The sequence below is a fragment of the Lathyrus oleraceus genome, chromosome 4, assembly GCF_024323335.1.
Source record: "Lathyrus oleraceus cultivar Zhongwan6 chromosome 4, CAAS_Psat_ZW6_1.0, whole genome shotgun sequence".
NCBI classification, from domain to species: domain Eukaryota; kingdom Viridiplantae; phylum Streptophyta; class Magnoliopsida; order Fabales; family Fabaceae; genus Lathyrus; species Lathyrus oleraceus.
In genome coordinates, this window is record NC_066582.1 from 306,190,133 (window position 1) to 306,251,080 (window position 60,948).

General features: G+C 35.9%; 1 protein-coding gene, 1 non-coding gene and 1 pseudogene across 2 annotated transcripts; all 3 read left to right on the plus strand.

The window, feature by feature from the left end:
• The first annotated feature begins 39,251 nt into the window (after window positions 1–39,251).
• On the plus strand, window positions 39,252–41,313 carry LOC127075248 (delta(8)-fatty-acid desaturase 2). The gene has a single exon (XM_051016734.1). It carries the CDS (start codon window positions 39,725–39,727, stop codon window positions 41,078–41,080), a length of 1,356 nt encoding a protein of 451 aa, XP_050872691.1. The 5' UTR covers window positions 39,252–39,724; the 3' UTR covers window positions 41,081–41,313.
• Window positions 41,314–44,503: 3,190 nt separating this feature from the next.
• Window positions 44,504–44,577, plus strand: TRNAI-AAU (transfer RNA isoleucine (anticodon AAU)). Its single transcript has one exon. It is a non-coding gene; the product is annotated as a tRNA-Ile (tRNA).
• Window positions 44,578–45,918: 1,341 nt separating this feature from the next.
• LOC127137228 (delta(8)-fatty-acid desaturase 1-like) lies at window positions 45,919–48,686 on the plus strand (annotated as a pseudogene).
• The last annotated feature ends 12,262 nt before the right edge of the window (window positions 48,687–60,948 follow it).

Consider the following 60,948-nt stretch of genomic DNA (forward strand, 5'->3'; position numbering starts at 1 on the left):
ATGAAGCGTAATGGCATAGACCTTACTGAGGAGCTAAGAATGCAAGGGTGGGAAACCTACTTTCAGAGACTCTACAGTCCGGTGTACACCTATCTAGTGAAGGAGTTATGGTGTTTTGCAGACTCAGATGATCACTATATCGTCTATCACATTCTGGGAGTCAAAATAGTCATCACTGAGAAATCTATAGCCTCTCTTTTGAACATGGAAAAGACAGGAGGGAGAAGAATCTACAACATTAATCCTAGGGCAAAGTATTTGTCTCAGGAAATAGTCCCCACCATCTTTCAACAGAACGCTGAGGGCAAACACTCCAAAAATAAAGAACTGCATCAGAATCTTCGCGTCTGGCTGAAGATCATCTTGGGCACCATCCATCATCGTCCTGCATCAAACTCTTCTGACTACATCAACACGGATCAGAAGTGCATCCTTTACTGCATCCACAAAGGGCTGAAACTGAATATGTCAGCATTGCTCTTCAAGTATCTCAGAGATTCTGTCAAAGATACCAGAAACAACATGAAGACCAAAAACTACATTCCTTTGGGAAGACTTATCTCGGATTTTTTGGTCGAGAGTGGATTGGTGGATCATCTGATCCATCACAATCTGATGGAAGACGTCACTGTTGACATTGGAAGACCTCTGAATGCTCGAAATATGAAGAGTATGGGGATGATTGAGCAGGTCAAAGTTAAACCAACACTAGACACTTCCTGGGAAGCACTGAAGGACCAAAGGAAGATCCTTAACGGTCTTTATCTGTTCTTCAAGATTGACCCTCAAGAAGTGGTAACTTACTATCTACAAGATCTTGCAAACCAAGGGGTGGACATTTTTGAGTTCTCAGTGGACTGGCTACCTGAGCATCCACCAAACTTCATGAAGAGGATGCGAGATCCCTCTGAGAATTCCAAGAAGGCAAAGAAGCCAAAGTTGGGAGAAACCTTCAGGTCAAGACCTCTAGTCCCTCTGACTAATTCTCCAAGTAAGTATATGCCTCCTTCTCGCTCTGTTAAATTAAAGCATGTTGCTTCTTCTCTCCCTCAAAACACTCCCATTTACACCCCATCAAAAATACCTCCCTTAACCACCAGAACTTCTAACCCACCATCCCTCAAATTCAATCTTGCAACCACTACCCTACCCGTTTCTGAAGCAGAAATGCTGAACAAAACCAGCTCACCGTCATCTTCCTCACCTTCATCCCCACCATACTATATTCTCTCATCAGACAACGAACCATCTGATCCCCAATCCCCCACTCTAGCCTAACTTCAGGCACGTGCTCTGGCCTCATAGCAGCCATCACAACCTGAACCTGAACTTGAAGTCACCTCTCCACCCCCTAAACAACAAAATCCACTTCCTGAACAACCAGTACCCTCACCATCTGAACATCAACCAAATCCACAACCTGAACAAACAACACCACCACCCTCTGATATTCCCCCGCCACCAACCTCTGATGCCATCATCACTCCCACTCACGATCCCGCTGACATCAATCCATCTCCACGACCCTCCCCAACCTCTAACTCTGAACCAGAAACTGCCTTCCCCATAATAGAAGAAGCAATAACTTTATTTGCAGAGTCTTCAGTGGAGAAGATCAAGTCTCTGTCTGTCAACTCTGGCATCAATGATGATCCCTCTGCAGTAAGAATCCACTGGAACAGAGTGATTAGATGGATGACCTCTGAAGCCTTCAAACTGAAAGGCCTCTCCGAACAAGTCCGCAACGACTTCATCAAAGATGTTGGAATTAGGCTACATGCTCGCTTGGCCAGAGACGCTGAGGAAAAGTCCAGGAAGAAAGTAGAAGAGAAAGCTCGCCTGGAAGAAGAGCGAAGGATCATAGAAGCTGAAGAAAAGGCTGCTATTGTTGCGGCTGCTGCTGAGGCTGAGGCAAAAGCAAAGGTTGAAGCAAAAGAAGCAACACGCATTGCTGCAGAGGAAATGCCAAGGCCAGTGCTGATGCTTTGACTCAGGAGGAGCAATCTACCTATGGTTTTGCCCCTCTGGTTTTAAAGACTCTAGAGGAACTGCAAAAGGAACAACAAGTGGTACGAGAAAGGTTGGATCACCAGGATTTCGTCAACACCAACATTCAGAATCTGCTGACTCAGCTGCTCCAAAGGATGCCTCCGCCCCCAAACCCTTAGGAAATTAGGATCTTTGCTTGTTGTTTTTCTTTTCTTATGTCTTTTTATGCTTTCTGTTATATGCTTTCATTATTGCCTATTTGTACCTGCTTTCTCTTATATATGAATATCCATTTCCTGCCTATAACTCTATCTTTTTGATTCTAACAAAAAGGGGGAGAACTAAAACATCTCTGATGAAAATACATATCTAAACTCCTTAAGGCACTGCAAACATTAAATATCCTAATGACTTATGAGAACTAAAGTTACGCAGGATAATAGCTAAGGTACAAAACAAACTACCACACAAGGAAGGTCCGGTAAGAACTTTTGTTACATGTGATGCTCTAACTTATGGGGAGTCCATTCTCTCCATATGATTCTGAGATATTACTTACTGTTTCATCATCACTCTGACTTGTTTTATCATCATCAAAAAGGGGGAGATTGTAAGAACAAATTTAGTTCTACAATGTATCTCTAAAATTTTGATGATAACAAAGGATGAAACAAAAATGGTACCCTAACGAAATTTTCCTAAGTGTGCAGGACTCTGATAAAAACAATTAGATAGACAATCTTCAGATACAAAATCAAGCACTAAGATACTACTCAGAAGATACGCAACCCGAAGCTCTGACTCTGATAAAATGCAAGTGCAAGCTAAACTAAATAAGTCAGACACTCTGAAGTGGAGGAATGACTCTAGATCTGAAGACGTTTGCTCTGACATAGTCAAAGTAAAAAGAAACTCTGAAGACAGCCAGCAGCAATCATCATCTGAAGCAGAAATCAAGACTGTGACGTTAGGATCCCCTAATTCAGAAAGCTTAACCACGAAGAAACTCGCTTATGGAAAGAAACTATTTTTAGAAGGATATTATGACGCTCCAAATATTGCTTTGAAAAGAACACGGAGATTAATGACTTTAATCATCCTTCAATGCTTAAGATTATGACATTAACATCACTCAACGTTTTGCTATTTATTCCTATATAAAGGACGGAACACCATTCAAAGAGAAACAGAGAAAAAAATACGAGAATACAACACTTCCACCATTCGTTATTCCTTCTCTCACGAGTTGCTGCTCTAACGTGAGAATAATTCTTGTACTTTCCTTGTGTAATATCTGCTTATTGTTAGAAGCACTTTTCATTACTGCAATCCTTTTATTCCTAAGATATTTCCTCAAGTGACTTTGTGTACCCTGATTACTTGAGAGGGCTAAGGGATTATTCTTCTCTTAGACGGTTGTTTGTGTAATCTTTCAAGATTAGTGGATTAAGTCATTTTTGAAGGTGAAATCACCTTGGCCGGATGGACTGGAGTAGCTTTGAATTTCAAGCGAACCAGTATAAAATTCTGGGTTGAATTATTTTGTTTCTGCGTGTGTCTCTGTTCTAAAAAGTTTTTATTTTCCAAAACAATTCAAACCCACCTTTCTTGTTTTTCTCTACCTTCAATCGCTTTCTAGAATGTTAGCATGACTTTGAATGTTGTACTTTTTGTAAAAAACATTTTAATACATCATTGTTCAAAGACTTGTTTCTAGTACTTGAATCATTTAGATCTAAAACCACAAATTGTGAGTAGTTTTCCCATTGTTCACCAAATTGCTACGGATGAATATTAATTCTTGTCTAACTCGGTTGATTCATGTCAAATCTTTTAATTGTTGTCATTTTGTGAAAGCATGGAAATAACTAGGGCATTTTGTTGATTTTGAGCACAACCATGACCAAAAACAACTTACCTTGTAAGTAATGAGAATTTGTTAACCACCTTTGCGCCTTAAAATGTTAGGATCCATTTTGATGATGAACTATGAATGTGTACATAAAAATTGGTTCATCATTGAATTTTGTGGGATTCTAAAAAAAATTGAAACATTTGAACCTTGAAAATTATGTTGAAATTTCATCCCTTTCCATGAAAAGCAAGGAGCATTTATATATGGTTGATTGTATTCAAGTTGGGGAGAAGAAAGAAATGGTAGGTTGCTAAGGTTTGAAAAAAAATTATGAATAAGAAGTTCAAAAGAATGAAAAATGTGAAAACGAGAAAGAGAAAAGGAAATTGTTGGAAAGAAAAAATGGAAAATAAAGTGTGTTAAGAAAGAGTGATCAAGAGTGGATCAATTGAGAAAAAGAAATGGGTGAATAAATTTGTGATATGTAATTAAAAATGAATGCTCTTTATGAGTTTGGCAACTTCGTTTCAAAAACCTAAGAAATGACCCTTTTTTGTGAAACCCGACCAAGTTACAACCTTGAAATATCCCTTTGCGATCTATGATTCCATGATTTTATAATTGATTGTTTAGATGAAATGCATGAATTGACCAGGATGTTAGCAAGGTTAACAAGTGAGAGTAATTGTCCCATGCATTTTAAATGCGCAAAAGTCTTCATCCATTTTATGAAGAGGAGAGTTAGGATGATTCAAGTATGAAGAAGATGTAGCTTGAAAATGTATTGCATGATATTTGTTTTAAGAACTTAATTCTTAGTCATGATTTGATTCTAGGAAGCGTTGAGCATTACCTGTACGTGTTCATCTATTGAATTTAAACCGTTGTTTTCTCTCTTGTTGAAATATATGCTTGAGCAAATCTTTTTGTGTTAATGAAAAATACACTTTGTTTGAGGACAAACAAAAATTTTAGTTGGGGAGAGTTTGATAAGTGTCAATCATGAATTATTTTGTGCATATTGTAGCACCTCAAATTTGCACCTCCCATTTGTACGTCCATTTCATTTTTAGGTCATTAACATTGCATTGTCATTGCATATCATGTTGCATTGCATCAGTCAAGACTGGCATCAGGAGAAGTCAACTGTGCAAGAGACCAAGCATTTCCATGAGATGAAGGCCATGTGGTTGTTCTAGATAGCTTGTGTGAATCAAGGAAGATTTTGAAGCAACTTGACCAAAGGCTAGAGGCTCAAAAATCATCAGTACATCTCCAATTCATCTGGGCCCCATAAAAGTCAACTGCAAGTCAACTGAGGGCTAGGAGATGGAGAAATGGTTTGAGACACTTCATTCATGTCCCAAAGAGGTTCATTCAACATGTCAAACATCTACCTTGAAGATTTTGAAGCCAGATCAAAAGTTTCCCAAAATGGAAAGTGACCTGTAATTTCAAGTTTCCAAAAATGGCAAGTTTTTGGACCAACTTCAACTCAACTTTCCAACATCAAAGAAGCTTCAAATGAAAATTTTTCCAACATTAAAGTTGAAGATCTCTCTCTCCTATTTCCAAAAAGTCCAAGATCATGAATTTGTGATGAATGGTTAAGGAGTTATGATCAAATCATTGCAAAGTGTGCTTGAAACTTCAAATGGCCATATCTTTTGAACCAAGACTCCAAATTTGGTGGTTCTTTTTGCAAAATGTTCCTCATGACATGAGGTTTCCAAATCAACCATCACATTGCATGAAATGTTATCATATGATCACTTGCTTGTTCATGAAGTTTTTGAAGGAAATTTGCCAAAATCAAAATTGGTTGATCACATGCATGTAATTCCAATTCCAATGTGTGCATGGAGTAATTTTGTGTGGATTTGGGCCAGCTTGGTGTACTGTTCACGTGTGCATCTCATGCATGAGGTGAAAATGCAAATTTGTGCATGCACCTTATATCCTTCTAATCTCATTTAGCTTTGGCCTAATCATGATTTCAGGTTGATTAAGAGGACATATATAAGGTTAATCATAACTGTATTGATCAGAACTCATAAGTTTCAGATCTAGATCCAATTTCCATTCTCAAATTTCTCTCACAAAGAACTTCCAAATTCCTCACATAAGCACCATTTCTCTTGTTGAATTGTTGATCATGGAGTGGTTCTGAGTGAGATTGGACGTGCCATTGGTGTTTTTCTGCTCAATTTCGTGCATGCTCAAGCTTGAATGCATCAATGGAGATTTCAAATTAAGCTGGTTTCAAGCCTTCTCGCGTGCTGTTTATTGTAGCAAACCTCATTGGAGTTCAAAGCAAGCAGAACTGGACCATTACAAGCATTGAATCGTGTGAATCCAGAACTTGATCTTCAAGAAGGTGAAAATTCGATCTCAATTATTCTCAAATCCATGTGTATATTTATGTAGATCTTTGTTTGCTGAGAATTCTGAGCTAAAAATCGTGTGAAATGGAGCATTATTCATTGAGTTATCTGCGTTTGAAGTTTGAGATGCAAAAATGTTTTCTGTCGATTCTCTTTGATCTTGATGTTTTAAGCTTAGATGTTTGTTGATCCTTGCTCACCATTGAAAGATCTTCCTAGTGGTATGCATCTTGTTGATTTCTGGAAATTTCTGGAATTTTCTGGAAATTTATGCATGAGGTTCATCATCTTCATCTTCATCTTCATGAAGAAGATGAAGATCATATGTTTGCGTCGGTTTTTTGCACATAGCGACGGTTCTGCGTCCAGGCTAGGGTTCAATATGAAACGGTGTCGTTTTGGCACCTGGCGCGCGCTCAATTCAAATTGTTACCTAGTTCAATTCCCAGCGAAGACAAATATTCAAATTGTTCAGCATTTTCATGTTTTCCCTCCACTTGCCATGCCATGTTCATCTTTCATTTTCATTTGTTTATGCTAACTTCTAAAATCCATATAAAATTGAAAAATGCATCAATTCATTCCCAATGTTTTGCAAAATGATCCTTGAGATATCTAGTTATTAATGATGATGATTTCAAAAGTTGTGCACGGCAGGAATTTTATTTGTTCTAGGTTGATTGGACATTGGTGCATATGTGACCTTGCCTTGCTTTTTCTATCATGAAATGCTTGATTTTAATCCAATGGACTTGAAATTTTACATGCTGATTCTAGACATGTTAATGGATGTTTTAGGCTTGGTTTGGTATTTTTCCCATTTACCATTGCTGTTTTATGGACATGTTTGCATGGTGTGACAATTTGTGTCACACAATTTGGTTGTTCAACTTGTGCAATTTAATTTCCATGCCAAATGACTTCTAATGCTTCTGATTTTTTGCATGATGGATGTTTTGAATGTGTTGAATGCTCATGAATTTTTCCAGAATTATTTGAATCATTTCTATTTTGATTGGGAATTTTCATTCTTAATGTTCAAATGTGTGCCTTGAATTGGTCATTGACTTCTCTTTCCTATTACATGAACTTGCCTATTGATTTTGGTTTGGTCCTTTTTAGGACTTGTTCTTGATTGATTAAATATGATCCATGTTGAATATAAAGTTCTATTTTGGTTTTTTGATTCACTTTTGACCCTAGGCTTTGACCTAGTGGTTTGTTACTTACATTTGAGTTGTGAATTTCAGGTTCAAGTATGCATCTCCATGATTGATGTTGCTCCTTCATTTGAGCTTGATCACTTGTTGTTGTTGGCTAACATTTGTTGTTTTGTAGGCTTTGAGGATGGTTCACTTGTGTTTATGGCTTATATGTTGCATATTGGGTTGTTTATTTGATATGGACTGTTGACTGTTTGTCTGAGTTTTGTACTGATTGGTTTAGCTGTCTCCGGGCGCCCTTTTTCTTTGTCCACCCTTTTGTGTGTGTTAGGAGATGGACGTAAGACCAACGATTGGCATTCCGTATCCTATTTGTGGTTGTTTGTTTGGAGTCTGACGTAAGTCCAGCGATTGGCAGTCCGTTTCCTGCGTTTCGTTTGTTTGGAGTCTGACATAAGTCCAGCGATTGGCAGTCAGTTTCCTGTGTGTGTTGTTTGTTTGGAGTCTGACATAAGTCCAGCGATTGGTAGTCGGTTTCCTGTGTGTGTTTGTTTGTGTGGAGTCTGACGTAAGTCCAGCGATTGGCAGTCAGTTTCCTGTGTGTGTTTGTTTGTTTGGAGTCTGACGTAAGTCCAGCGATTGGCAGTCGGTTTCCTGTTTGTGTTTTGTTTGGCGTGCGTTAGCCGAGCTAGGAGTGCTCTAATTCTTTCTCTAGTTAGAGAATATATGTATGCATAGGATGCGACATCCTAGCGAGCACGTTTCCCCTGTCCCGAACTACGTCGACTCTGATGTCTGTGTCTGACAGACTACGTAGGACCAGGATGCGATATCTTGCCGAGTTACCTTCTTCCGTCTTCCAGTGTTTGTGCAGTTTGTGAGCAGTTTTTTAGCAACCTTTCTTCTATTCTTTTGAGCGTGGATCCCGTCGAGTACGACAGATGCGTAGGGGTGCTAATACCTTCCCTTCGCATAACCGACTCCCGTACCCATCCATCTCTGGTCGCGAGGCCATCTCCTTTCCAGGTTTACTTCGAGCGTTTCCTTTCCCGCCTTTGGGATAAATAACGCACGGTGGCGGCTCTGTGTCTTTTCCCGCCGGTTTTTCGCGTAATGCGACACATATAAACTTGGTATTTTTCGGTTCTATTCCACGGTTTCGATCATTTATTAACCCGAGTTTGCATAGAAAGTCAATTAAGGTGCATTTTTCCTTGGAGTCCTTACTATGTGTGTTAGTATGTAGAAAAGGATGAAAGAAATCAAATTGAAGGCACAAATTCTATGAAAGAAGGCACAAGGCAAAGAAGATAAAGTTAAGCTTGTCCGGTCAGCGCGGGTGGCGAGCATAAAGCGAGCTCCCCGAGCAAGCTCTGGCGAACAAGAAGCGAGGTCAAAAGATAAAAATCTAGGGGAAAACTCGTGTTGGTCGCCCGACGAGGGTTTGAGCAATTGAGTTCGTTGGGCGAGCGCATGGTCGCAGTGAGAGACCATATTATTTCATTAAGACGATTTGATGCAATATGACACATGATAGGCCAAAAAGGTAACTTTTGTCGGGTGAACTCATGCTCGCTAGGAGAGACAGGACAGTCACAACTTTCTATAAATTTGCCCAATCTCTCAATATTACACCATTCCATTTGATATTAAACCCTAGAAAACTCCAACTTTATTCCAAAGGAATTTTTAGATCAAAAATCATCAAGACCTTAGAATCAAGATTTTGAAGCAACAATCTTCTAGTTTTTCGATGTTGATGCTTGTAAATCTCTTCTTGTTACTCATTGAAGAAGCTACCATGGTTATGGGTAGCTAAACCCTCTTGTATTAATATTAGATGTAGTCAATCTTAACTTGTATGCACTTCTTTTGATCTCTTGTATGTGAACAACTTGATAATCAATGTAGATGATAACCTTTACTTTTATTTAATATTTATGGTTTAAGTCATTATTGAGAAAGATCTTTTAAGTCTTGACCTAAGTTTATCATCTATCAAAGACCAAGTCTAGACAGGGAATTGGAATTTGACATTCACTTTGTATCAAATCATTAATGTTATTTGTATTATTTAATAGGTTGAAACATCGCCAATTAAACAATACGGTAAAAATCACAATATCATCTTAGACATGAGCGGTATAGATGAGCGATACATGGTTATGTTGATTATAAATAAAGTTCACATGCTTGATTAATCGAATACATACAAAATAGGTTGATGAAATCTAGTATTGATATGTCTTTTAAAACATTAATCTTTCTAAACTTTTATGATTGCTACAAACTCTTATGAATGTTACTTTCACCAAACCAAAACCAATTAAAACCATCACTTAAGACATTGTAAACTTTAGAACGGCGGTAATATCACATCAATCCTTGTGGAGATGATAAAACAAATACCCACTGAAAACACTTTTAACATATACGTAAATCCATGGTCGAATGACCATTTCGACATAAGTAAAAGCGTAAGTCATCAAACAACCTTCGAAAATTGTCAAATCCTTACAATCAAGGCTTGTGTCGAAAAATTGAGGTAACAAATTTCCCCCCAAAATTCCATGTTTCGACTTTCCTTTTAATAAGAAGGAGAAAAGTGGCATTTTTAAAATGATTTTTGACACTATTTAAAACCCTTTTGCTGACGTCGGCATCATCATTGCACCTTTTCACAAACGTGTGCTGTTGATTTTCGTATGAGTGCTATCGTGGTAAATTATTTGCTTATCGTCTCCACAGAGATTAGTGCGATATCAATTTCGTTCAACAGTCTCTATAATTTTAACCTTAAGTTTGCAATGTTTATTTTAAAAGCTACGCTATATAAAACGGATGACTGCAAAATAAAGTTTCAGATAGGTGAGAACTTGTCAGGATTGAATTTCATCTATTGATCAAATACGTAATTTACCAATCAGTTATACACAATCATAAACATTCATCTATATCATCATTTATCGCTCACAAAATAGTTCATGTCTAAACTTCCAATGAGATTTCTACCTTATTGTTTAATCGACAATCTCTCAGCCTATTAAGCAATACAGAGCATTAAGAATCGATACTCACAGTGAATGTTAAACCTAAATCCATGTTTAGAGTTTAGAATCTAATAGAATGTTTATCCTAGATCTATATTCGAAGATTACTTCTCAATAATAGTTTAAATCATAAGATAAATATGTAAACAAGAATAACATCGATAGAGATTCGTGAATAGATTGTATACAACACTATGATTAATAAAAATACATATTATAACCATAAACTTACATCCAACCCCAACAAGAGAGGGATTTAGTTGCACATAGTAGCTAGATAAAAAAAGAAGGATGAAGAGGAACAAGCACTCGCCGCGATTTCCCAATGATATAAGTGAATCCAACTCCGGATCTTCAAGAAGCACCATCCACTTGTTGTTTTCTAAGCCTCGCTCTCTCTAAAAATGGATTCTCTTGGCTATTCCAAGGGAGCTCAAGAAAAAATATCAGAGAAAACCTAGATAGAAGAAAAGATATCCCAAAAATATGATTTTGACCTATTTATACAAAGTTGGGAATTTATTGTCTCGCCCGACGGACTCATCCTCGCCCAGCAAAAGTTGCTTTTTGGTCCAACTGGAAATCGTAGCGCATCAAACCGTCATTGGCAAAAATATTTGATTTCGCCCGACAAACTCAAGTTTACCAAGCCACGTCGGGAGACCATCATGAGTTTCCCCCCTGGATTTTTATCTTTTGAACTCGCTTCTTGGTCGTCAGAGCTCGCTTTCTGCTCGCTAACTCTCGTCGAGCGACAATGCCAAAATTTCCCCAATTCTTAGCTTTGGTCCTTCTTATTTTTTGTGGCTTTTCCTTTGGTTTCATGCACCATTTCCTGTACACTAACATACAAATCAAGGATACCAAAGCTAATTGCAATTTATATGACATTCGGTGGGGAAAAATGGAGAATTCAACAATGAAACCGCAAAATAGTTCGAAAAATGCCAAGTTTTTACATATCAATTATAGCCCAATTTGGCACTCAACAAACTCTCTCCAACTTTAAACTTTGTTTATCCTCAAACAAGAATTTTATTAACCTAAAGAACAAGAGCAACTACCAAGAAATCATGATCAACAAGTTTTTAGAAATGAAACCAAATATATGGTTCAAACTTTCAGAAAGTACAAGCAAAGTAATGCTTACCACTATACTACAACGAAATTATGATTATGAAACAAATTCTAAACACAAAACACATGTCAAAATTCTAATGCAACACAATTCAAAAATGAATCACACCCAACACACAAATTCATCAAGGGATGAAAAACAAACATGAGGGGCTTAACTCACTCCCAACAATATTACTAACATTTAGATCAAATTATGCATTCATCAAAAAAATATTCATATCAAAAGCATAAAACATAAACCACAAGAACTTCAAGGGTTGTAGTGGGGCTTGGTTAACAAAGAAAGGTAATTTCTTAAGGCAATTGAAACAAAAATATTGCATATTCATATGAGAGTGATCATTTCTCAAATTCTCAAGCATTCACAACTTCATTTACCTTTCTCTTATTACTCAAATGTTACATCTTTTCACACAACTTATTAGCACAAAACTTTTTTTCTATTTTTTTCAAGGCTTTTTATTTTTCACTTTTCTTTTCTTTCTTTTTTTCAAAATTTTCCTTTTCTTTCTCAACCTCTTAGCAACCCACTTTTCTCCCTAACTTGAATACAACTAAGTCATGCAATGTGAATGTTCTGAAACTTTATAAGGCAAGGATACAAATTCAAATCACAATTTATGGTTAATGGTTCAAGTGTTTCAAGAAACAAATTCAGAATCCATACAAAAATCAATGATGAACTAATCTTTGTTGCAATCATAGAAAAAAGCCCACAGTTCAAAATTGATATAGATTATGACATTAAGGCTCAAAGTGGTTAATGAATTCTCACTCACTGACTAGGTAGGTTACTTTTGGTAAAGTGGTTGTGCTCAAAATCAAACAATAGGCCTTGATCATTTTCATGCTTTCAAACAATTCAACACAAATGCAAGATTAAATATAAGTCAAACGAGTTAAAACAAGAATTGTTGATCTCCTGTGCAATTTAGTAAACAATGGAAGTTTCCTCACCTTTGGTTATGATCTAAGGTAATTCAAATATGAACATCTATTGCAAAAGAATGAATGGCATGATATTTATACAAATTACAAGTTTCATATTCATACTATATTTTAGAAAGTGTTAAACATGTACCTTGACAATGTATCAAATTTTCAGCTCATATCATTACCATAAAAATGCAAGTTGAAACATCCAAAATTAGAACAATCACTCAATGCTTTTTCAACCCATTTCAAAAACAAACTTTGAGAACAAACATAAAAATTTATATACTATCTACTTGAACAAATTAAACAAAACACAATTTAAACTAATTAATGCAAAGTTATTAAATACTTACTAAGTTGGGTTGTCTCCCCCAAAGCGTTTGTTTTACGTTGTTAGCTCGACGCCTTTCAAGTAGGTGCTCCCTCTTGTTGCTTATTTGTTTGGCTAGTTGTTGGTTTCTTCTCCCGCAGTTGCCACTAGCCAATCACTTGAGCAAACGTGATGGGAAACAAGTATGTATACAATATAGACAAATGTATAAATTTTAAAAAGATAGAACTATTGCAATGCTTTAATATCTAAACACTAATCCCCGACAATGATGTCATTTTTTTTATTGTTGTATGAGTGTTGTTGTGGGTAAGTATTTGTTTATCGTCTCCACAGGGATTAATGCGATATCAATGTCGTTCAACAGTCTCTACGATTTTAAGCTTAAGTTTGCAAGGTTTATTTTAAAAGCTATGCTATATAAAATGGATGACATAAAAATAAAGTTTCAGAGAGGTGAGAACTTGTCAGGATTGAATTTCATCTACTGATCAAATACTTAATTTACCAATCAGTTGTACACAATCATAAACATTTGTCAATATTATCACGTATCGCTCACAAAAGAGTTCATGTTTAAACTTCCAATGAGATTTCTACCTTATTTTTTAATCGGCGATCTCTCAGCCTATTAAATAATATGGAGCATTAAGAATCAATACTCACGGTGAATGTTAAACTTAAATCTATGTCTAGAGTTTAGAATCTAACAGAATATTTATCCTAGAACTATATTCGAAGAATACTTCTCAGTAACAACTCAAATAATAAGATGAATATGTAAACAAGAATAACATCGATATAGATTCGTGAATAGATTGTATACAACACCATAATTAATAAAAATATATATTATAACAGTAAACTTACATCCAATCCCAACCAAGACCCTAAGACGAATCTGGATATAAGACAAAAATACTAAGGGACGAAGAATAACCAACCAGAGTAGGGTGTAGTGAACTATGAAACTTTGTAGACTTAACGCAAGGAAGAAAGGATTTCGTACCCCAGGAGAATCTGTAACCAAGCGTATCAGAGTGGCGCACATAAGAGGTATGATTTGTAGAAGAGTAAAGAACTAGAAAGAAATTAGGATTGTAAGGATCAATAGACCAAGGAGGATTTGAGGAGTCGTGAAGAAGTAAAGATCGTCAATGCGAAGGCACCAGAAGCTGAAGTATATCGGGGAGTTATACAGTTGACGAAGAGTCGCATCCAAATAGAGGTACGTATTAGCCAAAGGAAGAAAGGTGAGAAGTGTTTCACCCTTTTGTTGAATGAAATTCGAGGACGAATTTTATTTAAAGGGGTAAGATGTAATACCCTATATTCTAATCACTTAATCATGTGAAATAACTAATATTAAGACTAATGGTTAGATACTAATTTGGGCTAGTGACAATCATTAGTAAATAGGAGTAAATACCAAGGGAAATATGGACATTGACCATTCTCCTTATTTAAGACCAAATTATGGGAAAATCCTTTATTCTTGCATATTCCTTTCTCCCGCTTGAATAAAAAATCATAATTTGAAGCTTAGAGAGAGCCAGGAGAGAGGACGTAAATTGGGAGAAATAGGGGAAATTCTTGAGGTCATTCTTCTTGCATGTGGATGTTCTTGAAATTTCTTGAAGAGGAAGACAACAAGCAAGCCATGGATCATCATATTTTTTCATCATCACCTCCAAGTCAGAGTTTGTGAGTTTAAAGGTGGGTACCATAGTTAGTTATTGGGTAAACATTTAGGAATTTTGCATGTTGGGGGTTTGGGGTTGTAGAACCCATGAGAAACCTTAATGCATGTAAAATTTGATGCTCTACCATGTTTGTTTGCATGATTTTGTGTTTGATATGTTGTCATTGTTGTAATAATTATTGCATGTTTGATGTATATCAATTGTTATGTGTTTGGGTTGTTTTGAGTTAGAGAATTGGGATTTCTATAATGTTCTTGACATGAATGTCTATGCATATTTTGTTGATTTCATACCATGTTTTGTTTACAAATTAAAGATGTTAATTATGCATGCTTGCTATGAAATATATGTTATATGCTAGGGTACAATGATCTCTGAATGTTATGACTATTTTTGGGTAGAATTGGTGGAATTCTTAGATTAAAAGTGAGTTTTGGTTTCTCACTTAGTCACATATGGGTGGCTAAGCGAGCCAGCTGAAATGGGAAAAGTGGTACTTTCTGGTTTTCCCTCTTAGTCACAGATGGCTGGCTAAGTGAGCTTGCTGATGCAGAAATTCTAGTAGCACTAAATATAGAGTATCTTGAGTTTCGTAACTCGAAATGAGACGCGGTGAGATGCGTTGGAAAGCTAACACAGATGACTATGAAATAGTGAATCTTCCACATTCTTTTTCCACCCCTAAAGAATAATGGTGAGTAGAGAAGGTATGCCACATTGAGCCCTAATTTTCCCTTTGTGACGTTTCGAGTGTTTTCCTATGGTTTCGAGGTGTCATGAAGCAATGGTCGAGTCAAGGGATTTCGAGGTGTCATGATACAATGTCTGAGTCTATGGTTTCGAGGTGTACTACACATATGTCTGAGCCTATGGTTTCGAGGTGTACTACACAGATGTCCATGCATATGGTTTCGATGTGTATTACACAAATGTATGAGCCTAAGATTTTGAGGTATCATGATACAAATGTCTGAGCCCAAGATTTCGAGGTGCCACCACACAAAGGTCGAGCCTAATGACTTGAGATACTACGATGCAAACTCAAGCCTTGGGCACAGGGTGTCATAGTATTAGAGCCAAGTTCGAATGATGTAATAGGTTATGCCTTCACTCGAATTCGTCACATAACTATGTATTTGGCATGGTACGTCTACGCAATGTTAAAAATGTTAGTGACTAATGATTATGTGTTGAGTAGCCGATAATTAGTATGTTTAATACTTTAATGCGGTGATTGGTGAGGTGCCTTAAATAGAAAGTTAGTTCCCCTTGTAAATTCGAGGGGACCCTAAGATAAGGGAATTCATTGAGATTTAGTACTCTCATCCCAATCATATTATTGCTTTTCAGGTATGAGATAAAAATTGCAGGAATTGCTGAAAGACTTAAAGATTTGAAGTTTTAATGTCTAGATGGCATGAAGACCTGTATCTGACTTCTGCTCCGATGTGCATTTATGTATATTCACGTTATATACATAACTTAGATGTAATTCATGTTATTGTGATAAAGCTATTTCATCATTGAAGAAAGGATAATAAAATGGAAATGAGAAAGAAACTTCAAGAAGAGAGAATCATAGCTTCATTGATTATTCAAGTGTGATAGTACAACTCTTATATAGTACACTCCTATCACATAATAGCCAATCAAATGAAACTAACTAACCAAATAACCACCTAACTAACAATAGCCTTACCAACTATATTAATCAACTAATCTAATCCAATGATTAAAGTAGCTAATCTTAACAGCCCCTCTCAAGCTAAGCATGGTGAATGGTGATCATGCCAAGCTTGGAAATAAACTTGTTGAAAGTTGAAGTTGGTAATGCTTTAGTTAGAAAATCAACAAGTTGCTCATGAGTGGAAATTGGTAGGAGTCGAAGTAAGCCTTGCTGTAGTTTTTCACGGACCAAATGGCAATCGATCTTAAGATGTTTAGTTCGTTCATGAAACACCGGATTGGACGCAATATGCATTGCACTTTGGCTGTCACAATAAAGGACATGAAGTTTGGTACATGTGATGTGCAATTCCTTCATAAAGACTATCAACCAAAGCAATTCACATGTGGCAAATGACAGCGCCCGATACTCAGCCTCCGATGATGATCTGGAAATAGTATCTTGTTTCTTTGCACGCCACGATATGAGAGAAGTACCAAGGAAGAAGCAATATCCTGAAATGGACCTCCTTGAATCAATGCACCTTGCCCAATCAGAATCTGAGAAGCCAAGAAGTTGTAATTCAGCATTCCTGCGAAACAGAATTCCTCTACCAGGGCTATTCTTCAAGTAGCGTATGACTCTACAAGCAGCATGGTAGTGTGCCATTGTTGGATTGTGAAGAAATTGGCTGAGTTGCTGCGTGGCATAAATGTCTGGGCGTGTGGTGTTAAGGTACAGCAGACGGCCTATTAATCGTCTATAAGCTCCAATATCTTCAAAAGTTTTGCCGCTATCAGCATGTAGTTTAATTGATGGATCAATAGGTGTGGGAGTTGGTTTGGATCCAAGCATACCATATTCCTACAAGAGATCAAGACAGTATTTTCATTATGATAGTGAAATCCCTGCCTTTGAATGAGCAACCTCGAGGCCAAGAAAATACTTGAGTATGCCCAGGTCTTTGATGCTAAAATTTTCATTTAGAATGAGTTTAATACGATCAAATTCAGACATAGAGGTTCCAGCTAGGATTATGTCATCAACATAGACTAAAATAGATGTAAATTGAGCATTCGTTTTCAAAGTGAAAAGGGAATAATCAGAAGTAGATTGAGTGTACCCTTGTTGAAGTAAAAGAGTTGTTAGCTTTTCATACCATTTGCGACTGGCTTGTTTCAGACCATATAAACTCTTTTGGAGTTTGCATAGTTGATTGGGCCTATGACATGTAACACCTTCAGGTATGGTCATATATACATCTTCCTGCAATTCCCCATGTAAAAATACATTGTTAACATCAAGTTGATGTAAGAACCGATTGTTGATGGTTGCAGTTGCAAGAAGAGTTCTGACAGTTGTAAGCTTTGCTACAGGTGAAAAAGTATCAAAGAAATCAAGCCCTTCAATTTGGTTGTAGCCCTTGGAAACAAGTCTAGCTTTATACCTCTCTATTGTGCCATCTTCTCTATGATTTACTTTGAACATCCATCTGTTACCAATTGGTTTGACATGTGGTGGCAAATCAACTATGTTCCAAGTTCTATTCTTGTCTAATGCATCTAATTCAGACTTCATGGCCTTGATCCAATGTTCAGACAAACATGCTTCTTTGTAGTTCTTTGGCTCATGTGTAAGAGTGATATTGGATGCAAAGGCACGATGAGATGCAGACAGAAAATGCAGTGAATCATAATTTGAAATAGGATAAGTAATTTTGGTTGTACCTAATGATGACTTGACTGTTAATGCATCAGATGTATTGCACACATAATCTAAGAGATAATGAGGTGTATGTTTGGCTCTAACAGGCCTAGATTGAATGTTGTCATTTTCAATATCTGATGTATCAGGGACAGATTGAGTGTCATGGTTCTCATCAGCATTTTCTAAAGATTCAGGGTCAATGTTAGAATGGTGCAGTGTGTCAATGGTTGTGTTAGGATGGTGGTCATGTTCCTTAACAGTGGATTCAATACTTTGTGATGGAACAAGTATGATAGGATCATATTATGGTGAGTCAATGGGATCTTTGTAAGGGTGATAGTTCCAATTAGTAGAATTTGCATTTGAATAGCGAAAAATGTGCTCATGATGTATGACGTTTCTAGAAACAAGAATTGTATGACTGTTAATATCATAGAGCACCACACCCTTCATACCATTCTTGTATCCTAAGAATACGCATTTTCGACCTCTTGGCTCAAGTTTTGTTCTATACATATGTAATGTGGATGCAAAGGCTAGAGATCCAAACACTTTGAGACTATGCATATCTGGATGTGCATTGTGCAGTATGAAATGAGGAGAAAGACTGTTTAAAACTTGTGTAGGAAGTTTATTTATAATGAATGCTGCATGCAAAATGGCATATGACCAGAATTCCTTTGGAAGTTTTGACTGAAAAAGAAGGGCTCTTCCAACATTTAGCAAATGTTGATGTTTCCTCTCCACTCTACCATTTTGTTGTGGAGATTCAACACAACTTGTTTGATGAATGATTCCCTTAGATGCATAAAATTCAGGGATGCTAAATTCAGGACCACTATCAGTTCTGATAATTTTGACATGAAGCTTATGTTGATTTTCTATGAGACTAACAAAGTTTATAACATGTTGTCTAGCTTCAGATTTGGATTTCATTAATGTTATCCATGTGTATCTGCTATAGTCATCAACAGCAGTTAAAATATATGAATGACCATGTAAAGATTGAACTGCAAGAGGTCCCCAAATGTCAAAATGGATCAAGTCATAAGGGTGAGCAGCTCTATTATTACTAACAGTATAAGAAAGCTTTCTTTGTCTAGCATAGCAACAGACATCACAAACATCTTTATGATTAACTTTGATAAAGGGAAATTGAGAATGTAAGTACAATAGTCTGTTTTGAGATAAGTGTCCTAATCTAAAATGCCATAAGGCTCTATCTGGTAAAGTGACATTGGCTGCTAGGGCAGAGGTTAATGCAAGTGTGTGTGTAGTAGGTGGATCATTATCTCTTAGTGTTATAGTACAATCCATCTTTCTGCTCAACAGAACCAGTCATCTTCATGGTGATTTTGTCATGTATAACACATTGTGAATTGAGGAAATTGACATTGCAATTAGAGGATTCACACAATTTTGAAACAGATAATAGGTTTAAAGAAAATTCAGGAATCAAAAGAACATTATGCACAATGAAGTCAGGAGAAAAATAAATTGTGCCAGAATGTTTAGCAACAAGGCATTGTCCATTTGGCAATCTAACATTGATGGGAATAATTTTCTTATATGAATGAAACCATTGGACAGAACTACATATGTGATCAGTAGCTCCTGAATCAATGATCCAAGAACCACTACTACTACTATGCATGCAATGATATGTGTTACCTGTTGATGGATGACCAACAGCAACTTGGTTGGAAGAAGCATGTCCTAAAGATTGGTCAATGCTTGATTTCTGAATTAGATCCATTAAAGCACTGAATTGACCTTGAGTCATAGGTGAATTGTCACTTTTAGTGTCAGCACCACTAGAGGAAGATCCATCATCATTTCCATCTGATGCCACATTGTTAGCTGAATTCTGAAACTGCTTCTGCATATGAGGTGGTACACCATGTTTCTTGAAGCAGATTTCCACAATGTGATTAGTCTTGCCACAGAATGTGCAAACACGAGCGCGATGCTTGAATGTATTGTTTCTTGCTCCAAACCTCTTGGAATCAGCAACATTAATCAGTGTTTGAGACTCATCATTGGGAATAGGGAGCTGAATTTGTCGCTCATGTTGGATAACCATGGAGAATATCTTATTCATATTTGGCAAAGGATCCATTAATAAGATTTGAGACTTAACTACAGCAAATTGGTCATTTAAACCAGTCAAGAATCTGATAATTTGCAGCAGCTGATGATTAGATCTTGCACTGCGCATAGCTTCACAGGAACACTTTATGCGACATGTACAAGTTGGTAAAGGCAAATACAGATCTAGTTCTTCCCAAAGAATTTTAAGATCAGAAAAAAAATCAGTTACCGATTTGGTTTCTTGCTTGAGATTATATATTTCTTGCTGCAGCTCAGAAATATGAATGAGATCACCCTGAGAAAACCTTTCTTTCAAATCGTTACATACATCAAGCGCATTCTCCATGAAGATGATAGACTGAGAAATTGAATCTGAAACAGAATTCATGATCCATCAATGAACTTAATCTTCATTTTGCCATCAAGAGCCCTCTTCATGCTTCGAGCCCATGAATGATAGTTGGAACCAATGAGTTTCTGAAGAACTGTAACAGAGCCGGGACCATCGTTGGGGTGAACAAAATAAGGTGAAGTTTGATCCAAAGCAGGATGAAGTGGTGAAGCTCGAGGAGGAGCCATGGATGCAGAAAGAAAAACAGATGGAGTAGAAGGATTCAATTGGATAACAGCGGAAGGAGAATCGAATTGGCGAATGATACCATATTGTGATGAAGCTATTTCATCATTGAAGAAAGGATAATAAAATGGAAATGAGAAAGAAACTTCAAGAAGAGAGAATCATAGCTTCATTGATTATTCAAGTGTGGTAGTATAACTCTTATATAGTACACTCCTATCACATAATATCCAATCAAATGAAACTAACTAACCAAATAACCACCTAACTAAAAATAGCCTTACCAACTATATTAATCAACTAATCTAATCCAATGATTAAAGTAGCTAATCTTAACACATGTAATAAGTACAATTTTAAAATATCATTTATTCATTTTTGTATGTGCTCATTATCAAAATTTGAATATTTTATTTATATGATTCTAGACACATATTAGTGAAATTAATTAATTAATTAATTAATTAATTATATATATATATATATATATATATATATATATATATATATATATATATATATATATATATATATATATATATATATATATATATATATATATATATATATATATATATATATATATGAATGAATGATAACCAGCGAATTTATAATAGAAAAATATATTTGTTACAAAATATATATAAAAAAGCTACTATCTTACCTTTAACCTATTAAACTGTTTGGAATGACTTTTGTTGGAAAAAGGAAAATTCAAATCCTAACTAACTTCCCTTTTTTTCCTGTGATTTTGTACAAAAGCAATTAATTTTTTACTATTAAAAATCAATAAAATATGTTTTAACAAGGAAAACAAGAAATAATATAAGAGAAAAAAAGATTATGTATTAACGGTGTAAAATATTTTTATACTGTCAACCAATCAGAGACGTATATCCCGCCAAATCACATGTCTAATTTTAAAATACTGATATGACATGACAGAACATTATAATTCTATTGAATGATGGTGTAAAGAAAGTTTATACTGACAGTACACTACCTTTAATCTAACGTCAACTTTTCCTCATAGTCATAAACAAGAATTGTACGGACGGTATTGAGATTTTTGGATACAATTAAGAGCTTTTAAAAACAGTTTTTAAAATGAAATTTGAATATTAAAAAATAAACTCATTCAAAAAAGAATTAACTCGTATATTTTGATCGTATAATAAAACTAATTTTAAATATTGTTTAACTTTTATTTTAATTACATTTAAATTAATATATTGAAATGAATGTCATTAATTATAAAAAATTATTTGTTTTATATCAACCTTGTATATAAATTAATTTCTTCAAACAAACTCTTAATTTTTTAATTTCTGAACTCCAACTATTTTGTATTTTAAATTTCTGAATGCCAACTGTTTTGATAAAAAAAGAACGCCAACTGTTTCCCCTCATACACATTCATGCACACAGTGTGGAGATTTTTTTCTTGGAAACAAATAACAATTAATTATTTTAAAATTAAAGTATGCATTAAATATACTAAAGATTAAAATATAGGGGATTCTCGATACAATATATCTTCCGAGAACTCCAAAACTTTATTTGGTCCTTTCTCAAAAGAAAATTCTAATGTTCCAAAGTTTTTTTCTTCTTCTGAATTTCATGTTTATTAGTTGTGAATTTATATAAAGTTATTTTATTTATATTTGCTAATTTATATAATAGTGGGATGAATTGAGTAAATTATTTTAAATGATTTCAATTATTCTTCTATTAAGTCAAAGTCACGAGGTGTGTGGTTGGTCTTCAAAGCAATTTTTGGATAAAATAATTGAGTCTATAAATACTCTACATAGTGTGAGAAAATTCTTTACTTTGAATTAATTTTGAATGATAGCAAATTGTGTGATCATCATCCAAATGTTGGCTGTGCATTACATCACATGATACATTTGTGTTTTTATTGTGTTTTATCCCATTCTATTGTTGCATAACCGTACGTAAAGACCTACATTGATACATCTCTTAAAATAACACATAAAATCCATTTTGTATCAGTATGCATCAACACATAAGCCTATGCATCGATCCATACAGCATGTGGTATATCACAAAACCCTTTTTGTTCAGTATGCATCGATGCACACGAGTCATGTATCGACACATGAAAGGCAAAAGGCTCTATGGATCGATCCATACGATCCTTGCATCGATGCATGATCAGTTGAAACAGCCTATGTATCAATGCATACGTATTAGGCATCGATACATGTTAGTGGAAAGGTCATATGCATCAATACATACGAATTATGCATCGATACATGCTTAATTCATTTCACCAAAAACTCACTCAACTTACAGTATGCATCGATGCATACCCTCATGTATTAATGCATAAGTTGGTTTTTGTTCTAACAGTTTCTGTTTTGCTGCATATATAAGACATGTTATGACAGCAGTGAAAAACACGAATTCTTTGAGGGAAAAACAATTGAACACAAGATCAAAAAGCAGTGTTGTAGCAATTGTTGGAGAGCACATAGAAACCTGAAAGAGACTTCATCTTCTTCATCTTCTCAATCACTTTTCTTCAAGAACATCAACACATAACCATTCTTGTTCTCTGAATTAAAGATTTATTGAGATAACGTTCAGTGGTACGATCAAGGATCTAGCTGTGGTTTTCAGTGGAACGATCGAGGATCAGCTGAGTTGAAGATTGAAGGGGGTTTCGAAGAAAAACCTACTAGTTTATCCTTCAAGAACTGGAGTGTTCTTGAGGGTTTGTGAGTCACGTTTGCAGAACAGATTCAGCCGCAGCGTTGCGTTTGGAGATCGGGGGATTTCGCAAGCAGGTCGTGGAACCGGTGAATTGTTTGCATTTTCGTGCAGGAAATTCTTGATCGTGCTCAGATCAAGTGAAGGTTCATACAAGAAGAAGTTCTTGGAAGTTAGAATTCTGTCTTTGTATCATAACCTTGTATCAACGAATTCGGCAATAATTGATAATCGAAGTTCTCAATTTCATTTGAAATTGAGAGGGAGACGTACCCACACGCGAGGACGGCGTGGGGAACTTCCTTACCAAATCTCTGCGTATCGTATTCTTACCTTACTCCTCTTTACGTTTAAAACAGTTTTCGCAATTTCAGTTAGTGTGTTGTGATTTTTCCTTTTGCAAGACAGCAGTGGCAAGAAAACCTTTTTAATTACACTCTACTGCTGTTCACCATTGATCACACACACACCAACTGTTTGACAAAATTGTTAGCTAGGTTTTATTCATTGGAAATAGACTTTAATGATAAGTGCATTCAATTAGCTAAAATTCTGGTGTTGATAGTTTTTGTCATTCTTATTTAAATCCAGCATCAAACTCGTGTGTCCGGTTTTCTAGTAGTGGTTCAGAATAGACGGAAGTCGATTCGGGACTGATAGTTTCCGCCAACTTTAAAAACTCTGATAAAACTTTTAAATCCGTTAAATTTTAAAAAGGTGATCTATTCACCCCCCCCCCCCCCCTCCTCTCGATCACTAGCCACACCGTCTAACAAGTGGTATCAGAGCGCCGGTTCGCTGGTGCTCTGTGGTTGCCTGTAACAGTATGGATTCTGAACCAAAGGGGGCGTATAATAGAGCGCCTATTTTCAACGGTGAAAATTACGGCTACTGGAAAGACTGCATGCGAGTTCATATATATTCTGTGGATAGGTTAGTATGGGCTGCCATTGAAAATGGTCCGTTTCAAATAACTATGACAAATGCGGCTGGCGCCATAGTACCTAAACCAGAAGATGATTGGAATGAGAAAGATGAGAAAAAGTGGTTGTGTGATTGGAAAGCTCGAAACATGCTAATTTCAGCACTTGGTGTTGATGAGTATTATCGAGTATCCCATTGCACGACAGCTAAAGAAATGTGGGATGCTTTAGAAGTTGCCCATGAGGGTACTACTGAAGTAAAACAGTCCCGCATTAACACACTCAATCAAGAGTTTGAGCTCTTTCGCATGAAACAAGGAGAATCTATCTCCGACATGCAAAAGAGATTCACTCATCTAACTAACCGATTGAATGCGCTTGGAAAACCTATTTCCAATGAAATTGCTACTAATAAAATTCTCAGGTGTCTTAGCAGGGAGTGGCAACCTAAAGTAACAGCAATTAAGGAAGCCAACGATCTAACAAGACTTACGATTACAACTCTGTTTGGAAAGCTGGAAGAACATCAGCAAGCATTGGAAAGTCTTGAAAAATATGAGAACAAAAATAAGAAGGAAAAGGAGAAGAAAAGAGACAAAGAGGGAGAGAAGAAGCCAATAGCTCTTGTGGCCTCTAGCTCTAAGTCCTCACGAAAAGAGCAAAGCGACAATGATTCAAGTAGTGACAAAGACTCGGATGATGAGGAAATGGGACTGTTTGTAAGGAGATATAATAGATTCATTCGAAAGAATGGAGTCAAGCATTCCGACAAAAATCTCATGAAGTTTCGAAGACAATCTACAAATTCGAAACAAGAAGAGAACAAGAAGAGTAGAGGAAGAGGATCCTGTTTTAATTGTGGTAAATCTGGACATTATAAAACGGACTGCCCTATGAAGTATAAGGATCAAAGAAAAGACTCACCAAAAGGGTACAGCAAACAAAGAAGAGCGTACATTGCATGGGAAAGTGATAGTGATTCATCAAGCACACAAAGCTCAAGTGATGGTGATGAAGCCGCAAATCTGTGCCTTATGGCTCACACAAAAAATCTGTCCTACCACAAGAAGAAAAACAATGACAAAAAGGTAAAACAAGCCTATTACAATAATTTCTCTTCCATGTCGTTTTCGGAACTAAAAATAGCTTTTGAAAAACTGCATAACGAAGCTGTAGATGCTTTTAAAAGACTATCTTCCGACAAACATATTTTTTCATTTTTGGAAGGTAAAGTAAACAAAGCTGAAATTGATTTAGAAGCGTTGAAAGCTAGTATTGCAGAAAATTCAAAAAATATTGACATTGATGGATGTAGTAGAGTTAGGTATTGTGACGCTTGTTATATTTGGCAAAAAGAGGTAAACACTCTTAAGGTCAAATTAAATAAGGCGCTACAACCTAAAGTTACTTATGCCGTTGACTCTAGGTTGTTTAAGAAGTCATTAAATCCTCCATATGCAAAATACTCTTTTATTCTAAAGGATTCAATGAACAAGAAACAACAAACACATCATCATGGTTTATGTCATTATTGTTGTCATGCTGGCCATACCATTGAGAAATGCAAGTTTAGGAGATTTCTTGTCCCTAAAGGTATTTATCAATGGAAGCCAAAAGACAACCATGTTAGCACTTACCCACTTGGACCCAATGAAAATTGGGTACCAACTTCTCTCTTTTGATATTGTAGGATGAGTGCCTTGCCTCCGCAGATAGAAGGTGGTTTCTTGACAGCGGCTGCTCGAGGCACATGACCGGTGACATATCGCTTTTTATAGACTTCAAGGCAAAGAAGAAGGGATATGTTACTTATGGAGACAATAACAAAGGAGCTATACTCGGCAAAGGTAGTGTAGGTAATCCCTCCACCACTACCATTTCAAATGTCCATCTAGTAGAGGGACTTAAACACAATTTGTTAAGCATAAGTCAACTATGCGACATGGGCTATAAAGTTTCGTTCACAAAAACTTGCTGCATAATTGAACATGCTGAACAGAACATTGTGTTTAAGGGTGTAAGAGTAAACAATATCTATATGCTTGACCTGTTTGATGTACCTCTGACAAGTACTAAATGTCTAGTCACCTTGAATGATGATTCTTGGCTTTGGCATAGACGTTTAGCGCATGTTAATTTCGATTTGCTTAATAAGGTTGTATCTAAGGATCTAGTAGTCGGTCTACCAAAAATAAAATTTTCAAAAGACCACCTATGTGACGCGTGCCAAATGGGAAAGCAAACGAGGGTCTCTTTTAAATCTAAAAACGTAATTTCAACTTCACGACCCCTTGAGCTTCTCCATATGGATCTCTTTGGACCTTCTAGGACAAAGAGCCTAGGTGGAAATTACTATGGCTTTGTAATAGTTGATGACTACTCTAGATTTACTTGGACTATATTCCTTCATAGCAAAGATGAAACTTTCTTTGCGTTTAAGAATTTTGCAAATCTGTCCCAAAACAAAATGAATTCCAAAATAGTTACAATTCGTAGCGATCATGGTGGTGAGTTTCAAAATTATCACTTTGAGAAGTTCTGTGACAAGTATGGTATTGAGCATAATTTTTCAGCTCCTCGAACTCCACAACAAAATGGCGTTGTGGAGCGTAAAAATCGTGTTTTAGAGGAGTTGGCAAGAACAATGCTTAATGAGGGTGGATTACCAAAATACTTTTGGGCTGATGCTGTCAGCACAGCCTGTTATGTTTTAAACAGAATTTTAATTCGCCCTATTTTAAATAAAACTCCTTATGAACTTTTGAAAGGAAGAAAACCAAACTTGTCACATCTTCACGTATTCGGTTGTAAGTGTTTTGTTTTGAATAACGGTAAGGAAAATATTGGGAAGTTTGATGCAAAAGCGGATGAAGGTATCTTTCTTGGTTACTCACTGTCAAGTAAAGCATATAGAGTGTATAATAAGCGTTTACTTACTGTTGAAGAATCTGTTCATGTTTCTTTTGATGAGTCTTATCCGAAAAATGTCGGAAAAGGTATTTCTTTTGATGACGCAGGTGTATCTACAGAAGACATACTCAAGGAAGCTGTTGAGGAAACTGATCAGTCCAAAACAGCTGCCCATGAGAAGGAGGAAGATACTAGTCATGAAGAAAATGAGGAAGAAAAGACAACTGAAGTGAAGGATCTTCCAACTGCTTGGAAATCCTCAAAAGACCATCCCATTGACAACATCTTGGGAGACATTTCAAAGGGAGTAATGACCCGTTCTAAGATAAGTAATTTTTGTTCTCACTTCGCGTTTGTTTCGCAAGTAGAACCTAAAAATGCCAAAGAGGCCTTGATTGATGAATTTTGGCTAATGGCCATGCAAGAAGAGCTTAATCAATTTAAAAGAAATGACGTTTGGGAACTTGTCCCTCGTCCGCGAGATCATCATATCATAGGCACTAAGTGGGTTTTTAGAAATAAGCTTGATGAAAACGGAGTGATTACTAGGAACAAGGCACGTTTAGTAGCACAAGGGTATAACCAAGAGGAGGGCATAGACTATGAGGAAACTTATGTTCCAGTTGCTCGCCTTGAAGCTATACGTCTTTTGCTTGCCTATGCGTGTTCTAAGGATTTTAAGCTTTACCAAATGGACGTAAAGAGTGCTTTTCTTAATGGTGTCATAAATGAAGAAGTATATGTTTCACAACCTCCTGGTTTTGAAAATGCTGAAAATCCAGATCATGTTTACAAATTAAAACGAGCTTTGTATGGTCTTAAACAAGCCCCTCGGGTTTGGTATGAAAGGCTTAGCAAATTCCTAATTGATCATGGATATTCAAGAGGTAAGGTGGACAATACTCTCTTTATTAAACACATAGGGAAGCACATTCTTTTAGTTCAAGTTTATGTCGACGATATAATATTTGGTTCAACTAACATACACTTGGTCGAAGAATTTTCTAAGGTTATGCAGGGTGAATTTGAGATAAGTCTAATGGGGGAGCTGAACTACTTCCTAGGACTGCAAATAAAGCAACTTGATGAGGGTACAACAGTATGTCAAACAAAATACTGCAGAGAACTACTCAAGCGCTTTGGAATGAATGACTCAAAATCAATTGACACCCCAATGCCTACTAACGGAAATCTAGATAAGGATGAGCATGGTAAGTGTGTAGATGTCAAAAAGTTCAGAGGTATGATTGGATCTCTCTTGTATCTTTCTGCTTCTAGACCTGACATCATGTTTAGTGTTTGTATGTGTGCACGCTATCAATCAAATCCTAAGGAATCGCACCTAAAAGCGGTGAAGCGCATATTTAGATATCTTCACGGAACACCTAAATATGGGCTTTGGTATTCCAAAGGAAGTAATTGTAGTTTAGTAGGGTACTCCGATTCTGATTTTGCTGGCTGCAAATCAGATAGGAAAAGCACAAGTGGTACATGTCACCTGTTTTCAAATTCCTTGGTAAGTTGGCATAGCAAAAAGCAGGTTTCTGTGGCTTTGTCAACTGCAGAGGCAGAATACGTTGCAGCCGGTAGTTGTTGCGCTCAGATTTTATGGCTGAAGCAGCAACTACAAGACTTCAACATTCAACTCAAATGTATTCCTATAAAATGTGACAACACTAGTGCCATAAACCTTACTAAAAACCCTGTTTTACACTCACGCACTAAACACATAGAGATTAGACATCACTTTCTTCGCGACCATGTTGAAAAAGAAGACGTTGTATTTGAGCACGTTGACTCCAAAAATCAGCTTGCTGGTATTTTCACTAAACCTTTGGCAATGGAACCTTTCTTCAACATTCGTCGTGAATTAGGGATCTTAGATCTTTCTCATTTGATGTCTTAAGCATGTTGCCTCTTAATTATATTATGCCTCACCTTGGTTAATAAGATTCGTTTTAGATGACACTTATCCATCACAAGATTACGCCAACAGAGGTAATATCAATCCTTTCTACAATTCTCTTACTGCTAAGTGATTGTGTATGTTAGAACAGATGTTGATATAAATTTGATTGCATATATTGTTTGCCTATATTGCTTGCACATTAAAAATCTGACTTATGAATCTTTCTTGGGCATAACCATCATGACATAGTGCATAATGCATCACTGCATCAAAATTCATTAAAATCTGGTTTAGCATCAGTATGCATCGACACAAAACATGTATGCATCGATACCTATATTCTGGATTTCAATTTCTTTTACCAAACTGGTTCAGGATGCATCGATGCATTCATCGCATGTATCGATACACAGGCCTGTTATAAACAAATGTGAATGATAGGCATCGATCCATGGCCACTTGCATCGACACATACTGATGCTATTTGCTTTAAATACATTTTTTTCTCTCTCATGCATCGACACATCAGCCAACCCTATCACTTCCTATCTCAAGACTTCATATCATCTGTCCTCAAAACCCCAAAACCAGTGGCTAACCCTAATCTTCCTCATATTCACTCTCTCTAAAACCCTAAATCTCACATCACCATGCCTCCACGCACTATTCCAGCCAGAGCAAAAGGAAAAGGAAAAGGAAAGGAAACAACCGGTACTTCTCAGCAACCACCAGATGTTCCTTCAAATGCCTTAGACTTACTTCATCCTGCTATTGCTGCTGAATTTGAGGAATCCTTCAAGACAAGGTTAGTCATGAAACCCCATGTCTTTGATAAAACAGATGCTATTCACCTGCACCTAAATGAGGTGGTTGAACTCCTACATGCACAAAGACTCGGGTCATTTCTGTCTACAAAGGATGACTACCATGAGGATTTCATCCGGGCCTTTTATGCTGGCTTACAAACTGGTAGAGGCTATATGTTCCGGTGTTCTATCGGTGCCAGAACATATACCTTTGAAGCCTCTGATTGGGAAACGGTGTTTCAAATTCCGCATCCGTCAATGAATGTCAAGTCCTGGCATGACCTGCATTTTGATACTGAATTTGACATGAAGGACTTTACTCCATCTATCCTAAAGATAGACAGACCGCTGAGTGAGGATGAACACGTCACCTCTGGTATGATCAAGCAAACTCCGCGTATTCTTCACTGGATTATCACACACATTCTGCGTCCAACAAACAGTGGACATTCTCGCTTGGATATGCCAAGCATACATCTTCTCTACATTCTGCAAAATAAGGTTCTCTTAAATTGGGCAAACTACTTTGTAAAACGCCTATTTTTCGTGCGATACAGCTCCAAGAATGTGGCTCTAGGTTATGCTTCTCAAATAATGAAAATTCTTAAGTTTTGGAAAGTTGCAATACCTATTGTTCCTCTCCTATCTCCATCTGCTGCTCAAGAGTTTGACTCTTCTACTCTATCGCATATGGGATATCGGTGGGACAAGGACCGCAAATGTTTCTACTTCTTTGAAAGAAAATCCAAAACCAGAATCTATAACTTTGACGTGCCTTCGGAACGCATCCATGTTGCTGAAGATCATCCCGATGAAGAAATGCAGGATGCGGCTGAAACAGATGTGCCTCAAGCTGAGGCCAATGCTGGTTGGGGTGATTGGGTGCCACGAAGGTGGTCTCCTACCAACTATGTACCTGAACCTACAGCCCCTCCATTCTCAGGTGGTACTTCATCCTCAATACCTACTGCGGACATCACTCATATGCTTCAACAGATGGAAATTGCCAACAAAGAACGTCATGAGGAAGCACGGTATTGGAATGTTCAACAATCTGAGTGGCACAAGGAGCATCGTGACTGGCATGATGAGCATACACGGATGTATCAGAATCAACACGCTTGGCACCAAGACTTGGTTAAATGGCATCAAGTCTTCTACAACGAAATGTCTGGCTTTATGGACGACTTCCGCGAAAATCCTGGTATTATGGACAGCTTTAGAAGCATTGAAGTTCAGAACCGATTTAGGCAATACTCCTTCATGGGCCAAAATCTAGACACAATGCCTCCTCCTCCGCCTCCACCAAGCTACAGAGATCCTACCAGAGATGATGAAGAGTCCTGTGGTGGCCACAATCCAAATTAACCCACCATCATTTCATCTCACTGCATTTCTATTTTTGTTGCACAATATATGGTTTAGCTTATGTAATTCTTAAACTCGTTCGAATCCTTAAATGCTTTTCACTTTATGTTTATCTCTATGGTTATTGCCCTTATTCGTCATTCTTTGTGAATGATTCTTTACTTTGTGAATGATAGCCTTTTTATCACTTTTTTTGCCATGCCCTGCTACAACATGCTACCTTGATATCCCTGTTTCTTCCTCTTTTTGATGTTGACAAAGGGGGAGAAAATGCAGATATGCACAAACTCAGGGGGAGCATCACACATCCTGCCAAGAATTTGCCATCATCAAAAAGGGGGAGTTTGTGAGAAAATTCTTTACTTTGAATTAATTTTGAACGATAGCAAATTGTGTGATCATCATCCAAATGTTGGCTGTGCATTACATCACATGATACATTTGTGTTTTTATTGTGTTTTATCCCATTCTATTGTTGCATAACCGTACGTAAAGACCTACATTGATACATCTCTTAAAATAACACATAAAATCCATTTTGTATCAGTATGCATCAACACATAAGCCTATGCATCGATCCATACAGCATGTGGTATATCACAAAACCCTTTTTGTTCAGTATGCATCGATGCACACGAGTCATGTATCGACACATGAAAGGCAAAAGGCTCTATGGATCGATCCATACGATCCTTGCATCGATGCATGATCAGTTGAAACAGCCTATGTATCAATGCATACGTATTAGGCATCGATACATGTTAGTGGAAAGGTCATATGCATCAATACATACGAATTATGCATCGATACATGCTTAATTCATTTCACCAAAAACTCACTCAACTTACAGTATGCATCGATGCATACCCTCATGTATTAATGCATAAGTTGGTTTTTGTTCTAACAGTTTCTGTTTTGCTGCATATATAAGACATGTTATGACAGCAGTGAAAAACACGAATTCTTTGAGGGAAAAACAATTGAACACTGAAGGAGAATTACGACCCAAAGCGCAGCGGAAATTAAAAAATTTCTCCTTTAGAGATCCTTACGAATGGTCATGATCAGTGATAGAATATTTACCTCTTGTGACGACTGAAACCTTTGGTGCAGATCTCTTGTGACGATCAAAACCTTTGATGCAGATCCACGAAGCGATCACGAACGTTGAACGATGACAACGTCTCTACTCAGTCCACACGAACGGGTTCCTTCAATCTCAGTGCTAGCTGGTACGAATGAAGGCTTTGAGTGAGAGAGAGAGAGAGTGATAGAAAACGAAAATAATGCAACCGCAAATTTTTTGCTTCTGCACAAGGGTTCTATTTATAGAACCACTTGTGTGGGCTTCAAGCTAAAAAGCCCACTTAAGTGTATTTTGGCCCATATCTTATAATATGCCCAAAATCACTTAAGCCCATGGTACCTTACCATATTTCGTATTCTACTCAAGTACACCGTACCTTACGATGTTCTATAATTCACTTAAGGGTACCGTACCTTACGATATTCCTTAGTTACTCTATCTCTCATCAATCCGTCCTTTGTGTGTGACCCTGTAGGTTTTCGCGGCGTTGGCAATTATATTAAATCATGTATTTAACATAATAAACAGTGAGCGGTATCTAGCAACACATCACTGCTACCCAAGACACGAAAATGTCATGTGATCTGACAATTCCTTCTGTGATAATAATTATGTGTATAATTACCCTTTTGCCCTTATGTCTATATTGAACACAAGGTATAGACCGTGTCATCCTTGTCCAGTTCAATATTGGGCCCATAGACATTTATCCTGTTACGCAGGATGGGCAAATTCCATCTAGGACACTCATGTCCCTCAGCATGCTTTGTGGAGTACCCATCAACTGTCTTTATGGTTATCCAGTTACGGACAACGTTTGATCAGCAATAAAGCACTCGACTCTACATCTAGGATCCATAGTGGTTTCAGGTCGAAGAGTGGAATACACTATTATCACCATGAGAATAACTTATGACACCTTGCATAACTTTCTATATAGTATTCTCATAGCGGGTCAATCCGGTATAAATATTACTCCTAATATTCATACCTATGTTTAAGACTTGATAACTCTTTATCCATGATCCATGAGATGTGATCATCAGTCTACAAACATAATAGTCTTAATGCTTTAATGTTATCCCACTTCACACTAAAGCTCGACTACGGATACTTTAGGAATAGTGTCCTTATGTTTAATGTGTTCTCATGATTAAGTCACACTTAATACATTAAACGGACTATCTATTCCAGGGACTTTATTAATCAACCATAATAAAGAGAACGCCTTTTATTATTCGATACAAGTACCAAAATGTATTGGCCTCTAGGGCTTACACCAACAAACACAAGATCAAAAAGCAGTGTTGTAGCAATTGTTGGAGAGCACATAAAAACCTGAAAGAGACTTCATCTTCTTCATCTTCTCAATCACTTTTCTTCAAGAACATCAACACATAACCATTCTTGTTCTCTGAATTAAAGATTTATTGAGATAACGTTCAGTGGTACGATCAAGGATCTAGCTGTGGTTTTCAGTGGAACGATCGAGGATCTAGCTGAGTTGAAGATTGAAGGGGGTTTCGAAGAAAAACCTACTGGTTTATCCTTCAAGAACTGGAGTGTTCTTGAGGGTTTGTGAGTCACGTTTGCAGAACAGATTCAGCCGCAGCGTTGCGTTTGGAGATCGGGGGATTTCGCAAGCAGGTCGTGGAACCGGTGAATTGTTTGCATTTTCGTGCAGGAAATTCTTGATCGTGCTCAGATCAAGTGACGGTTCATACAAGAAGAAGTTCTTGGAAGTTAGAATTATGTCTTTGTATCATAACCTTATATCAACGAATTCGGCAATAATTGATAATCAAAGTTCTCAATTTCATTTGAAATTGAGAGGGAGACGTACCCACACGCGAGGACGGCGTGGGGAACTTCCTTACCAAATCTCTGCGTATCGTATTCTTACCTTACTCCTCTTTACGTTTAAAACAGTTTTCGCAATTTCAGTTAGTGTGTTGTGATTGTTCCTTTTGCAAGACAGCAGTGGCAAGAAAACCTTTTTAATTACACTCTACTGCTGTTCACCATTGATCACACACACACCAACTGTTTGACAAAATTGTTAGCTAGGTTTTATTCATTGGAAATAGACTTTAATGATAAGTGCATTCAATTAGCTAAAATTTTGGTGTTGATAGTTTTTGTCATTCTTATTCAAATCCAGCATCAAACTCGTGTGTCCGGTTTTCTAGTAGTGGTTCAGAATAGACGGAAGTCGATTCGGGACTGATATTTTCTGCCAACTTTAAAAACTCTGATAAAACTTTTAAATCCGTTAAATTTTAAAAAGGTGATCTATTCACCCCCCCCCCTCTCGATCACTAGCCACACCGTCTAACACATAGATAGTATGAAAATTCTTTCACTATTTTACATTCATAACACAAAAGCCCTTTTGCGTATCTTATTGCAGATAGTGTATTCCTTATTGTACTCATTGCAAATATATTTTGTGCCCACTACGAGGTCCAATAAATTGGCTCAGACCACACTCTCATCTAAAACATTTGTTTCCTTAATCACCGTCATACAATGGTGAGACGCGACACCGAGCCTTAATGGAGATACAGGTCTGTACAAAAGAATCATGTTGCGAAATCATGTAAAACAACATTTTGCATCTCCAACAACAACATAAGGTCGATCCACCTGAGGCACAAAAATCCTTGATCCCTAGCCCCTTTTCAACGAAATATGGGACGCGCTTATACTAGAAAATTTCAAGTTGTCGTCACTAGTAACTTTTGAAGAAAAGAGCGACAATTGTCAACACATACCCAAATGGTGATAATAGGTGCCAGCAACTCCATAAATGTAAGTTCTTGTAGAAGACGTTTAAAGAAGCAACATTGAGATGACATATGAACCTATATAGGTTCTTGATAAACAACTATCAGGATCTCTCATGGAAGTTGATTCACCATTTCTCACCGAGCAAACATAATAGGATCTCAACAAGCAGGTTATTTAATATCAGCCAAGGGAACTCTGAATCTTTGAGAAAGTGCCTAACTAGATTCAACAAGGAGACCGTCAAGATGGTTCACCCCAACAAATAAATGTTCATGGGACCTTTCCATAATAGATTGAAAGCCAAGCATTTCAATAAGTCTCTCGCCCAAAAGGTCGCCGACTCTATCGAAGAACTTATGGCAAGAGCTAAGTGCATCATAAATAGAGAAGAAAGCATGACGTAGAAGAAGGCCAGAGACGCAAAAGATCACGAAGTTGAGGGATCCCATTCATCATAACAACAATGCATGAACCATTACACATGACCTTTTTTTGTAACAAGGCAACCTTCAAGCACACTGGGAGGCCAATATAGAACTATATGACAATAAACACCAGGACAAAGAAAATTTTGCGTGAAGTACTCCATACAAATGGTATCTTGCCTCCCCCAACACAAAAGAGGCAAGTTATGGGAAATGAGGTAACAAGTAGTGTAAATACCAAAAAGTAAAGGGCCATCACACATGTGTTTGCCATCAACTAAAAAAGGAAATATAATGCCTTATCTAGGAATGCCATATATGAAGATATGTCTAAGGAACCTCACAGTAGTTAGGAGGCAAGTATCGCCCTTCAAGATGGGATCATCATAGAAATCCCTGACCTAGGAAGGACAAAGAACCCAAAATAAACAAAGGAGGAAAGGCCGATCTTCCACACGTTCAACACCATTACTAGAGGATTCGCTGAAGGAGGAGAATCCAGCTCATCTAGAAGAATATACACACATTAGGTAATGCATGTGATGGACTCACATATGCAACCAAAGTCAACTCCCTAGCCATAAATCACCTTCTCTTAGAAATACATAGTAAGAGTTCAACCATATAAAGCTTTGAAACACTAATGATCTTGTTTATCAGAGTCCATTTGAGAAGAGACTTCATGATATTTCAATGCACCAAATCCATTTTTGCATGAGTTTCTTGAGGTTGTATATTCATCATGTGATGATGAATCTCCAATGTCTTGTTCTGATAATGATCTTTCAAAGATTCTACTTGTTTTGGCTTCTTCACGTATTTTACTAGATGAAACTTCTTCCTTAAAGACTCGCTAGATGAGGTTTCTTTATCATTTCCATCGGATGATGATTCTTCAAATGATAGTTCATCTATTGAGATCATTCCTTCAAAAGATTCTACGGGTGTTGATCTTTCACTTTCGTATTTGAGTATTCCTCTTGATGAAGACGATGATAAGGAGGAAGAAGATCTTTCGAGTATTTTTGAGTAAATGAATCAACTTCTCGAGTTTCTAGATCAAAAGGAATACTCAAAGGGATGAATACTCAACTCCCTAAGTTTCTTGAGGATGAAGATCTATTGAGTATGTTTGGTTTTTCTTCTTCTCCTTCTTTATATAAAACTTAAAAAAGGCACTAATATATTTTAAATTGAGCATTTGATCATATTTTTTATTCCAACTCTTGTTTTTTAGATAGTTGCAAAATTTATAATATAACATCCAAGGATTCCAATGATTGAGTATCATCTATGAGAATTACTCTCATACTCATTTGTCATTCAAACTTCCTGGATTTGTATATTCATTCTCTCTTTTTAGACCTTTGGAGAAACTCCATGAATTATCACAAGAGTGTCTGATATTTCCTTGGCAGAATCACAATTAAAGACGTAACAAAAACTCCTTAGAATTCAAAGCACTTATTAAAAGATGTTTGACTTTAAAACTAAGTTTTACTTTTCTCTTGTCTTCTTCAATCCAATGGAAATCATGTTTATTTACTAATTTATCATTAAATTAAAAAATAGGAATAAACGAACCATTGATTAAAAATAAAAAATCCGACATTTCAAAATTATTTTCCTTTATAAAAATTTAAATCTCGCTTTCAACAATTCAAACCTTTCACCATCAAACAGTGGAGGTGTATCCTTGAAAAGAAATTTATTAAAAACTAAAGTGTTTGCAATCATCATACTACCTCTTGAGATAATTAGTCTTATAATAGGAGTTAGACTCTGATGCCACTTTTTGAACAAGTGACTCCAATCACAAGAAAGGGAGAAGGGTGAATTGTGTTGCGTTAAAAAATGATGTTCAATTAAAAATTCTTTTGCAATGACAATTGTTTTAATCAATTTTGAAAAGATTAAGCAACAAAATGAATATGACAAGTAAAATTAGAGTTAAAACTAGATTAACAAACAATGAAAATAAAGAGCGAAGAAAGATAAGAAGAGTTCACCAAAAAATTATAGAGGTTCAGCTGAACCACTTGGTCTATCTTCTCTCCCCCATAACTACTCCTTGGGAGTTCTACTATATATGACAATTTTTCACAAGTTATGCACATGAACCTTCTTACAAAAGAACTTGAAATGTTACATTGGCTACCCTCGAAACTAATACGAGATTTTGTACAAGGCTAATTTAGACGACATAGTTGTAAAGAACTCAGATGAGAAAAACCACTATAATGACCTGGAAGACATCCTAAACTCGATCAAGAAATACAACATGTGTTTGAACCTGACTAAGTGTTCATTTAGTGTGGTTGGCGAGAAAATTCATGGGTTTCATGCTAACTAGGAGAGAGAAATAAAAGTGTACCAAACAAGTTTCATGCCATCATCAATATGAGGAACCTAACCTCAGTCAAAGAAATCCAAAAATTGACAGGACAGTTGACTGCTCTTTCTTGTTTCTTCTCTTGTGCTAGAGATAAATCTTTCCACTTCTTTGCCACCCTAAAGAAGAAAGAAAAAATATGAGTGAACCAAGGAATACAAGGAGACCTTTGTGAGATTGAATACCTTTTTGGACACCCCTTCAAACTTGACTCACTCGACAAATGGTGTGCCTTTATTTTGTACCTATTAGTAACCGAGAAAGTCATGAGCTCGGTGATAGTCCAAGAACAAGAAGGAAAAAAACAACTGATCTACTTTGTTAGTAAAGTATTCAAAGGTGTCGAGTTAATATATCAGAAGATAGAAAGGCTGACATTTGAAGTGATGATAACCACTAGAAAGTTGAGGTCCTATTTCCAATGACACATGGTTATGGTGAAAACAAACTACCATATTCGTAAGGTCTTGAAGAAATCAGGCTTGGCTAGAAGAATGAGGTCATGGTCTGTCGAGCTATTAGAGTATGACATACACTTCCTCCTCTAGTGGAGTATAAAATATCAGGTACTGGTTGTCTTCCTAGTTGAGGTCATCTTCTCATCTAACAAGGAAAACCATTAATGTGTGGATCTTGTTAATAGATAACACGTCAAACCTTTAAGAAAATGAAATTGGGGTTATGCTAGAAAGCTAGAAGGATACTCTCATAGAATAATCTCTAAGGTTCAAATCTAAAAACAATAACAATTAGGCGGAGTACGAAGCCTTGATTGCCAAGATGATTTTAGTCGGAGAGCTAGGCACACCCAATCTTAGAGTTAGAAGTGACTCCTAGCTAGTCACAAGATATTGGCGTCTGACTGGATTCATATGCATCATAATCGATCTTCTCAGTAATCCCTTAATCAAATAACCGAGCCTACAAATATCCTAACTAGACAACTAGGTAATTCATTCACTCTTTTACGTATCAAAAGGCAAAACCCCTATTGAATATTTTCCTATATATATCATTTCAATCGATCTCAAGTTCATTAACCACTTCCTCAAAGTATTGTTCCTTTTGATTGTGAGAATCTATCAAAGTTTTATTTTTAAAAAAAAAATGCCCGATTAAATTAGAAAAACATGAATGTTATATATAAATTACTATATATTTGTATTCTTGGTAAAATAACTCATACAAACCGTACAAATGTTCGTATCTTTGAATTGTAATGACCCCCATGAGTTCCTTTGCTATTCTACTAACCGTTGTTATTAATATAATATAATAATTTTGAATAAAGTAAGACCTAATTAAAAGAATAACCTAACGTTATTCTCCCTCCTAATAAAATCAAAATAGCCGAGACCGCAATGGATCCCTTCTCCACAAACCCACATGGGATGCGGCGTCATCACATTACTTAACGCGTCCTCTCTCTCTCTTTCTCTCTCTCTCAAAATATCTTCGGTTTCGATTCTATCTTAAGCTATAACACCCTGCATTGCAACCTCACTCTTACTAACCTGTATCTCAATTCTTAACCCCTATTTTGACCCATTCTTTTTCCACCACGAAATTGCCGCTATTTAACACCCTCTCTTCGTTGTTAAATAAACAACCCTTCCATTCTCTGTCAAAAGCTCTTTTAAGAACAACCAAAACACACATTCATTAGATCAGATCTCTGCAAAATTGGCCAAGGACCCTTTTTGGTTGTATCTCAAAACAACCATTAAAGGAGTTTCCTTGTTTCTTCAAACATATATCCACATTCTTGCAGGATCTGACATTCGCCATGGAGGTTGAGACGGAGAAGAAGAAGTACATATCATCCGATGAACTTTCAAAGCACAACAAGAAAGGAGATCTATGGATCTCAATTCAGGGTAAGGTTTACAATGTTTCTGATTGGGGTAAAGATCACCCTGGCGGAGAGGTTGTTTTGTTGAATCTTGCTGGTCAGGATGTTACCGATGCGTTTATTGCATATCATCCTGGTACTGCATGGAAACATCTTGAGAATTTTTTTACTGGATTTTACCTTGATGATTTTAAAGTTTCTGAGGTTTCTAAGGATTATAGGAGACTTGTTACCGAGTTTGTCAAACTGGGTTTGTTTGAAAAGAAAGAACATGTTACTTTGTTCACATTAACATCGGTTGCTATTATGTTTTCTATTGTTGTTTATGGTGTTGTTGGTTGTTCAAGTATTTGGGCTCATTTGGGTTCTGGGATGTTGTTGGGTTTGCTTTGGATGCAAAGTACTTATGTGGGTCATGATTCCGGTCACTACGAGGTTATGTCCAGTCGGGGTTATAATAAACTAGCACAGATTATTTGTGGAAATTGTTTGACTGGTATAAGTATTGCTTGGTGGAAATGGACTCATAATGCTCATCATATTGCTTGTAATAGTCTTGATTATGATCCTGATTTGCAGCATATCCCGGTTTTCGCTGTCTCCTCCCGATTATTCGGGAACATCAAATCTTATTTCTATGATAGACAGTTGAAGTTTGATGCTTTGTCTAGGTTTTTGATCAGTTATCAGCATTGGACTTTTTACCCTGTCTTGTGTTTCGCAAGGCTGAACTTGTATCTTCAAACGTTTTTGCTATTGTTTTCCCCCACGCGAAATGTCCCTGATAGACTCTATAATATTATGGGGATCGCCGTGTTCTGGACTTGGTTTCCTCTTTTATTGTCATACCTACCTAGCTGGCCGGAAAGGTTGATGTTTGTTCTTGCTTGTTTTGTTGTTTGTTCCATCCAACATCTTCAATTCTGTTTGAACCATTTCGCTGCAAACGTGTACGTCGGTCCTCCAAGCGGAAACGATTGGTTTGAGAAGCAGACAAGCGGAACATTGGATATCTCATGTTCAACATGGATGGATTGGTTCTTTGGTGGTTTGCAGTTTCAGCTTGAACATCATTTGTTTCCAAGGCTACCCAGGGCTCAATTGAGGAAGGTTTCACCATTGGTGATTGATCTTTGCAAGAAACATAATTTGCCTTATAGAAGTTTGACATTTCTTGATGCAAATCTTTGGACTCTCAAAACTCTCAGAACTGCTGCACTGCAAGCTAGGGATTTTACTAATGCTTCTCCACAGAACTTGTTGTGGGAAGCTTTTAATACTCATGGTTGAGCTTGACAAGAGAGAAAGAAGCATGTGGATTTTGAGTTGTGCAGAGAAGGTTTAAAGCTTTTCTTTTATTATCATCAAACATTCATGTTATTGTCATTATGTTGAATTATGTATTGAGTTCTATTTCTCTCTTATATTAGGCCTGTTTTGTTGTAATAACTGATGATATGATCACTGTTTATGTGTGTTATAACATCTGAACAAAAAAAAAATTCAGGTTATATCTTCATTTACTTTACCGATCTTTTTTATTTTTTCTGTTGAGTCTCACATCAAACAATGAATCCTAAACATGTGATTATAAGTTGAGACAATGAACCATCTGCAATTAGAATTCCACTATTGGAATACACTTTAGATGTCAAGTCTTGAATGTAAGTGGAGGGCAGTCTTCATCTTAGAATTCAGTTTTTAATTTTATATGGATAAGTTAGAGACTTGAATCACATTTCTGGTTGTGTTTCAAGAACACAGGTTTGTTATTGTGTTAACTTCTCAAACATGTTTCATGGCTAATAAGATCTTTGACCAAAAGGGAACAAAAACCATAGAAAGTCCTTAAAACATTTGTACCGTTTATTTTTCTGCTTTTTTCTATTAATATGATAAAAGCTTGATGTTCAATGGTATATAGATGAAAACAAATTTCTCTCCTTTGGGATTCCACTGTCGGTATCATGATGATAAAACAAAGTTAATGGAATCCAACCAGATATTCGCCATAATAAATAAAGTGTAGGTTCCATAACATTGATTTTGCAGGTGGCATTCTAGCTTTTACTTGCATAGCATAGGAATATTCTTTATGACATTATTAGCAACTATGTTTCATTTAAAATTTGCACCTATTTTGGGCCCTCTAAAAGTGATATGTTTGGGGTCTTCTTCCTTTTGGGTGTTCTTCTCCTATCCAACACCCTTCTATTTCTTAAAATCAAATTTTAAGGTACTTCATTTATCATATTTATTGTAATTTTGATCTAAATTTAGATTTTGAATCCATAAAATGGTAATTTATTAAATATCATTTTTAGCACCAACAATCACCATTTTTAGGCTTTATAAATTTTTGGAATAAAAATTATGTGGTATTAAACCTTTTAAAATAGAAGGATTAAATGTGGAATTAAACCTGTTAAAATATATTTTTTAAAAAGAAACTTAAAACCTTTTTAAATTTTTTTGTTTCTTTGTACATAAAGGAAAATAGTAAAAATATATTTACTAATCTACTCCTATTTAATGATCATCCCCTCACAACATTAAATGTTTAAATAATTAATGTAAGAATATTTTTGTAACAATAATCCTAAATATGAATAACTTACATAAAATTTGCGGATATTTGAAACTAACAAATATGAATTTGTGTTATAACTAAGGTTGGAGATGCAAAAAGTTGGTTGAAAATTGTCTTTTATTTTCTCACTTATTCTTATTGTCTAATATAAATTCTAGCATGATAAAATTCGCAACTTCATTAGTTTAGAGGAGACATCTATTCTCTTTTCTTTTATGGAGCAGTCGCTAGTAGAAAACACCTTAACAACATCGTTAGTATTGATCTCAACAAAGCTCAAATTATTGCGTTGAAGGTATCATAAACTCAATTTTCCACCATTTTATAATTCAATTCAAATATGTCTCTTTCGACAAATTGAGCATGTAAAATTTTCATTTCAAATCGTCAAATACTTCAGAAGATCAAATGTTGGAATTTATTTTTAACGGAGAAGTAAAGTATGTTATGTGCAATTGTGATAGTTTTTAGAATCCAAAACCAGGAATAATTAACTTAGACTTTAGGTTGATATCAAAGACGACTTCATGAGATTTCACTTATATTTGATTGGAAAACTAAAATAAGGAAGAAATATGAGTTTGAATGTTATATTTATCGAAAAGGCCTTCTTGAAAAAAAGCTTCTCAAATGATCCTTTTATTAAGGATACAACTAAGGGTGAACAACTGGACATATACATTCTCAGAATTTCAATCCCGCCTAAGCTATATGTGCTAAATAGAGAGCTAATTATACCTATTTTTCCTCTATAAATTGGAAGGGTGAGACTTTGTGTAAATTATGATTTTGCGAGCGGATTGACACGAGTATGATTTCAAATAATAAAAAACATGAAAAAAAAGTGAAGCATAAATAATGGCAAAGTTAAGATTTGTATCATTAAATATATATCAACTAAAAAGTTGAAAACATAAGAATAAAAAAATAGGTTGAGATTCGATAAAAAATAAGAGAAAGAATAAGATGATTAAAAATAATGATTTATATCCCTTACATTTTAGTTACATTACAATTTTAAGTCTTGTATCTTCTATTGATGTGAGGTTGGAAAAGGAAATCAGAGACCAGAAAAGGAAGGAAACGAGTCTGTAAAGAGACAATAGAAGAATAGTTATAGGTCGAAAAAGAAAACTAATTAAATAATATATATTATTAATATATTCAAATGATATATAGTTTTTAGTGCGCTTACATGATTATTTGATGTAGTTGGGACCAACTAACTATTTCTTGTGTAAACATTTTATAAATTTTTTTCTTTTTGTTGATTGACCTGCATGCTTATTTTAGACTACCCATTTCTATTTTAATTCAGTTTGAATAAATTTGTTTGAGTCATGAGTTTATGTCAAGCCTTAGACCCAATATTAATTTGTTCGGGTATTCTTGCAACAAAATACCTAAATAAAGAAACCTCTAGGATGCATTTGATTTGTTAAAAAATGAGGAATTGAACATGACAATTTTTTGTGTATCTTGTTTGATGTAGAAGTTAATCATGAGATTGGACAAAACATATGGTAAGGGATTGGACAAAAACATGAATTCTTGTCTTTAACTAAACCATGAGATAACCTTTTGTCCCAAACACATTCTAAAAAAAATCAAAATATCATTTTTAACTCTCTCTCTCTCTCTCTCTCTATCGCACACGCACACGCACACACGCACACACACACACACATATATATATATATATGCATCATTTCTAGTAAAGTTTCTAGAGAGTAAAACCTATACGAAATCAGGATTTCAAAGCATTCTCATCATCTCCAACCTCATTCTATGCACACACAAAAACTACACTTAATTATTCTTTGTTTGGGTGTCATCTATAATTAGGGTTGATAAAATTCAATTTAGGTTGATTGTATTGTAAATTGGGTTGATATCTTTGAGGGTTTCAAATCAGAAACCAAGGTGGAGTTTTCCCTCAAGATCGTTTAGGGATTTGAAGGTTTTTGACAAGATTATGCAATCCAGATCCAAATGGAATTGGTTCCTAATATTAGTCGGGGTCTTGGGATTGGATACCGAGTCTTAAAAAATATAATATCTTAAATAAGTAGTTAAACAAATTTGTAGTAATATGTATTTTCAAATTCAAAAGTGTACAACATGGCCCATTAGCTCAGTTGGTTAGAGCGTCGTGCTAATAACGCGAAGGTCGTAGGTTCGAGACCTGCATGGGCCAATTATTTATTTATGTTTTGCAACCTTTTATCAAATTTATTTATTTACTCCCCTATAATTATGTGTTTCTAATATTATATTTTACAACCTTTTATACATTTTTTATAGGATTACATAAGTTTTTGATCTCTCTAAATATGCCCAATTTAACTTTTAGAATGATCTTCATAATATTTTTCATCCACACTTTTGGTCCCTCTTGCTAACGGTCTTTAACAGGAGCTGGCGTGGCATGCCACATGAAAGTTTTTTGTGACTGAGCATACACATGACAATGCCAGCGTGACAAGATGTTGATCCACATGGCTAAAAGCAACATTATTCATGAACCCAAAAAAATCGCAGCTAATCGATAGCTAAAATTGTAATTAATATGTAACAAATTCAGCGCAAAAACCTGATCATTGAGAAAGTTTTACTAAAAATCTGAAACTTTTTCTTTTTCAGGCTTTCTACTAAAAATTGCAAACTTTTTCTTTTTCAGGCTTTCTACTAAAAATTGCAGATGTACAAATTTTACAGTGTCTAACTAATGGTATAATATAATCTTCAAACTATTAAAAAATGTTTAACTTTAATTAATCATAACTAGTTCTAATAACCACTTTTATATCAAAATCTAACTAAAAATTATACTGTAAGTATTTAGTGAGAAAGAGAAAGGAATGTTTGGCATCTTTTACAGTGTGATGTGCATGCATGTTATTAAAATTAAAAAGAGAGAATGAATTTAGGGAATGTTTCGGAGTAAATGATGATGACCTTGACTCTTTTAAGTAAATCATAGCCACTCATCCCAGACATGCAAAAATCTGTCATGACAAGTCCAATTTGAAGGTGTTGATTTATTACTTGGATTATGTAAATTTTGCAGCATTCAAAAGGACAAATATGGTTATTTCCCAATCCATCTAGAATCTTATGAAGGCCATGTGGAAGTAATGAAGAAGTTGTTACAATATTGTTCAGATCCAACAAAAATGCTTGTCTACAAAAGTTGAGTTTTAGGGTATATTTAATGGGGTAGGGCTGAACACAAATAGAGTGAGAAAGTCATAGGTTGGATGTTGGGAGAAATGGGAGTCTCCTAGGTATACGTGGCATAATCTAGAAGTTGGATGTTCGTAGTTTTTTCCTGCAAAAGTTTAATGAGAAGTATATCTGAACTGCCTCCCAGTCTAGGTTAAGTCCATTTTTAATTTCACAAGACTTTGGGAATTCACTATTCAACGTCATTTATACTTAGACATGATATATATACATGATGGAAACTTCATATTGTTAAGTAACATACTAGAACCGGGCATTTTCACCGCTTGGAGGATATCACGCTGAAAGAGATATGGTCCTGTTATTGAATTTTGCTCGATTCAAATGTCCTCTTCACTGGGTTCTTGTTACCATTCTTTGGAATGCATTGAATACCATTGATCAAGATACTGGACAACATATGGGGTAAGTTCTTATGCATTGTTAATTTAAGCATATTTGTTTATTGTAATGTCTCTCATAATTTTGTCAACAAAAATGTAACTTTTAATGCCGCCTCTATCAAATTGTTGCGTGTTTCCTTTCACTAATACTAAACACTGATATGCCTTTTGTTAGCATTGAAAATAGGGTTAACATTTTAGTATTTATAAGATTTTCATCTCTTATGTGATGTTGTTTCTTTTGATTCAAGTTTATAAAAAATTTTAAACGGCAATATTTCTTGGCGTGCATACTATACCACAGGAAACTAAATTATTATTTATGTCTCAGTGTATTTTAGCCATGTCGCATATCACGTCAGCATCTTGCCACGTTGGCATTATCACATATATGCTCAATCACAAAAAAACTTAAGTGGCACGCCACGTCAGTTTATGTTAACATACTTTGCTAGGAGGGACAAAAAATATGGACGAAAAATATTTGGAAGACTATTTTTTAAAGAAATTTTTTGGAAGGACTAAAAGTGAAAATGACAATATTTATGAGGTCTAAAAAGTTATTTAAACCTTTTTTATATTTATATCCCTTGCAACCTTGGAAGGACTAAAAGTGAAAATGACAATTTTTTTATTCATTCTGTCCCCTGCAATCACATGTCCATAAAAAACTATTAACCTAACTTGTTTAAAGAGACTATATGTTTTTATATATTATATTTTGCAACCCTTTATCTAATTTTTTAATTTATTTTCTCCCCTGCAATCATATGTCGATACATAACTATCAACTTAACTCGTTTAACGAGACTATATGTTATAACATTTTATTAAGAAAGTAAACATTAGAAAATATATGATCCAATAAGAAAGAAAATGATTAGCTAATAGTAACCTAAAAAAGTATCAAGAAGATTTAAAACAAGAATATAACTCTAATAAATATCCTTTTACATAAATGCACCTGTACACAAGACAGGGTGATAGCTTTTTTATGAGTTGCAATCTTTCTTTTGGAACAAAATTGGCTTGTCCCATATCCCTTTGGTTTTTATTATAACACAATATTTAAAGAACAATTGGCTATACTAATGTTTGTTCAACTGTGCATGACTATAGACTAAAATTTCATATAGAATTCAAGTATTGGTTCTGACTATGAACATCCAAAGAGAAGCTTAAAGACCAAAATATAATGGATCAGAAGCTGCAGACCAGACTTTGAAGAAGTCAACTTCTGAAGAGGTTAATGTCTGAAGGTCAGAGTTTGAAGGAGTCAGCCTCTGAAGAACAAACTTTAAAGAAGTTTGTTTATGATGATTAGAACATGAGTAAGTCAAAGGGCAATGACCTAGGTGACTCTGATAGGTCATTATCAACTTTTGAGTTTACTTTGTCACGTAAAGACCTAAGTTCTATTTTCTTCATAGAGTCTGTTGAGATACAACTGATAATTCCTTTTGTAGCAAAGAGTTTTCAAACTAGCCTTCACCTACCTTGACTATTTAGTGAAACATCCCCATGTCTCTTTTGAAGTTTCTCAAAGGACTCTACTATGCTGGATCTTCAACAACTATTTTTTCTCTACTTAAGGAGCTAACGACTTGAAGAAAGATACAATTGATGGCTCCTCAGATAAATATACAGTTCATTGATCTATAACATTAATGGGTTGATATATTTACCAAGCCTCTTACTATTGATAAATTTGATTTTATCAAAAAGAATCTGAACATGCATTTTGTTAAAGTTTAGTGCTTACTTTTGAATGGAGGATCAGAGTCTGATGATGATCGAAAGCTACCGTGGTCAGAAGCTCTGAACTAGCTTCTGATGAATAGTTACGTCTGATACAACTCAGCCTCAAATGCTCAGAATTTGATTAGTTGCCTATGATAACATATAAGCGATCGACATAATTGACTAGCTTCTGGGACGCACCATTACTACGAACTTTAAACCGCCATAATTGATATCCTTCCACAGAAAAAGCGATCGACATGAGCATATTACTTTAATCAGCACTCATATGTCGATAATAGGCGCTATTGTCTCCCTAAATTATAAGATTCTTTATGGGACACTTAAAGAGGAGACACTGAGATGGTATAAGTATTGCTTGGTGAAAATGGACTCATAATGCTCATCATATTGCTTGTAATAGTCTTGATTATGATCCTGATTTGCAACATATCCCGGTTTTCGCTGTCTCGTCACGATTATTTGGGAACATCAAATCTTATTTCTATGATAGACATTTGAAGTTTGATGCTTTGTCTAGGTTTTTGATCAGTTATCAGCATTGGACTTTTTATCCTGTCTTGTGTTTCACAAGGCTAAACTTGTATGTTCAAACATTTTTGCTATTGTTTTCGCTGTCGCGAAATGTCCCTGATAGACTTTATAATATTATGGGGACCGCCGTGTTCTTGACTTGGTTTCCTCTTTTATTGTCATGCCTACCTAGTTGGCCGGAAAGGTTGATGTTTGCTCTTGCTTGTTTTGTTGTGTGTTCCATCCAACATCTTCAATTCTATTTGAACCATTTTGCTCCAAACGTGTACGTCGGTCCACCAAGTGGAAACGTTTGGTTTGAGAAGCACACAAGCAGAACAGTAGATATCTCATGTTCAACCCGGATGGATTGGTTCTTTTGTGGTTATCAGTTTCAACTTGAACATCATTTATTTCCAAGGCTACCTAGGGCTCAATTGAAGAAGGTTTCACCATTGGTGACTTATCTTTGCAAGAAACATAATTTTCCTTATAGAAGTTTGACATTTGTTGATGCAAATCTTTGAACTCTCAAGATTCTCAGAACTGTTACACTGCAAGCTAGGGATTTTACTAATGCTTCTCCACAGAACTTGTTGTGGGAAGCTTTTAATACTTATGGTTGAGCTTGAGAAGAGAGAAAGAAGCATGTAGATTTTGAGTTGTGCAGATAAGGTTTAAAGTTTTTCTATTATTATCAAACATTCATGTTATTGTCATTATGTTGAATTATGTATTGAGTTCTATTTCTCTCATTTATATTAGGCCTATTTTGTTGTAATAACTGATGATATGATCACTATTTATGTGGGTTATAACATCCGAACAAAATATATATATATATATATATATTCAGGTTACATGTCCATTTTCTTATTACCTATCTTCTTTTTTTTCTTTCTTTTTTGTCTGTTTGTCTCACATCGGACAATGTATGACATGCCCTAAACATGAGATTATTGAAGGTAGAGAAAAACAAGAAAGAGGGGTTTGAATTGTTTTTATAGTAATAATTTTTTTTTGCAAAACCACACACACGAAAGTATTTGCTAACAACACAAGAATTTTATCCTAGTTCGCTTGAAAATCAAAGCTACACCAGTCCACCCGGCCAAGGTGATTTCACCTTTTACAAGGACTTAATGCAATAATCTCAATAGATTACAAAAACGTCTAAGAGTTCAACAATCTCTTAGCCCTCTCAAGTCTACAGACTTCAACAACTCACTTGAGGAAAATCAATAACTATAAAGAATTAAAAGTGTTTGTTTGAGTGCTTCTAGGTAAGCAGTATGAACACAATTAAGAATGCGGATCAATGTTCACACTATGAGAAACAACTCTTGTGTGATTACTGAATTTACAATGAATATATTTTGAGTGTATAGATCACAGAGTATTGTAGAATTTTTGTATTGTTTCTTGGTGTCTGCAACATGATGATGATGAGGCCTTTATATAGAGCTTGGAGAAGATACGGTTAGAGAAAAAATTAATGGATATCTTGCCAATTATGGGACTTAATGACATTAATTTTATTATCCTTTCCATAGCCGTGTTGGAGTATAATCCATACCGTCCTTATATGGATTTGTACCATACTTAGAATACTTCTTGATTAAGTTTTTGATTTTGATGACTCAGTGGATTTATTGAGCGAAAATCAGAGTGAACGGAATTTAGAGTCTTGAGAAGAACTTGTATTCTTCAGATAGTTGTTGTTGAGTATTCTTCAGTGTCAACTTGACTGATCTTCAAATAGAGTGTCTTCTGATATTGGCATCAGAGTCTTCAGATGTAGAGTCTTCAGAAGTAAAGTCTTCAGAGTCTTCAGATGTAAAGTCTTCACAGTCTTCAGATGTAAAGTCTTTAGAGTCTTCAGATGTAAAGTCTTCAGATTCTTCAGATGTAAACTAATGACAACTTCTGTATGTAATTCTTTCAGAAGAGTTCTTGTTCGGAGTCAGATATGATTTCTTCATTTCTGGATCAGTTGTTCTGGACTTCATTAGTTGTCAGATATGTTTTTTTCAGATTCATTTTTCCTTAGAATCCGACACACTTAGATAAATTTGTTAGGGTACCAAATTGTTTCATTCTTTGTTATCATCAAATCCTAGAGATATATTGCAGAACCAAAATCTTGTTTTAACAATCTCCCCCTTTTTGATGATGACTAAAACTTAGACTTTTTGATGAAACAATGGTACTTCACAAGGATACATATTTAAATGAATCAGAGTCAGATATAGTATGACTCCCCCTGAGATTGGAATTCTCCCCCTAAGTATGATACTTAGAAAATTTGTATCAGAAAAGGGTTTTTGGGGTAGAACGTTTCTTACCAGAGCTTCTTAGGTTGCTTGACTTGTTTCTCAGATACTGATTAGTTTTCCTTGTTCTGATATGTTCTATAAAACACTTAGACCGCACAATTGATTTTTAATGTTAGAATGTAAGTAGTGCATTCTGAGAGTTAGATATATTATTTCATTAGAAAGGCTATTATTTATTTCTCCCCCTTTTTTTGAGAATAAAAAAGTAAACAAAGATAAAAGTAAATCATAGAAGCCAACCAAAATTTCATTGAAAAGTCAGAGAGATACACGGAGGAAAAACATAGAATAAGAAAGCCTCAGAGCCAAAAACTCTTAGAAATAAAAAGTATAATTAATTAATCCTAGAGTGCCTAAGGATTTAGAGGAGGAGACATCCTCTGAAGTAGCTGGAAAAGCAGGCTCTAGATGCTGGAGTTGACTTGATCTTACTGGTCGAGTCTGGCTCTCACAGTTGATGTTCTTTTTGAAGCTCTTCTAGAGTCTTGAGAACCAGAGGAGCTAGATCAGATGTTGATGACTCACTTTGAGTCATAGCAACCTCAGAAGTCTTCGCAACTTCTTCTGCAGCTATACCAGCAGCCTCTTCAGCGTCAGCTTTAGCTTTAGCTTCAGCTTCTGCAGTAACAACTCTCTCTTCAACTTCTATTTTGGCCTTTTCCTCAGCTTCCTTCCTGGCCCATTCCTCGGCTTCCTATGCCAAACGCACCTCTAGTCTTTCCTTAACATCTATGATATAGTCATTTCTGACTTGTTCAGAGATTCCCTTGAGCATGAAGACCTCATATGTCATCCACATGAGAAATTCATTCCAGTGAGTCCTTACTTTAGAACGATTGTCACTTCGTCTGGACTCCTCTGATAGCCGTCTGAGCTTCGCAGCAGTGTTATCTGAGAACTTGGCATAAACTTCATCCAGGGTTGGTAAGGTCAAGTCAGGTTCAGAGGTTTGAGGGATATGTTCAGATGGGTGCAGTAGTGGGTTCAAAGAAGGGTTCAGAAGTAGGAGGAATGGTTTCAGAGGGTTATGAAGTGGGTGGAAGGGTTTTAGAGGGTTCTGAAGTGGATGCAGAGGGTGGAGGTATTGGTTCAGAGGTTTCTGGTACATACTTAGTCTGTTCAAATTTCGTTGTGGCTTGTAGTTGTGCTAGAGTGGGGGAGATTGGGTCAGGGACATCTGAGTGTTTAGAGTTTTAGGTTAGGTCATAGTATGAAGGAGATGAGGGAGTAGATGAGGGATGTGATATGGGTTCATTGAATAAAATAGCCTCAGATACATGGATTGTTGTGGTTCTGAGATCAAATTTTTATAGTGGGTATGAGGATGTGTGTGGTTCAAAATTGTGGGTTTCAGAGGTGTGGGGTTCTGAAAGAATTGGGATGGAGATAGGAGGTTCAAAAGGAGATATTATTTGAGGGGTTGAGGTAAGGATGATAGAATTTGCCTAGATCCAGAACTTAAGGGAGCTTCAGAAATAGGAGACTTACTTGGAGCGGAGGAGCTCAGAGGCACAAGTTGCTTCTGAGATGCTGAAGTCTCTCCCAGCTTATGAGTATTCTTCGTCTTCTTCTTCTTCTTCTTCTACTTAGAGGGCTCTCTCTTACTCTTCATGAAGTTAGGTGGTTGTTCTAGTAGCCAGTCCATAGTGAATCAAGAGATGTCAATACCCTGGGATGCTAGATATTGAAGGTAGTGAGTGATTACCTTTGGGGGATCAATCTTTGAGAATAGATACATCCCATGAGATAGCTCCCTATGATCCTTAAAAGCATCCCAGGAGGTGTCAAAGGTGGGTTTGACTTTGACCTTGTCAATAATCCCCATGCTCTTCAGATTCTTGGCATTCAGAGGCTTTCCCACATCCACTGTAACATCTCCCATCATGTTAATAGAGATGAGGTGGTCCACCATCCCACTTTCTATCAACACATCAAAAATTAACTTCCCTAGAGGGATGTAATTTATGGGCTTCATATTGTTCCTTGTATCTCTGACGGAGTCCCTCAGATATTTGAAGAGGAGGGAGGGAAGATTCAGCTTCTGAACTTCTTTGTGCAGATAGTATAAAATAAACTTCTGATCTGTATTAATGTAGTCAGAGGAGCTGGATGTTGGACGATGGTGGATAGTTCCCAGAATGATCTTCAACCAAGCCCTCATATTCTGGTGAAGTTCTTTGTTCTTAGAGGTTTTCCCTTATGGGTTCTGATTGAATATTGTAGGGATGATTTCTTGGGACATATAATTTTCCCTAGGGTTGATGTTGTATATCCTTCTTCCCCCAGAAGTTTCCATATCTAGAAGCTTCACAATAGACTTCTCTGTGATTACCATCTTGACCCTTAGGGCGTAGGAGATAATGCAGTGGTCGCCGCAGTCAGCGAACCTCTAGAATTCCTTTACCAGGAATGTGTAAATTGGACCATAGAGCCTTTTGAAGTAGTTTACCCAACCTTTATTTTCCAGTTCTTCAGTTAGGTCTATTCTATTTCTTTTAAGGTTGTCAAAATCAACCAACAGTTCACATAACACTTCCAACTTTTCAAACGGAGTGGCAATATTAATGTGAGAGGGGCGATCAAGAACATGAGGTTCTTGGTATGAAGTTGTTGAGCGCGTAGCAGCAAGGGTTGTAACCTGTTATGGAACTTCCACTGTTTGCTCAATAATATTCATCTGTTGAGAGTATTCAAAGACCTGTTATTTTTGAGGATCAATTTGCAGTTGTAGAAGAAGATGATGTTGCTATGAAGATGAAGATGAAGATTGCAAGGATGTTGAGGTTATAGAGATAATGAAGGGAAAGGTTTTATGTATGTTGTGAGAGTGAAAAGTGTGAAAGTGGTAATTATGGTAAAATATATACATATACCAAACACATGCAAAGCGACAACGTTAGAATCAACAGAGGACAAAAAATAATTATGATTTCTAAAATCTGAGTTGACAAGCATGGGGAGAATTAAATGCAGCTAATGATGGTTGTCTAATATCAAGAATATGCATACTACTCGAGGGGATCTCAACAGTTTGGCTCTTGAGTTCTGAGCTAGACAGATGTCTAGAAGATCCAAAGGCACACGTTTGAGAGACCACGTGTTTATGTTTCTGGAGTCAAGAATATTAAGCGGTTTCTGACTCAGAAGGATTCTAGCCCAAATAACATCTAACTTGTATAAGTATCAGAACCAGGTGAACAACATATATTTAAGTCAGAGTCTATTTTAACATTAGAGAGGAGAAGCACAAGTTCAGATTCATTTTGGGCAATCTGCCATATTTAAATATTTCAGAATGAAAAGAAATCTATCTTCGGCTAAGGGTTTTGTGAAGACGTCAGCCCATTGATGATATGTATCTATGAGTTTTAAAATTATTATCCCTTTCTGAACATAGTCTCTGATAAAATGATGTTTAATTTCTATGTGCTTCGCTCTGGAATGTAAAATTGGATTCTTACTTAAACATATAACATCAATATTGTCACAAAAGATATGGATGTTACTCTCATAGATCTGAAATTCCTCAAGCTAATTCTTCATCCAGAGCACCTAAGTGCTGCATAATGAAGCTGAAATGTATTATGCTTCTACAATTGATAGTGCAATGGTTGATTGTTTTTTACTAGCCAATGAGATGAGGTTTCCTCCTAGAAATTGATAGTTCCCAGATGTGCTTTTGTGTTCCAATCTGTCTCCCGCGTAATCTGCATCACAGTACCTAGAAAGCCTATACTCTGATGTTTTCTTATACATCAAGCCAAGGTTAGGCATTCCTTTCAGATAACTCAGGATTCTCTTAACAACTGTTAAGTGAGATTCCCTTGGATCTGACTGAAATCTAGCACATAGAGATACGCTAAATAATATATCTGGATGCATAGCAGTAAGATAGAGAAGAGAACCTATCATACCACGATAGAGTTTCTGACAAACCTTTTGACTTACCTCTTCTTTCTCTAGAATGCAAGTGGGATGCATGAGAGTCTTGGCTGGTTTGCTTTTTGATATTTCAAATTTCTTCAGAATGTCTTTTATGTCTTTTATTTGATATACATACATGTCTTCTGAAGTTTAGTTAATTTGAATCCCCAAAAAGAACTTTAGTTCTTGCATCAGACTCATTTCAAATTCTGCCTGCATTAGCTCAGAAAATTCTGATAAACATAGGGGTTACAGAACCAAATATTATGTCATCAACGTATATCTGACAGATCATAAGATCATTTATAAGGTTTTTACAGAAGAGAATGGTGTGGTGTCCACTTTGCCACTAATAAAATCATTTTCCAGAAGAAATGAACTAATTCTTTCATACCAAGCTATGGAAGCTTGTTTCAGACCATAAAGAGATTTTTTAAGTTTAAAAACATGTTTTGGACATTTTAAGTTTTCAAAACCAGGAGGTTGATAGACATACACTTCTTCAGAAATATACCCATTCAGGAATGCGTTTTTCACATCCATCTGATATAATTTGATGGAATAATTTACAGTAAAAGATACAAGAAGACGAATATATTCTAACCTGGTGACTGGAGCAAAGGTTTCATTGTAGTCAATACCTTCCTGTTGACTATAACCTGATGCTACCATTCGTGCTTTGTTTCTAACCATTTCAACCTTTTCATTAAGTTTGTTTCTGTAAACCCATTTGGTTCCAATCACATGGGTTCCCTTGGGCCGTGGTACATGATCCCAGACATCATTCTTGGCAAACTGATCAAGTTCTTATTTCATTGCCAAATTCCATTCTTTGTCTTGAAGATCTTCTTCACAGGATGTTGTCTCTATCAGAGATACTAGTCCCACAAGTGTTTCTTCAAAATCTTTGAATGTTGATCTTGTTCTGACAAATTCATTTTTGTTTCCCAGAATCAGTTCCTCAGAAACATTTTGTCTATTTCTTGATCTTTTGTGATTGATTGTGACTTCAGGTGATCCTGACGTTTCCCTGTCTACTTCTTCAGATTCATTGGTCTTTTCGTCAGAACCTGCAAGTGTTATCTCCAAATCTGCAAAATTCTCAACTAACTTTGACTTTTCAGAGTCAAGCTTATCATCAAATCTGACATGTATTGATTCTTCCATAATTTATGTTTCTGTCTTGTATACTCTATATCCTTTAGAACGTTCTGAGTATCCCAACATAATACACTTTTGTGCTTTAGAGTCAAACTTGTTCAGATTATCTTTAGTATTCAGAATAAGACAAGAACATCCAAAAGGATGAACATGAAATGTTTGGTTTTCTTCCCTTGTACAATTCATAAGGAGTCTTCTCCAAAATAGATCTGATAGAGATTATATTATGGATGTAACATGTTGTATTCACAGCTTCAGCCCAAAAGTGCTTAGCCACGTTTTTTCATTTATCATGGTTCTGACCATTTCTTGGAGAGTCCCATTCTTCCTTTCTACAAATCCATTTTGTTATGGAGTTCTAGGACAGGAGAAATCATGGGATATTCCATTTGAGTCAAAAAGTTCTTCAAAAAGTTTGTTTTCAAATTCTCCACCATGATCACTTCTGACTCTGATTATTTTAGAGTCAAATTCATTTTTCACTTTTGAACAGAAGCTAGTGAACACAGAATATGGCTCATTCTCGTGCCTTGAGAATATTACCAATGTCCAACGACTATAATCATCAACAATGACAAGTCCATACTTCTTACCATTGACTGACACTGTCTTAATAGGTCCAAACAAGTCAACGTGTAAAAGTTCTAGAGGCTTAGAGGTAGAAACAACATTTTTGTTTTTGAAAATTGTTTTAGAAAATTTTCCTTTCTGACATGCTTCACAAAGAGCATCTGAATAAAACTTCAGCTTAGGTAGGCCTCTGACTAACTCAAGTTTATTTATCTGAGAAATCCTCCTCAAGCTAATGTGACCCAAGCGTCTATACCACACCCATTGCTCTTAATTTACAGACATTAAACATTTTACGTTTTGATCTTTTAAAACTGAAAGCTTTATTTTGTAAATGTTGTTCTTCCTCTTTCCAGTGAAAAGGACTGTGCCATTTTTCTGATTAACGACATTACAAGTTTTTTGATTAAATATTATATCATAACCGTTATCACTTAATTGACTTATGGATAACAAGTTATGCATTAATCCTTCAACATAAAAGAACATCAGAAATAGAGGGAAGAGATCCATTACCAACTGTACCAGATCCTCTAATTCTTCCTTTCTGATTTCCTCCAAAGCCTACGAAGCCAGCATATTTAAATTCCTGGTTTTGGAACATATGCTTTCTTCCCATCATTTTTTGCGAGCATCCAGAGTCCAAGTACCATGATTGGTGTTTTAAGTCTGTTGCACAAGATATCTGCAACATACACTATTTTATCTTTTGGTACCCATAATCTTTTGGATCCTTTAGGATCAGTTCTCCCAGAGTTTCTAAAAACTTTGGGTTTTCTAGCATTATTAAATTTCTATGTTTGTGCAGGTGTGTAATGATAAGAAAAGGGAGATTTAAGTTTGTTTTCTGCAGAAGGTTTTAGATCATCTTCATCAGAGTCATATCCAATTCCTCTTATCTTATTATAACTAACGTCATAGATCATAGAAGCCATTTTTATTCTTTCAAGTCCGTTATTCATAAATATTTGAAAAGCCTTTTCATATTTGTATATGATGGTGTCAGAAGTAGGTGGAGCTTTAGAAAGAGTTTCTTCAAGTTTTGAACATTTTTTTTGTTGAAATGAGTCCCTTCTTCTTTGCTTTTAAGGAGTTTTTATCGAAACCTTCCTTTTTGGAGTTGTCTTTCTTGAGCTTTGGACATTCATTTCTGTAATATCCAGGTTCTTTGCATTCGTAACACGTCACTTCTTTGTTGGGTCTACCTTTGGAGGTTGACTCTGGACGATCTCCCTTCTGTATGGGCCTTCTGAAGTTGTTATTTCTTTTTCTCCATAACTATTTGATTCTTCTGGATAGAAGAGATAACTCCTATTCATCATCAAAATCTTTATTTTCAGAGTCATCGTCATCTTCTTCTTCATCTTGGAAGGTGTAAGACCCCAATTTTGGCCCTAAGATCCCTCATGGCATCATAACATTGCATTTGCAAAACCTCAAGGATCATAAGCACCTTGGCTCCTTCCCTTTGGGTGGGGACCTCTTGTGAGTGGTTTGAGATCACCAAGCATGCTTGAATTGTATATCATTGCTTTTCTCATTTTATTTACTAACCAAAGGCACAAAAATATGTCACTAACATTTCTTGTTTATAGCTTGAGCAATCACAAGGTCTAAAAGCTTCTAGGAGATCCTTTGTGCAATGATAAGGTCAAGAGAAGATGAAAGCAAGCATGGAAATGGTTCCCAAAGCTCGCATCCATCAAATATGCCTCCCTAGTATCTCAATTCATCATTTTTTATCAAAGCAAGTCAAAGGATTTGAGGTTTGTTTCCCAAAGAAACCCTAATTCATCTGATCATCAACAATGCCTTGCTCATGAAGCAACCTCAGCCCATGGTCAAATACCATCAAGTGAAGTTCTTTAATTCATCATTACATGCATATTTGAACTTATTTGAGTGCCCTCAATCATCAATTCATCAAGATATGAGTGGTGGACTTGAGAAATTGATCAGTCAATTCATCTGTCTATTTTGAAAAGCACTGAGACCTAACTTTTTATGTGTTGGTCAAATGGAGATGATCCCAAGAGAAAAAAATGTTCTTAAGGACAATGTGAACAACTTTCATGTTCATAAAAAATTGATTTGAAGCTTGTAATATCATCATCCATTCCAAGACATTATAGGTCATTTTGACTGAAACCCTAATTTTGGGTCAACTTCCCAAGAACATAACTCATTCATTTTTTATGATTTTGAGGTGGGACCAAATGAATTGGAAAGCTTATTGTGTCTACTTCAAATGTTATGTTGAGCAAAATTTCAAAATCGCAAAATAAATACATGTGATAATGCAAAAAATTATAGGTCACCTTGGGCCAAGTGCATTGAAATGGAAAAAAAGTCCAACTTCAAGTGACCATAACTTCTTCATTAAAAATCCAAATGATGCAAAATGTAAGTCCAAATTGATTGTCTTGAAAAGATATACAACTTTGATGTTGAAGGTTTTATCATTTGGAGCTTGCATCATTGAGACAGAAGGGCTTGAACATTGGCCAAATTTGGAAACTTCACTTATGCATGTTTTGCACCCTACACTTTAAGCTCAAATTTCACTAATTTCCAAGGCCCAATTGGAATTTTGATCAACATATCATTTGTTCCTTATGAAACAAGCTTTCTAACCATTACTCATAAGGTTGCATTTGGAGTTTGGAAGCACCATTTTCGAAGGCATGGAGGATTAAGTGCATTTTTTGAAATTCAATCCAATTGCCATGCATGAGCTGATTGCACTTAATGTACACGTCCGTTTGCAATTCACATGAACTCAGCAAGCCATTTCAGTCTCATTGGGCCTTCCACATGATCACACAAGCCAATGCAATGCAAAATCCATTTGCCATACACACGAGTTAACTCACGCATTCAACCCTCTTCAGCTATAAATACATGTGCTATGCTCTTCAATTCTCCAACCTGAAGGCGCCTGAAATGCTGCAAGAGTGAATCCCTAACCATACCAAAGGAACAAAGTTCATTTTTCTTCAAAAACTCAGATCTGAAATTCAATTGCATTTGGTTGAATTTTCAGATCTAAAGTTCCTAGACCTTCACCATTTGATCTATTGAAGCTTCTGTTTGCAAAAGGAACCAAGGAAAGTGACTCAATTCTTCATAATCCAAAGGTTTTGATCAACTGGTTTTTGCTTCGAATCTCATTATTCTTTGATCCATTGACCTTGATATTGTGTTGTCTGAAGTCCTCTCTATAGAGGCATTATTATTGAGTGCTTAATTGTTGAAATCGAGCAAGTTCAGTTGAACATCACCAAACTTCCATATCTGATTTCTCTCTTAATAGGAATCTAGAGTGGAAGTGAGTGGTATAGGAGTGATGTACATCACTTCACCTTTCGAATGGTGCCTGGATCGTCCATTTTAGTGAGCATTTGAACCTCTGTGTTTTTTGACCTTCGCCGGAGCTCACCGGAGAAGACGGTGGCTTGCCAGATTGATTGTGAGCCACACGATGCGTTTGCCAGATCTAATCCCAGCGCTCCATTGTTATGACTTTTATTTAATATCCATATGGTTGCATTGACTGAGGACTTTGGTGCGCGCGCATGCCATAGCTGTTTGATGATCCAGCTCAATTAATGAGCTTAGATCCAACGCGTGTGGATTTTCCATGTTTTCCAATTTCTGATTTTATTTTCTTTATTTCTTTTTTTTTCAAAAATTCATATCTCTTTTATTATTGGTCCAAAAAATATGGGACCAATTGCATTATTTCTCTTTTAATTTCTAGTTTCTAAAAATGATTTTTAATATTTTTTAATTCATCATTTGCTATTTTTTAATAATTTTCTCTTTTCTGGTCATTTTTAATTCATTTTAAATAGTTTCTGATATTCAAAAAATACAAAAATATTTTTCTAACCTCTTTGAATGATGATGGATCTATGAAAAATATTCTCATCGATTTATTTGAGATTTTAGTTCAATTAGGTTATTTTTATTCATTTTTTAATTGATTAAAAATAGTTTTTGACTTTAAAAAATGTTGAAATTTTTTGTCAAACTTTGTTTGACCTTGTTGAACTTGGGATAATTCACTTGGACTTTTCAAAGTTGATTTGAAGTGAATTTGAAGTTTGACCTTTCTTTAATATTATAATTCAAGTTTATTTTCAAATATTAAAAATGCCAAAAATATTTTGTTTATTTCTTGACTTCCAATCTTCATCTCACTTCTGTTTTTTATGGTTTGACCTTGATCTTCTCTATCTTTGGTCAACATTCATTGATTGGTACATTCCATTTCATCTAATGCCCTTTAATTCTTCATTTATATTCTTCTTCTTCTTCTTCTTCTTCTTCTTCTTCTTCTTTTCTTTTTGATCAATGAGTTAAAGGTTGATAAGTTAGCATTTATTAGGGAGGTTTAATCTTCCTTGATTCAAATCTAATTCATCTTGATCAAATGATCAAGTGAATGACTTTGCATTAAGGATAGATTGCTTCTTAAATCATGCAAAGGACTTAAACCAATACAAGATCATTCATCTTCCTCTTTTTGGCATGGCAAGTTGTTGGAACTTGGTTCACTAATCAAGACTTCTAACTTGTGTTGTTGCCTACATTATTATTGACCGGCCTCAGATAGTTGTGACTTCTACATAAGTCCAATTATGATTGCTTAACATAGCGCTAAATTTGCCT

What these genes read in the sequence shown, in the direction of transcription:
- LOC127075248 (XM_051016734.1), top strand. Translation starts at nt 39,725, where the DNA reads ATGGAGGTTGAGACGGAGAAGAAGAAGTACATATCATCCGATGAACTT.